At 46.1% G+C, this 62,871-nt stretch overlaps 2 protein-coding genes across 3 annotated transcripts in view; both read left to right on the top strand.

Moving 5' to 3' along the window:
• The first annotated feature begins 17,684 nt into the window (after positions 1-17,684).
• Positions 17,685-57,807, top strand: LOC116519190 (tropomodulin-3-like). Of its 2 annotated transcripts, none has more exons than XM_032232943.1 (10): positions 17,685-17,762; positions 32,865-33,057; positions 35,024-35,180; positions 44,967-45,089; positions 47,501-47,590; positions 48,741-48,871; positions 50,771-50,878; positions 53,375-53,518; positions 54,965-55,109; positions 57,516-57,807. In XM_032232943.1, the coding sequence occupies exons 2-10, from the start codon at positions 32,932-32,934 to the stop codon at positions 57,548-57,550; spliced, it is 1,059 nt and encodes a 352-aa protein (XP_032088834.1). In that variant the 5' UTR covers positions 17,685-17,762; positions 32,865-32,931; the 3' UTR covers positions 57,551-57,807. The 2 variants fall into 2 exon arrangements, with proteins under 2 accessions (XP_032088834.1, XP_032088835.1); XM_032232944.1 differs by lacking the exon at positions 57,516-57,807 and adding an exon at positions 55,818-56,697.
• A 2,684-nt stretch (positions 57,808-60,491) lies between these two features.
• The window catches only part of LEO1 (LEO1 homolog, Paf1/RNA polymerase II complex component), an 18,337-nt gene continuing 15,957 nt past the window's right edge, over positions 60,492-62,871 (top strand). Inside the window, exons 1-2 of the mRNA XM_032233516.1 lie at positions 60,492-60,617; positions 62,668-62,871. The exon at positions 62,668-62,871 is cut by the window's right edge and continues 732 nt beyond it. Of these exons, the coding sequence (XP_032089407.1) occupies positions 60,560-60,617; positions 62,668-62,871 (262 nt within the window). The 5' untranslated portion in view covers positions 60,492-60,559. The remainder of the gene's footprint in view (positions 60,618-62,667) is intronic.

Below are 62,871 nucleotides of genomic sequence, written 5' to 3'. Positions count from 1 at the left end.
TATTTTATCAATACGGGCAGTCTGTGTTCAGATATATTATTTTATCTTTGGGTTTTTTTCTTTCCTGGCCCTGCCTCTTTGCTTCTCCTTTGACTTGGCATGACTTGAGTGCCAGGTTGTCCCATGGCCCAATCACAATCATTCAAAGGGGCGAAGGATCTTCATCTGTGCAATGCCCGCGTGTGTGGAACCGGAAAGAATGAGATTTTTCCCCCAGGAGAATTTCTTCCCGCACTTTCCTCAAGGTTAGTTTCTCCATTCCAGCAAAAGATAGGAAATATTTGCTGACCTGGAAACTATTCTGAGTTTGCGCATTCAAGTTTACAACGCTCTTTGCCCACTAGATTCATTTATTAAGGTCTGCACACAGACTGACACACATGGTTATTGATGGATTTCTAAATACTAAGAGTGAGACAAGAGGTATTATAAATTCACGTGAGAAAGAAAGTCGTGTTTATAATTGGGACCAGTTGCCTCAAAATTTTCAGTTGCTTCCTTGTCCTTGGCTTCTCAAAAATGTTTTCCTCCCGGGGGGGGAGGGAACATTCTTATATTCTGAGTAAAAGTATGAAATATTACCTTCACTATGACTTAGCTTCATGATCTCATAGTAATGTAGTAATATAGTAATGCGATTGTACTGGTTGGAGCACATGATTCTTAAACTATGTGGTGATCCCATGTTCTATAAGTCATTCTTGGACTACTTTTGAAACTCAGCAATTACCTTACCCATGTCACCCCCTTCTTACCAATATTTTGTTTTAAACATCTCAACACTCCCAAGAAACATAGATGACTCAAAATAAAGACATACTTTAGAATTCCCACAATGCTTCTGTCGTAGAGTCATTCTGAGAACAATTAATATATCAACCCTCCTTGAAGGGAGTTAAAAATTGGCTCAAAGAACTACTCTTGCTGCTAAATTTGAAAAGTTCCCGATGGGATACATCAATTCTGTTTTGAGTAGGGCCTTGAAAAACAATTTTATTGTTTTTCAATTTTCAAACGTTTCAATATTTTTAAGTCCAGTTTTATTGGAGTTATTTTTTTTTCTTCTCACTAAAAATTGTTTGAAGACTCACTATCCCATTAAGAGAAGCCAATCAAACTCGGCCCTGATCCTTGTGGTCATGTTCAGTAGATGCTTTTCTGGCCATTGGAGGTAATTGTGCAGTTGTTTATGCACATCAAGCACACCCTTGCTTTGATCTAGAGAAGATGAAAGAGTTTCATTATGGAGGAAAGAAGGAAAATATCCCACTTTGCTGTGCCAAAAAAAAAGGAACAACAGAACTGGACAAGAATAACATTTAATGGGTGTGGTCTGTCGACAGAAACAACTTTCATTTACTCATTGCTTTAGCCCAGTTGCAATGAGGACTATTCTCTTTATTAAAATCTGGAAAAATAACGAAAAGAAAGCAGTTTTTTTTTCTATGAACCTCCCAGAATTGGCATCCCAACATCAGAAGTCATCCAACCAGATTACAGGTGGATAGTTGAGGTGCACCAAACTTGTGGCCTTCTAGATAATCCCCAGCTGCAACTCACAGGTCAGGTGCAGTGAACAGAACTGCTGGGAGTTCCTGTTTAGCATCCTCTGAAAACTCAATTTTTAATTGCTAGCAAAGTATATAAAGCAATCAGAGCGGACTGATAATCAAACCAGCCTTCTCTATCTTGATGTATTTCTTCCACATACGTCTTCATACTAGTTCGTAAAACTGGCATTCTGAATTCTCTCAAACCAAAGTTGGGAAGCTGCGTTAAAGCTAGGTCACAATTGGGCTGCCTGGATAGATTTATCGTACTTTTTGGAGTATAAGACGTTCCGAAGTATAAGACACTCCTAGCTTTTGGGGAAGAAAACAAGGGGGAAAAAACCTACCTCTGCCTCCCAGCAATTTGCCTCCTTGCAGCAAATAGCAAACAGCCTATTTCAGTTTCAATTTCAACACAGCCTCATTAGCACAAGAAAGAAAATCTGCCTTTGCCTCCTTGCAGCAAATAGCAAACAGCCCGTTTCAATTTCAGCACAGCCTTATTAGCACAAGCAGCTGAATGTTGGTTGGATCGGCCTCCCAACACTCAGCTGTTTCAGGCTGCAGGGATTGCTATTGCCTATTGCCGCCTCCACATGCTCCATTTTCGGCCTCCATGCATCCCATTTTCCATCTTTTCCGGGCGGCGTGGATCAAATGGGTGGAAAATGGGGTGCACAGAGGCCAAAATGGGATGTGGAGGTTGAAAATGTGGCGTGCAGAGGTAGTAATGGCAATCCCTGCAGCCTGAAACAGCTGATGGTCAGGAGGCCGATCCAACTGACAATCAGCTGCTTGTGCTAATCAGGCTGTGCTGAAACTGAAACAGTTTGCTATTTGCTGCAAGAGGCAAATTGCTGGGAGGAAGAAGCCAAAGGGTGGCAGTTGACAGGAGGGAAGGGCTACATTCGGAGTATAAGATGCTTATATTTTCACCCTCCTTTTGGGGGGGGGGGGGGGAGAAGTGTGTCTTATACTCCGAAAATTACGCTAAATCCTCACTGACTGGATAACTTTCAATCAATCACTTATTCTTGATCACTTTGCCGTACAGGGTTGTTGTAGAGAAAGAAACCAAGAGAAACAATTTGGAGAGCATGCTTAATATACTTAATATTTCATGCAAAGCCATTATTCTGCCCTGCGTAAATTGGTCTTTTCGGGCCTCTCTCTCCTAGATGCTCCTTCCATGAAATCTTTCTCTTCAGAAAGAATTCCCACTTCAGAAAGCAGCAAACGCTACACTTTGTCCAAGGTCATAAACCGATAATCGCTTCTTTGAATTCTTCCAGGAGAAATTCTCCATCTTGCTGTTTCGGATACATTTCTTTCTTTCTTTCAGAGATAACATTTCATGGGAAACAAGAGTGGCTCTATAAAAATGAAAAGACACATCTTGAAGAATATAGGGCACCAATAGTTGTGATTCTCCACATACACACCAATTCCACCATTCTCAAATCTTTCGATTTTAGAATAGGAAGAGATTTTAGAGGTCGTCTGGTCCAGCGGTCACGAACTGGGGGTCCATGGACCATTTGGTGGTCCGCAGAAAACTTATTTGCATTTTTATATTGCACTAAATCAGGGGTTCTCAAACTACACTCCCTGGGCTGGATACGTGCAATGAATGTTTGTGTTGCTGCAGAGAGTCCCCCCCTTTGGGGTCCTTTTGTGCAGGTTGGAAGGGGGCAGAAATTCTGACTTGGGGTCTGCTCCAGCCTCCTGCAAGCAGATCAATAAATAGGGAAGAGGATGTGTTTGGAAGCACCTCCAGTTGCTCACAAACGGCCCCATCAATCCATCTTCCCAAAATTCCATGAAACTCAGAGGTATGAGTGATAGATTAATCAATAAAAGCTCCTATCGGGCCTTATTCAACAAAAATGAGGGTCATAACCAGCTATGCAGGCAGTGTATGTTTTTTTGGTCTAGATTCCCAGGATTTAGTTTTTTTTCTTTTTAATCTCTGTTAATTTAAACTTTTAAGTTTTCTTCGGACTGCTGTGTTGGCTGACACATCTGGCATGGTCGACTGCCTTGCTGCTTAAAATGCACTGATTACACACTGCAGCTGGATCGCAAGAGGCAGTGTCATCTGTGGATTTAGAAAGGAGATGGCACAAGAAAGACAAACCCAAATTTTCCAACAGGTCCCTTCGAACCTTTTGTGTTTTAAAAACAAGCCTCTTAACGGATTCTCTGGTTTTGTTAAATACTAAACAAGGTAATGGGACACGAAGCCAAATTTTTTTAAAAAAAGAAAATTGAGGGGTTTTTTTTTTTTAAGGACACCCAATTTATAAGAATTACTTTATATCAACCAAACCCTTTTCGTCTTCATTCTCTATACAGAAACTGGGATCATCCACATCGACGTTCGTGACCCGCAATTGCGCGATAGACATGTGGCGCGCGACAAAACCACGCCGCAAAATCGCAGCCGTCAAAAGTGCGCCCACAAAAGCACACCAAAAAATGCGCGCCGACAAAAGCGCGATGACAAGTACAATTAGGGTTAGGGTTATAACGTACGTATACGTGTCCCACTATGTAGTTTGTTAATGACATGATTTGTCGGCGCTCATTTGTCGGCGCGGTTTTGTGGGCGCAATTTTGACGTTGCAGTTTTGTCGCCGCAGTTTGTCAGCGCGCACATGTCTATTGCGCATTTGTCGGTGAACCCTCTACTCTGCCACAGATTGCTTCAAAATGACTTCATAAACCACAATAAAGACTCAGCCCTTATTTACAAACCCACCCCTGGTTGAATCAAAATTAAACAAGTCATGGTTAGGGTCAACAATGGTGTGAACTCCGAATGTAAAGAAAGGAGACTCCAAGGAAGGTATCTGGGTTAAATCACAAGCCAAGATGCAACTTGGGAGCGAGTCCTGGGGGGTGGGTGGAATACATTCTCATAGTCCGAGTGGGGCTACGGAATATTAAATTCACCCTGACTTGGCTCCATGACCTCATCTAGTAACCAGATTCTACTGATTGGCACACAAAGTCACTTCACCCACTACACTTCCTGATTTCTAAGGGTTGAGTCTCAGAGGTTCAGAGATGCGGGACGGTCTTGCTTGGGCTCTTTCCATCTGCTGAAACCAACCCCTAAGGGCAAGGCTGTCATCTTAGACCTGCTTTCTAGGACCTTTTGGACCACCTAAATTCATAATTTTAAATCCGGCCATTAATATAAAAGGCCTAATGACTGGCTGGGTGGGCATGGCTAGGTGGTCATGTGACTGGATGGGCATGGCCAACTTGTTGTCACTCACGTCAACATCCCAGCCACTCCTCGCCTGCCCCACCCCTCCACGGGGGTCCTTAGGGCCCCAACAGGAAGCAGCTGTTGGAGCTAAGCAGCCCCCCATGAGAAAGTTGGCAAAACATCTGGCTCAGTTCAAATCAGATTTGACCGAGAAGGAGGCTCAGCAGAAGCACCTCACTGAGGACTTACGAGCAACGGCTTTCCAAGCAGAGGGAAGACCTGCGGGAGTTCAAGGCCAGATACTGGCTCACTGGGCTGAGATAGTCAGCCAGTTCCAGGCCATGATGCAGTCCTACTGGAACGAGGCCCTCCGGCTCTTTGCTCCCAGTGGTGCTTCCCTCCAGCCTTTGCCCAAAGCCCCCCACCAGGAGGCTGAAGCAGACCCCATGTCAGAATTTCTGCCCCCCTCTGACCCACACAATAAACCCCAAAGGGGGAGACTCTCTGCAGCAACACAAGCATTCATTGCACGTATCCAACCCAGGGGCCATAGTTTGAGGACCCCTGATTTAGCGCAATATAAAAAAATGCAAATAATTTTTCTGCGGCCCACCAAAATTTTATTGTGGGATCACCAGTGGTCCAGGGATCACCAGTTGGTGATGGCTGTTCTGGGAAGCAAGACCTTGGAAAAACCACAGGGTTTTCCCAGATTTTTTTTTTTTTTTAGTCAATACCCTGCAGTGAGAGCATCTGCTGCAGGAGAGATCCATCCCCAAAAGATGAATTGGGGTAAAATAAATTCGATTTCCCTCCCTCTTCCTCCGCCCTCCCAAGGGATTGGGGAGGGGGGGATGGATGGAAAAGATTTATCTTCTGTATTCCACGCTCATTTCCCGGAGAATCGCAGTCGGAGCGGATCCAAGCCATTGCCCAAACCTAGGTCTAAAACCAAAGGCGCCTGCCCCTCCCCAAAAATTAAATAGCCACCCAGCAAGCCGCATTGGGGGCGTGGGAGGGGGGGCAACTAGAAAGAAGTGTGCGCGTCTTCTCTTCCCATCCGTCCCAATACACCTTTCAGGAATTTGTAATTAAGAGACCTCCTTTTTAAAAAAGGCTCATTTTCACAACATTTGGCGATTCTTGCAAGAATCTGGGCGGATCCTCCGTTTCTCTCTGTGCGCCCCCCCCCCCCCGCAAATCGCTCGTCTGCTCATCTCCGGGCAACAGCAAACGGAGCATCCAGCACCCACCCCGCCTCGCCCTCAAAAAGCAGTTGGGCAGCAGCCGGAGCCTTGCAAGAGCTGTCCAGGGCTGGCTGGCACGGGATGCCCTCGCCTCGCCGTCTTCTTCCCCGCAGCAGCAGCATCCTTGCTGTCGAGCGGAGGGCGGCGGCAGGCAAAGAGGCAAGCGACCCCGGGGAAACGGGGAAGGGAAGAAAGGGGGGGATCGCGCAGGGCTTACCCAGCACCACCTCCTCCTCTTCCTCCTGCTCTCCCTGGCCGGCGGGGCCCTCCTCGCCCGACTGCCAGCTGCCCTCCTGCACCTCGCCCGGTCCTTGCTCCGCGCCGAGCCAAGCCAAAGCGCTGTCAAAGAGACAAGGGCGCCTTGCCCAAACCAGCCGCCGCCGCGCAGCCTCAGTCGCGCCGCCGGGCACTATGGGGCGCGTAGTTCGAGGCCGCTGCCATGGCGACGCTTCTCGAGTGTTGCGGTGGGGGGGGGGGCGTTCGTGCTACCGTAATATGCTCTGCTGCCCCGGCCGGAGGATGGGCCGGCCTTGCTGGGGAGCTCCCGGCAAGCAGTGGTCCCTCTCCCGCGGGATGCAGGGCGCTGGCACCTGTTGGGCTTCTTGTGAGAAGCATCCCCTGCTCGTCTCTCTCCCTCTCTCCCCCCCTTCTCTCTCCCTCCTTCCCTCTCTCCCTCCTTCCCTCTCTCCCCTCCCTCCCTCCCCTCCTCTCTCTGTTCTTCTCTGGCAGAGGAGAAATGAAGGGATGCTTCCAGCGTCCGAAGTGTCTGGGTTGGTTGCCTTTGATTTGCCGTTAAGACTTCAAAGTCTGGCTTTGCAGCCTGAGCTGGAGTTGGGAGGGGCAGAAATTAACAGATTAAGCAGAGTTGGAAGGGACCTTGTAGGTCATCGAGTCCAACCTACTGCCGGAAGCAGAAGACTCTGCACCATTTGCAGGTACAGTATAGGTGGTACCTTGCTCAATAGTAGTAACTGTGAGAGGGATCTTGGGAGTCCTAGTGGACAAGCATTTAAATAGGAGCCAGCCGTGTGCAGCAGCTGCCAAAAAGGCAACACAGTTCTAGGCTGCATAAACAGAGGGGTAGAATCAAGATCCTGTGAAGGGTTAATACCACTTTATAAGGCCTTGGTAAGGCCACACTTGGAATACTGCATCCTGGTTTTGGTCGCCACAATGTAAAAAATATGTGGAGACTCTAGAAAGAGTGCAGAGAAGAGCAACAAAGATGAATTAGGGGACTGGAGGCTAAAACATATGAAGAACGGTTGCAGGAACTGGTTATGTCTAGTTTAATGAAAGAAGGACTAGGGGAGACATGATAGCAGTCTTTCATATCTCAGGGGCTGCCACAAAGAAGAGGAGTCAAACTATTCTCCAAGGCACCTGAGGGTATAAACAAGAAGCAATGGTGGAAACTAATCAGGAGAGAAGCAACTTAGGAGAAATTTCCTGACAGTTAGAATAGTTCTGTCAGAAAATTTCTCCTTATTTCCAGGGAGAATCTCTCCTTGATCAGTTTCCATCATTGTTCCTTGTCTGGCCTTCAGGTACTTTGGAAAACAGGTTGAACCCCTTCCATCTCTATGGCAGCCCCTCAAATATTGAAGTCTGCTCTCGTGTCTCCCCTGGTCTTTCTCTTCACTAGATAGCCAGGCCTAGTTCCTGCAACCGTTCTTCCTATGTTTTAGTCTCCAGTCCCCTAATCTTCTTGTTGCTCTTCTCTTCACTCTTTCTAGAGTGTCAACAACTTTTTTATAGTGTGCTGACCAAAACTGGATGCAGTATTCTAGTGTGGCCTTACTAAGGCTTTATAGAGGGTATTAGTACCCTCATTTGTTTAGTTGTTTCTGTGAAATAAAGGGAGTCACATCTTAGTTACCTTACTGGATTTGAAAGTGCAATACAAAAAAAAAAAACCTGGTCTTCTAAAATATAGTTCCTCTCTCCACTCCTTTCTCCCCAAATATATATTGAGTTCAGGAGTTAAAATGCCTTTCATCCAAGTATTTCATCCTGGCATACAATTTCCCTATCCTCTTTCTCTTTTTTTTATTACTATTGGTTTTATTTGCCCTATCTTTCATTATTTTACAAATAACTCAGGGCAGAGAACATACCCAACCCATCAGTGGTGGGTTTCAAAAAAATTGTTCGAACCTACCCTGTGGTGTGGCCTCCTTTGTGGGAGTGGCTTGCCACCCACATGTGACCAGATGGGAGTGGCTTGCCAGCCCATGTGACCAGATATGAAGATGCCGACGACACTTGTCAGAACCACCTTAAATTACCTCACACGCAGCACTGGCATGCATAAGAATAGGATGTAAACTGTTTTTTAAAAGGCATCTTTGGTTTGCGTTAAAACAACTTCAACACACGGAATGTTCTGATTGCACCACAAACGCAGTAGTCATCCTTACCTTTCACAGAGGACACTGAGTTTTATAATATGAGCATGATAGTGTAGAATATCATATCAGGACCAGTGGTGGGTTTCAAAAAATTTTGGAACCTCTTCTGTAGGTGTGGCCTGCTTTCCGGGTCCACTGGTGGAACCTCTTCTAACCAGTTCGGTAGATTTGATGAACCAGTTCTACCGAATAGGTGCAAACTGGTAGGAACCCACCTCTGCAACCCATCCTCCTCCTCCCCTCCTCCCCTCCTCCTCCTTCCTCCTCCTCCTCCTCCGCCTCCTCCTCCTCCTCCTTTTCCCCACTACTACCACCCTGTGAAGTGAGTTGGGCTGAGAGAAATAACTGGCCCATGGTCAGCCAGTTGGCTTTCATGCCTAAGGCAGGACGAGAACTCCCAGTTTCTAACCGGATGCGTGACTACAAAACTGCCACAGTTTTGAAAGTTAAAGGAGAGTCAAGTTGAAGTTCACCATTGTTTCTCAATTGGCAATATGCCTATCACAGATAAGATTCCGAAACAGTTAGGTAGTGAGTCATTTAATGTAAATGATAAATACATGCTTGCAAACATATAAATATCCCCAGAAAAAAATCCCCTGGGCTTTTTCTATCGGTTGTGATGGACACAAGTTCTTTGATAGAGCAATTGGTGGAACTTAAGATACAAGCCTTAAGAAACACCAGTCTAATGAAGTGCTATTCTTTCTATTTTTCCAATTAGCAGTACCACTAACATCTTTTGTTTAATGTTTTATAATAAACATTGCAAGTAGCCAGAATTGTAAACGAAATAAAACAGTGCAAGACATTTGTGTGTGTGTGTGTGTGTGTGTATGTATGTGTGTGTATGTATTAGTGTCACAACCCCTGGTATGCCCAAATATGGGAGGAGGCATACTGCTTCCTTTCTCCGTCTATCGGCTCATCACAAGACCATCCAGACAGAAAGCCAATATTTTTACTGTTACCTTTGTTACCTTTGTGTTGTATTTGTGCTGATAAATAAATAAAGGGAGACTAGTATAGATCTATTTCAAGCTATTTAGCTCTCATCAGTTAGCCACACCCTTACTGGGATTTGAACCTGTGCTGTATTACATATTAGGCAGTTGTGTTAAGCACAGTAAAATATTGGCTTTCTGTCTGGATGGTCTCTTGTGATGAGCTGATAGACAGAGAAAGGAAGCAGTATGCCTCCTCCCATATTTGGGCATACCAGGGATTGTGACACTAAATATATACCTATTTCCCTGGCTCAGCTGATAAAGGAGGAGACCTTGTGGCTTAGTGGTTAACACAACTGCCTAATATGTAATACAGCACAGGTTCAAATCCCAGTAAGGGTATGGCTAGCTGATGAGAGCTAAATAGCTTGAAATAGATCTATACTAGTCTCCCTTTATTTTTCAGCATGAATACACATAATATATATATGTGTATATATATTTGTTAAGAACATGTTGGCCCTTGATCTGGAGAGTGAACCCTGGTGCCTATATTCCTGATAATGGAGGGGTTAGGATATTTGGCATGCAAGAATTATATGGTGTTATGGTCATATGCAAATGAGATCCATCATCCCCATTCCTCCGACTGAGATTTAATTTAGAGAGCCCCGGGAGGCAGCTAAATCCTGAAGTCCATGGGTTGATTGTTCTCACTGTCAGAAAGCTACAGCTGAGTTTGCACCAAGAGAACATCCCCAAGGAAAACTCAGAAGCAATGATTTATATACGACAGAAAATAGGTCAAGGGAGGCAGATGGGGCCACTCAGGAAAAATATTACCTTTCCCTTTGCAGTTATCCTTATCAAATTAGAATGAAAAACATGTCAGGTTTCCTTAATTAGAAGGAGCATTCAAGCAATACTTTTGCCCGGATTTATCTGTGTCATGAAACTAAGATTCTGCAAAGATCCTATTTGTTTTCAAGTAGCTAAAGTGAAATGTTCTTACCTACCAAGCCATTCCTATTGAACTTAAAAGTCTTCTTTGTTAATCTTAGAATAAATAACAGGCTGGAAGGGACCTCGGAGGTCTTCTAGTCCAACCCCTGCCTAGGCAGGAACCCTACACCACTTCAGACAAATGGCTATCCAACATCTTCGTAGAAAACTTCCAGCTTGAGCATTCACAACTTCTGGAGGCACTTCTGTGTCCAACTGATTAACTATTCTAACTGTCAGGAATTTCTCCTTAGTTCTAAGTTGCTTCTCTCCTTGATTATGTTCCAACCATTGCTGTCTAGACAACGCCAGTTCCTGCAACTGTTCTTTGTATGTTTTAGCCTTCAGTCCCCTAATCTTCCCTTGTTGCTCTTCTTTGCACTCTTCCTAGAGTCTCAACATGTTTTTTTTACATGGTGGGGACCAAAACTGAATGCAGTATTCCAAGTTACTTGACTACAATTAATAGAATTGAATGCCTGGTCAGTTTCTGTTACCCATTTAACCTTTAATACAACAATGAGAATCTGCGTATTCATACGTCTTTTATAATGGGACTTGTAGTTTTTTGTTTTGGGTGTTACACGAATTCATCTGCCTATAATGTGTTCACAAATTATCGGTAAAGAACTGCAATTTAGTCCTTTGAATGGACCTGGCCTACAGCTTTTTTTAATTTGGCTCTGATCTCATGGCTTTCTTTCTTTCTTTTTTCTTTTTCTTTTTCTTTCTTTTTTTTTTTTTTTTTTTCTTTCTTCTTTCTTCCGAACTCACAATAGTACAGTATAAAAATTCTGCACTGAGTAACAGTGTATGAATCTGATGAAATGAAACACCCGTCAATAAAAGCTTTTACTGTAATACAAAAGCCTTAAAGTCAATAAAGAGTAATGGGCATCTCACACACCTTCAGATGCCTATCCCAACCCTCACTTGGCACAGAAAATCGATTCTAGGTCTGAATCCAAAGGAAGATGGAGATGTGTGATTAAAATTAAATCTGTTACAATAATGTAGCTTGAGGTTGCACAGCAAAACTGCAGTTATATTCCAATAAATACATTTTGCTATTAGCCCCTGGACTTCCCCAGGCTGGCCCATAAAAGAGAAGTTAAGCAGATGCTTCATTGGCCTAGACTTTCGTACCTCAGGAAAAAATATATCCTCTGTGTGGGTTAAGATTAACCAATGCTCAAAAAAAGGTCTCTTTCCCCCCCCCCCCCAAATCATTTTATACATCTCACAGTCAACAGAATTCTGAGGTTTGCGCCAGGGCCTCATCAATCACGCGCATAATCATGGCCGACGATTATTTCCAGGACAGGCTGAGCAGAACATACAAGAGCAATTGTTAACACAGCAGAGTAGGCTTCCCACATGTGAAAATGTAAAGCAAAAATTTAGCGGACTTTGACCCTGTCTCTAAAAACCCCGATTTGAGCTGGAACTGGTTAGTACTTGGGAATCCCAGAACAGTCCATCCTAAAAAAATTGAAAACACTCCCCCCGTCAAAAAAACAGTGGCAAACTATTTTTAAAAACGAGAAATGTGAACCCCAGTCACCAGAAGTTAAGCTCATTCAAAGGAGACTGTATACTTGGTTTTTACTATAGAGTACCATCTAAACAGCAGTCACAACTGGTGGCCCATGGACCCAGGGTGGTCCACGAGAAATGGTGGTGATCCGCAGAAAATTATTTGCTATTTTTATATGCACTAGAATCAGGGGTCCTCAAACAAACTACGCTCCCTGGAGGGATAACTTGCAATGAATGTTTGTGTTGCTGCAGAGAGTCTCTCCATTTGGGGTCCTTTATTTGGGTGGGTTGGAGGGGGGGCAGGAAATTCCGACTTGGGGTCTGCTTTGGCCTCCTGGTGGGGGGCTTTGGGCGAAGGCTGGAGGGGAAGCGCCACTGGTGGCAAAGAGCCAGGGAACATTGTTCCATTGGGACTGCATCATGGCCTGGAACTGGCTGACCATCTCAGCCCGCTGAGCCTCCAGGTGCCAGTACCTGGCCTTGCACTCCCGCAGGTCTTCCCTCTGCTTGGAAAGCCTATGCTCCTAGTCCTCAGTGAGGTGCTTCCGCTGAGCCTCCTTCTCGGTCAGATCCAATTTGAACTGAGCTGTTTTGCCAACTCTTTCTCCGGGTGGCTGTTTAGCTCCAACAACTGCTTCCTTTTGGGGCCTTAAGGAGCAGGGAGGAGAGGAGTGGCTGAGAAGGGAGGGGCGAGTACAGCAGAAGTGGGTTCCTACCAGTTCGCACCTACGGTAGAACCGGTTCATCAAATCTAGCCGAACCAGTTAGAAGAGTTTCCACCAGTGGACCCAGAAAGCAGGCCACATCTACAGAAGAGGTTCCAAAAATTTTTGAAACCCACCACTGGAGTAGCAATAGCAATAGCAGTTAGACTTATATACCGCTTCATAGGGCTTTCAGCCCTCCCAATGCGGTTTACAGAGTCAGCATATTGGCCCCCAAACAACAATCCGGTCGTCATTTTACCCACCTCGGAAGATGGAAGGCTGAGTCAACCTGAGCCGGTGAGATTTGAACAGCCGAACTGCAGAACTGCAGCGCAGCTGAAGTAGCCTGCAGTGCTGCATTTAACCACTGCGCCACTCGGCTCAATACGAGGCGCCCCTTGATGTGAGTGACATTGAGTGGCCATACCCAAGCCAGTCCCATGACCAGCTAGGGACGCCACCCAGCCGGTCATTAGGCAGATCATATTAGTAGTCCGCAGGATTTAAAATTATGAATTTAATGGTCCCTGATCTAAAACCCAGGGGAGCTGTTGCAGAGGGTGGCAAAATTCCTGTTCCCAGTTGGCATGGGATACTGTTGATTTAGAGGACTACACCAATAGTTAGAATGTATGGTTAACAAAGTCTATTACTACCAATCTGAATCACAGAAGAAGTCAACCGTACCTCCTCCTGTCTAGTCCTTGAGCATCTCTTAAAGCATATGACAATCTTTCCCTAGTCTAGCATGACAGCAAAAATTCAAAGCATTGGGACCTTCCCAGATCAAAGATCAGCCCAACTCTAGCTGCTTCTGTTTCCGGAACTATAATCATACATAAAACCAGTCCAGTTAAACATTCAAGCAAGATTTTCCACTATCGTTGAAGCATAATGAGCCGTGCCCTGTATTTAATTAAACAAGGCGCCTCTTTAGAACATATAAGTAAGCTAATTATGAGATGCATTCTGCAATACGTCATCTAAATGCTAAGATAAATGCTAAGATGCTTATCTTATTCTGTCCCACCTCTGTAAAAACCACAGATCTCATCAAAGACTGGGTTTAATTGAGTTCCGCTGGTCCACTTTGAAGTTACCTTGAAATACAGTTCAGAGCCCTGGATTCCTGCTGACTAAATAGCACCTCTGCGCAGCTCCCAGTGTTAAACCTTTGTCTGTCTAAATAAAGAGCTACCATATGTTTTAAAGAATCGTACCTTTCGGTGCAATGTTTGAATTCCCACTGTGTTTCTGCGATTGCGGTTCGGCTAAAGACAAGAGGCTCGTTTCTCAAAACTATGCCTGATAAACGAATCTGCGTGCTGTTGGAGCAATTATTTATTCCCGTCTCCTTGCTGGATAGACATCATTTTAAGATGGAATTTTATAGCTAACAGTAAAAGAAACTCCTTTCTTAAAAAAAAAAATCCATTTTAGCTGCAGATAGCCACGTAAATCAAGCCGGAGGAAGAGAGCCGAGGTGGTGCAGTGGTAAATGCAGCACTGCAGGCTACTTCAGCTGACTGCAGTTCTGCAGTTCGGCTGTTCAAAATCTCACAGGCTCAAGGTTGACTCAGCCTTCCATCCTTCTGAGGTGGGTAAAATGAGGGACCGGATGTTGGGGGCAATATGCTGACTCTGTAAAACCGCTTAGAGTCTAACTGCTATTGCTATTGCGTATACAGATTTTAAGAGTTAACAGAGAGTGGAAAGGGACCTTAGAGGCAACTAGTGACCCACCCCCCCCTCCCACTCAAGCAGGAGACCCTACACCAAGCGATGGCGAACCTTTTTTGGCTCGCTGCCATAAGCAGGGGGAGCACAGGGAAATAAAACTGGATTTAAAAAAATGCTTAAATAACCACTTAAAAAAAAAAACCTTGAGTAAAGTCTAACAGGCCATCTTGTAGAGGAAGCTTTCAGGCTACATGTGATAAAAGCTATAAGGGGAAGATCATGTAGGAAATTAAACAAGATTCAGCGAAGCTCCAAAAATCTTTATAAATACAGCCATTGTGCATGGGTGTGCCGCACCCATAATGCAATGTGTGACACCCCCCAGCGCGCATGCGCGCATGCCAGGCGAGACCCCCATTTTTTGCATGCTTTTTTCGCCCTCCCCAGGCTCCAGAGGCTTATAGGAGCCTGGGGAGCGGCGAAAACAGCCTGCCCCTGCCGAGCGCAAAAAAAAAACGGTCCTACGGGCAAACCAGAAGTTTAGGAACAGACTTCCAGTGGCTTGTAGGGTTGATTTAAGCCCTCCGGAGCCTCAGGGGACTTCCGGAGCTTCCCTTGAAGGCTTTGGAGAGCAAAAAAAATGACCCTGGAAGTGACTTCGCGTGCCAGTCGCACAAATGCCATCTGTGTGCCACCTGTGCACACCGTGCCATAGGTTCGCTATCCCGGCCCTACAACCATTTCTGATAAATGCCAGTTCAATCTCTTCTTGAAATCTTAAGTGATGAAGCCCCCCAACTTCCGAAGGCAATGTCTGTTCCATTGGTGATTGTTCTCACCGTCAGAAAATGTATCCTATTTGGTAAGTTGAATCTCTCCTTGGTCAGTTCCATCCAGTATTTCTTTCCCGGACTTCCAAAGGGGCCTTGGAAAATAGCATAGCAATAGCAGTTAGACTTATAATACTGCGTCATAGGGCTTTCAGCCCTCTCTATGCTGTTTACAGAGTTGGCATATCGCCACTCCAAGGGAAGGATACTGTAAAATCTCCATTCCCTCCCCACTCCAAGGGAAAGGATACTGCAAAATCCCCATATCCTCCCCACTCCAAGGGAAAGGATACTGCAAAATCCCCATTTCCTCCCCACTCCAAGGGAAAGGATACTGCAAAACCCCCATTTCCTCCCCACTCCAAGGGAAGGATACTGTAAAATCTCCATTCCCTCCCCACTCCAGGGAAGGATACTGCAAAATCTCCATTCCCTCCCCACTCCAGGGGAAGGATATTGCAAAATCTCCATTCCCTCCCCACTCCAAGGGAAGGATACTGCAAATCTCCATTCCCTCCCCATTCCAAGGGAAAGATACTGCAAAATCTCCATTCCCTCCCCACTCCAGGGGAAGGATACTGCAAAATCTCTTATTCCTAGAATAGAGATGAGCTCACAAACGCTTTTAAAAGCCTGCATTTTCCCAAAGCTTGCTGCAACCTTTGAATTTCTTCCTTCCGTCCTTCCAGAAGCTGAGCTTTTTTCCCCTGGGGAAAGGACCTGTTTATTTTCAGCTCTGCTGGAGCCTTGGCTGAAAATATTGGCCCATTAAGAAGCCTTACTGAATTCTAATGGACTTCTACACAATGGCAGCCGTCCTCTGAGCACACAAGGTTCCCCTTCACTCACGCCCTAGGGCAGCGTGCCAGGAGTTCTCACCCTGCTCACTCTCATTCTCAAGTGAAAACTCACACAATCGTGACACTGTCCGAGCAGCTCAGTGGCAGCAAAATTGCAGAGATGCTTAATGCACGACCAAAGATAAATAAATAAAAAAGCCCTTGGAGAGCTTTGTCTTTCACACTGGACATTTGACTTCATGTTTTGGTATAAATCGAGCCGACTGTGGATTGTAAATAATGGTTGAAGTGCACTGAATGGATCAAACTATACTGAGATTTATTTACAGGTATATGAGAGCCAGGTTGATGTTCTCTCTCTTTTTTTTTTTCCCTTTTCAACAAAGGTTCCTGGTTACTGAACCCATTTTTGGAATAACACCATTTTTGGTTAGTTGCAAAGGTTGTGTCTGACCCATCCGCAACCCATGGACAACGTTCCTCCAGGCCTTCCTGTCCTCTATCATCCTACGGAGTCCATTTAAGCTCACGCCTATTGCTCGGTGACTCCATCCAGCCATCTCCTTCTCTGTCGTCCCTTTCTTCTTTTTCCCTCTGTCTTTCCCAGCATAGGCTCTTCTCCAGGAGTCCTTCCTTCTCATTAGGTGGCCAAGTCTTTGAGTTTCCTCTTCAGATCTGCCTTCTAAAGAGCAGTCAGGGTTGATCTCCTCTAGGACTGACCGGTTGGATTGCCTTGCAGTCCAAGGGACTCAATGCAGGAGTCTTCTCCAGCACCAGAGTTCAAATGCCTCCATTCTTTGCGCTCAGCCTTCCTTATGGTCCATCTTTCACAGCCATCCATTGCAACTGGGAAAACCATAGCCTTGACTATAAAGCACTTTTGTTGGCAGGGTGATGTCTCTGCTTTTCAGTATGCTGGCTAGATTTGCCATCAACTTTCGTCCCCAGGATCAAAGCCTCTTTTAATTTCTTGGCTGCCGGCCCCATCTGCGGTGATCTTGGAACCCAGGAAAATAAAAATCTATTACTATCTCCATTTTTAGTAGACCCGCCTACTGCCAATTAACCCTCCACTAGACCGATAAGATCGCATAGATTAGGCCTCCTCCGAATTCCCATCAACCAGCCAGTGTAGACTGCACTACCCGGAGGAGAGCCTTCTCGTGGCTGCTCCGACCCTCTGGACGAACTCCCGTGGAGATCCGACCCTCACCCACCCTCCAGACCTTGCCGCACCGCCCTTAAAATCTGGCTATCCGGCAGGCCTGGGTTAAAAGACTCTAACCCCTACTCGAATTGTATGACTGTTGAGTTCTTAAATGATTTGTGTCTTTATGTTGTAAATTGTTTGTCCTTCCCCTCCCCCCCCCCCTTTGAACTGTGGAGCCGCCCTGAGTCCCCCCCAGGGAAAAGGGCGGCATACAAATAAAGTGAAACTGAAACTGAAACTTTTCCCCATCTATTTGCCAGGGATTGAGAGGCCCGGATGCCATGATCTTAGTTTTCTTAATGTTGCGTTTCAAGCCAGCTTTTGCACTCTCCTGCTTTCCCCCCCCCCGCATCAAGAGACTCTTGAAAACCCCAAAAGGCAAAAAAAACCCCAAAAAGTCAGTAACTAAAAACAAGGAAAAAGCCGCTCTCCATCCCCACCCCACCATGGGTTGAATGGACTACAGCCGAAGATCAATGGCGGACTTACAACTCCCAGGAAGCCCTTCGCCGCCTCCGAGCTATCGTGACGCCAAGTGAGGACGCGCAGGCGCAGTAGCCGGGCGGAAAACAGCTCTTGTAGTTTTTTTACAAACTCTTCGAGGCTGGGACTTCTCCGCTGGGTGGAGTCCGGCGGGGGCTCGGGGCCGGGAGGGTGAGGGAGGGTGGGGTCTCAAATGGGCCCCAAAATAAGAGTTTGGGGGGGGTCAAATTTATCCGGAAAGTTGCAAAGCCGAGGAGAAAACGGGAAGGAGGCGGCGAAGGCAACTTTTTCCCCCCCATAGAAAGGCGGGGGAAGGGTCGGGCTGCCTTCTGCAACCTGGCGCCCTCCGGAGGCTGGGACCTCCCCACCCTCCCCCGGGCTCGGATCGCGCGCCGTCAGCTCCTGCAGCCAAGGATGATGGCTGGGGATCCAACTAGGGGGCGACTGAGCCCCCCCCCATGCAGGTATGCCAGGAGAGGCTGCGGGGTGGGATTTAGGGGGGGGAGAGAAAGGTGGGAAGGAAGGCAGGAGCCCCGATCCCTCCCAGTTGTCTTTTTCTGCTCTTGGCTCGGGAGACGTGGAAACCCCTCCGCACCCAGTAACCTCCCTGCCCCGCCCTTGTCATTGGGAACAACTCTCTCTCCACCCACCCCCCCGGTCCCAATTCTGGGGCATTTCCCCTTTTCTGTCCTGTGCCCCCCCCCCATTCGAGCTCAGCTTTCTCCCAAGGCAAGCCCAGCCTAAAATCCTGGATCAGGAGCTGCGGGTGAGTTGCTTTTGAACCCTTCGCTGATGGAGTTGGCAGCCCGACCTTTAGAATCGATATTAGTCACTTCCAGCCAAGCTTGGAAAAAAGCCTATTTTTCCCCCCTTTAAAATGCTGTGGGTTTAAGGATTACATCGCACAGGAATTGACCATAGACATTCCCTGTGGGTTTTTCTTCCCTTCCCTTCTCTTCTCTTCCCTTCCCTTCCCTTCTCTTCTCTTCCCTTCCCTCCCCTCCCCTTCCCTCCCCTCCTCTTCTCTTCTCTTCTCTTCTCTTCCCTTCCCTTCTCTCTCTTTCCTCTCTTCCCTTCCTTCCCCTCCCCTCCCTTCTTCTCTTCTCTTCCCTTTCCCTTCCCTCTCCCCTCCCCCTTCTCTTCCCCCCTTCCTCCTCTCCTCCCCTCCCTCCCTCTCTCTTCCTCCCTTCCCCTTCCCCCCTCCCCCTCCCCTCCCCTCCTCTCCTCTCTTCCCTTCCCCCTCCCTCCCCTCCCCTCCTCTTCTCTCCCTTCTCTTCCTCTCTTTCCTTTCTTCTCTTCTCCTCTTCCCTTCCCTTCCCCTCCCTTCCCTCCCTTTCCTTCTCTTCCCTTCCCTTCCCCTCCCCCCTCTCCCTCTCCTCTCTCTCCTCTCTTTCCCTTCCCTTCTCGTCTCTTCTCCCTCTATTCCCGTCTCCTTCCCTTCCCTTTTCTTGTTCTTTTCCTCCTTGCATGTTCTACTAGTGTTTTCGATGCCTGCTTTTTTTCCCCACCCATCGGACGAACAAAGCAGGCTTCTTTTTTTACATTTTTTTTTTAAGTGGAGGCATGAAAAAAAAACTTGTTAAGGCAGCTCAGTGGGCACAACCCTTCACGTTGCCTTTCCCAAAAACAGTTTCAGCTCAGACTTGATTATTCTAGCAAACAAGCCAGCAGGATAGTGCCATACTACAAATAAGCTGGGCAGCCTTTCCCTATGTAATGCCAGGCCTGGAAAGGTTTAGGCGGTTTGTCTATCTCATCCTAGCTGGCCCGGCACTTGTAGTCCAATTATTGTAGAGCCCCCCCCCCCCCCCCCCCCAAAATCCCCTTCTTCATACTTCACTTTTTCTGGGATGATTCCAATCAACTGTCTGAGCCAGACAAAAATCTGCCCAGGAAGATTTTGTTCCAGGAGAAAGGGTGTTACCCACAGACCTGTTCACTTCGGATCTTGGGAGGGATTGTTCTTGCTGGGGTGGTTGAAATGTAGCCTCGCTTCTGTCATCTTTTATTTCTTATTTACTTAGTTTGTCAAACGTGTAAAAAGATAACAGGTATAAAGTACAAACATAAATACGAACACAGTCAATGGATAGGAAGAGCCAAGGTGGCGCAGTGGTTAGGGTGCAGTACTGCAGGCCACTTCAGCTGACTGCTATCTGCAGTTCGGCGGTTCAAATCTCAACCGGCTCAAAGGTTGTCTCAGCCTTCCATCCTTCCGAGGTGGGTGAAATGAGGACCCAGACCGTGGGGGCAATATGCTGACTCTGTAAACCGCTTAGAGAGGGCTGAGAGCCCTATGAAGCGGTATATAAGTCTAACTGCTATTGCTATGAATAAATGGAGACAGTAGGAGAGGGACGGTAAGCACACTGGTATTCTTATGCACGCCCCTTTTTACGGACCTCTTAGGGGAACGGGGCGAGGTCAACGCTAGACAGTCATAGGTTGAAATTATGGGGGGTTTGGTGGACGTAACACCAGACTCAGCTAGTGCATTCGAGGCATTGACCACTCTGTTGCTAAAGTTGTATTTTCTGCAACCGAGTTTGGTGCGGTTTACCCTGAGTTTGTCTTAATCGTTTGCTCATCGTATTATTGTGGTTGAAGCGGAAGCAGTCATTGGCCGGGAGGACGTTGTAGCAGATAATTGTATGCACTACGCTTAAGTCAGAGCTTAATAAGGAGCCGAGGTGGCGCAGTGGTTAGGTTGCAGTACTGCAGCACACTTCAGCTGACTGCTAGTTCTGCAGCTTGGCGGTTCAAATCTCCCCGGCTCAAGGTGACTCAGCCTTCCATCCTTCCGCGGTGGGTGAAATGAGGACCCAGATTGAGGGGGCGATATGCCAACTCTGTAAACCGCTTAGAGAAGGGCTGAAAGCCCTATGAAGCGGTAATACTAAGTCTAACTGCTATTGCTATTGCTAATAAGTGTTCAGGTTCTCCAAGCCCACAACTTCGAACCTGGTGGCATAAGTTTAAGTTTAGTTATTTGTTTGTATGCCCGCCCCACTCCCGAAGGACTCCGTCCGAGGGGCTCACAATAAACAAGGGAAGGGGGATAAATAGACAAAACAACACTTTAAAATCGCACATTCACAGTTTCCGTGGGGTGGATGTTTCACAAGCCCCCCCCCGCCTGCTGGAGCAGCCAGGACCTTGGTGGCTTTGCGGAAGGCAGGGAGGGTAGTAAGGGTCGGATCTCCACGGGAGGTCATTCCAGAGGGCTGGAGCTGCAACAGAGAAGGCTCTCCCCCAGGGAGGTCGACCAGCCGACATGGCTGGCAGATGGAATCCGGAGGAGGACCTAACCTGTGAGATCTAATCGGTCTATGGGAGGGTAATCGGCAGGAGGCGGTCTCTCAGGTTATCCCTATGCAAGCAGAGGAGTGGAGTACTGTTCTTGTGAAATACCTCTGGACTCTCTCTCTCAATTGTATTAATATCCGATATACGGTGTGGAGGTGTTTGATCTGCCTGGTTTGGGCGAAGAGGGAAGGGTGTATTTCTCAAGTGAGATGCTGTCTGGTGGATTCCCCTTGCAAAAGCAGGCTTATGAGTCCAGTTTGCATCCTGGCCCAGAAGGAACCCCCGGAGAGAAATGAGGCTGGCTTTCCCCCCTAAGGCAGAATAACAGAGCAGCGAGGAGGTGCAAAACGGCATGCCTACAGTTTGCTCTTTAAGGTTGTGGTAAGGGATGTGTGCCAACGTTAGAGAAAGCTGCTGGTTTTTATACACCGAATAGAAAAGCTTGCTATTGTCTCCTTTGCCCCCAGGCGGCAAATGTCTCCAGCCTGGCTTAGCTCCTTCCTTCCCCGCGTTCTTGTCCCTGCTTGCTTGCTTAGCGCTTCAACAAACCAGCACCAAGAATGGGATAAATTGGGAGCGTTGGAAAAGATTGCAGTATGGGATATGCAGAAGCGCTGATCCTAGCCCGCAAGGCTGAGGTCAGGATGGGGAGAAAGAGATCTACGGATGCTCCTTTGGGAGATCTGAGCCAGAGGTGGGTTCCTACCAGTTCGCACCAGTTTGTAGAACTGGTTCGTCAAACTACAGAATCGGTTAGAAGAGGTTCCACCAGTGGACCCGGAGAGCAGGCCACACCTACAGAAGAGATTCCAAAATTTTTTGAAACCCACCACTGAGACACACACAAACACAGAGAGAGAGAGAGAGAGAGAGACAGACAGACAGACAGACAGACAGACAGACAGACTCACACAGAGAGAGAAAGAGAAAGGAAGAAAAATAAATAAAAAAAGAAAGAAAAAGTGAGAGAGAGATGAAAGAAAAAAAGGAAAAAGGGACAGAGAGACAAAAGGAAGGAAAGAGAGAGAGAGAGAAAGAAAGAAAGAAAACACATGGCCGGCAAGCCACTCCCACCAGGTCACATGGCCGGCAAGCCACTCCCACAAAGGAGGCCACACCCACAGAGTAGGTTCGAAAAATTTCTGAAACCCACCACTGATCTTAGCACTCCGACAACAGTTTCTTCGGTGACATTCGGATGCTTAAAATCTTACGTATTCGGCGCAACGGTTGAGGTAGAACCGTGTCCTCAAGCTCTTCTCACTTTGGAAAACATGGGTGCCGGGCTTAACCGCTATGCTATACATGTCACTAGGGATGCGGTGGCTCAGTGGCTAAGACGCTGAGCTTGTCGATCAGAAAGGTCGGCAGTTCGGCGGTTCGAATCCCTAGCGTCGGATAACGGAGTGAGCTCCCATGACTTGTCCCAGCTTCTGCCAACCTAGCAGTTCGAAAGCATGTAAAAAAATGCAAGTGGAAAAAATAGGGACCACCTTTGGTGGGAAGGAAACAGCATTCCGTGCGCCTTCGGCGTTGAGTCATGCCGGCCGCATGACCACAGAGACGTCTTTGGACATCGCTGGCTCTTCGGCTTTGAAACGGAGATGAGCACCGCCCCCTAGAGTCAGGAACGACTAGCACATATGTGCAAAGGGAATCTTTACCTTTACCTATATAAGTCACTATATTAAATCAGGAATGTCTCTAAAAGTTGCTTGCGAGGCAGTGGGTTTGTGTTTAGGGCAAATTTTGTTGCGATGTCTGATTCTTTTTGCAGGGATAAGAGCAAAACAAAAAATGTAGAATAAAAACAAAACTCTCTTTAAAACCTCCCAGAATATGAAAAACTGGGACGTGAAGGCTGGTGTAGTAAATTAGAAATGGGAAGATCAACCTGAGTCATCCAGAGTTGTTTAAAATGGGCATTCATGCAGACCTTTAAAAAAAATAAAGGGCAGGGTTCAAATCCTGCTGTTGAATTTGGTGCTATTAGTGTTTGAACTTTCCTACCTGTTAGGTTGTTGACCTGAGTAGCTGACATCTTAACTTTTAAGGTCAGCCAGAACCTAAATTCAGGAGTTACCTAATCTCAGAAAAGTTTTCTTGTAAAAAAGTTGGCTCTGGAGACAGGTCGCCAACCTGGTTTAGGTGACCTATAAGGTCCCTTCCAACTCAGTTTATCTGTTAAAAAAGTTGTGGGAGCTTCATCACTGGAGACTTTCAAGAAGAGACTGGACTGCCATTTGTCAGAAATGGTGTAGTAAGGTCTCCTGCTTGGGCACGGGGTTGGACTAGATGACCTACAAGGTCCCTTCCAACTCTTGTTAAATCTGTTAAAGTCTGTTAAATCTCTCTGATTGCCCACAGCTTCTAGCTGAATGAATGTCCAAAGTTACTGAATTCCTAAAATTTTAACTAGGGCGAAAGGAAACCTAAGGTAGAATTCAGATACAGTAGAATCTCTGGTCACGAACGCTTCTGACCACGACCAAATCGAGTTCCGACAAAAAAAAAAAATCACAATTTATTTCCCCCGTGGCCGATTTCCCCTTCTGTGCCCCCCCCCCACTTTTTTTTTTGATCAGCGCCAAATTTCCAAAATTAGGTTCGGGTCACAACCAAATTGTGTTACCACCAAAGTTATGGAACAAATTATGGTTGTGACTGGAGGTTCTAATCTCTCCGCTCTCTTTAATTTGTGTGCAATCCTGCCTCGTTTTCAGACGCCATCCCTTCAGATTAAAAAAAATAAATAAAAATACACAGAGAGGGTGTGCTTTCACAAAAGTTCTGGGATTAAAGAATGTGCATGCAAATCTGTCTTTCTGATCAAGGTAAATGGGGTTCTGTTATTTTTAACAGAAAAGCATTTCCGGTGCTGAGAGTATAGCTAAGTGGAAACCGGAAATAAGAGCTTTTGAAATCTCTGTTTCCATCCAGAAATGACACTTAAATAACAGGCCTCCCTTGACGCACTGGGCTGTGTTTGCTCGGGAAATCTAGACCTACTCAAAACATTTTCATAATGAACTGGGACATCTTGCTCAGTTAGCTTTCTGCTGTGGGTGTCCCGAATAACAGAGAGTTCTTAAGGAGGGTTTGGAAGAATCTAATGCTTAACTTTTTTAATCTTCATCGTTACTGTGCCTAATAGTTGGCCCATTCTTTTCATCCCTCTTGTTTCAGAGGGATATTACGAATAAGATGTTCCTGGTATTTCTTATGGCAAAATTAGCTGTCGGTTGCCGGTATTTCTATTTATGCTGAGCTATTTCCCTGTGAACAAGGTGTCATGTATGGAAAGGAAGGAAGGAAAGAAAGAAAGAAAGAAAGAAACAAAGAAAGAAAGGAAAGGAAAGGAGGAAAGGAAAGGAAAGAAGGAAAGGAAAGGGAGGAAGGAAGGAAGGAAAGAGAAGGAAGGAAAGAAAGAAAAGAAGGAAAGAAAAGAGGCAGGAAAGAAAAAAGAAGGAAGGAAAGGAAGAAAGGAAGGAAGGAAAGAAAGAAAAGGGAGGGAGGAAAGAAAGAAAGAGATGAAAGGAAGGAAAGAAGGAAGGAACGAAGGAAAGAAAGGGAAGGAAGGAAAGAAAAGGAAAGAAAAGGGAGGAAGAAAAGAAAAAAGAGAAGGAAGGAAAGAAAGAGAAGGAAGGAATGGAAGGAAGGAAAGAAAGAAAAGAAGGAAAGAAAAGGGAAGGAGGAAAGAAAGAGAGATGAAAGGAAGGAAAGAAAGAAAAAAGGAAGGAAGGAAAGAAAAGGAGGGAAGGAAGGAAATAAGAGAAAGAAAGAAAGAAAAGAGAAGGAAGGAAGGAAGGAAGGAGTAGAGTGTTTTAGAGTAAAATATAAATGGGATTGTCTGTCCAAAAATATTTGGACAGACAATCCCATTTATCTTTTGCGGTTAGGATGATTGAGGTGAAGCAGTGATCGGTTGGAACAGGCGCCATTTCTCAACTTCATTCATGCTTTCCAATCCGTGTCCTGCAAAGAACAATTGCACAATAGCAAAAATCTGGATGGGCGGCCGGATCCCTGTCAAGTCGCGGAGCCAAATTGGCAAGCTAGCAGGGGAGGAACCATGTGGGGTGTTCTTTGCTCAGTCATGTTGGCCTATTCTGAACTCAGACAAGGGGATGATCGTGGGCCGAAAGCTGGAAAGAGCCTCAAATCGCTTCCATATGAAATAATGGTTAATATTCCCAACTAGCAGAATCCTGCAAGGCGGCAGAGTTATTATTCTGTGATTTCAAAACACTTTCCCAGCAAAATAACTTTTAGATTATGAAGCATTCTGGCTTGCTAGTTGACTTCAACTGAAAAGCCAAGAATGACCAAGAAGAATCTTTTCCTCTTTGGAGCTTTTTTCTGGCTATGTTATTGTTAGTTGAAAAGTTGTGTCCAACCCATTGCGACTCCATGGACAACGTCCCTCCAGGCCTTCCTGTCCTCTACCATCCTCTGGAGTCCATTTAAGCTCATGTCGACTGCTTCGGTGACTCCATCCAGCCACCTCATTCTCTGCCTTCCCCTTCTTCTTTTGCCCTCCATCGTTCCCAGCATGAGGCTCTTCTCCAGTGAGAACTTCCTTCTCATTAGGTGGCCAAAGGATTTTAGTTTCAAAAGATGATAGATAGATAGATAGATAGATAGATAGATAGATAGATAGATAGATAGATAGATAGATAGATAGATAGAGATATATACTATAGAATAGATAGATAGATAGATAGATTAGATAGATAGATAGATAGATAGATAGATAGATAGATAGATAGATAGATAGATAGATAGATAGATAGATACGGTAGGTAGGTAGGTAGGTAGGTAGGTAGGTAGGTAGATGATAGATAGATAGATAGATAAATAGATAGATAGATAGATAGATAGATAGATAGATAGATAGATTCTGTGATTCCATCCAGCCACCTCCTTCTCTGTTGTCCCCTTCTTCTTTTGCCCTCCATCATTCCCAGCATGAGGCTCTTCTCCAGGGAGTCCTTCCTTCTCATTAGGTGGCTAAAGTATTTGAGTTTCCTCTTCAGGATCTGGCCTTCTTAGAGCAGTCAGGGTTGATCTCCTCTAGGACTGACCGGTTGGATGGCCTTGCAGTCCAAGGGACTCGCAGGAGTCTTCTCCAGCACCAGAGTTCAAAGGCCTCCATTCTTTGGCCCTCAGCCTTCCTTATGGTCCAACCTTCACAGCCATCCATTGCAACCGGGAAAACCATCGCCTTGACTAGACGCACTTTTGTCGGCGGGGTGATGTCTCTGCTTTTTAGTCTGCTGTGTAAATTTGCCTCTATATTTGTCTCTGTATCAATCCCTTGAACAAGAAATATAGCAGGACCAGTCACAGAACCTGTTTAGAGCAGAAAGACAATATAGAAAATCTTTTGTTCATCAAAACGGGGCTGCCTTAGGCATAGGGTAGAAAGTCAAACCTGAAGTGACAATTCAGATACCCGTGGAACAGGTTTGCAACGGCAGGTTTCGAGCTGGCTAGGGAACCAAGCAGTGGAGCCTGTTATAAAGGGATGACAACCTTCCACGTTACAATATTGTGTGGCATTTCCACGTGAATGGATTTAACGGTAATAACCATGCAGAGAACTTTGCTGGACCATGCAGAGTGCAGAAGTGAAGAGTTATTCTGACCTAGGCTTCCTGAGAAAGCCTACATCGTAATCTTAGTCCCCCAAATCCTCTTTTATTTATACCGCTGTGAACTATGGTCATTCACAGCCCGCAAGGCTTCACAAGCAGTCTGTGAAGATTCCGACAGATGTCTGCTGGAGTTGCCACAGTCTTTCAGGGGAATGTTGATAAACGCGCACCTTATCTCCCTGGGAATTCTGCCAGAGAACTAACGGGCCAAATGCAGAGCAAGGCCAAACTTAGCACAGAGTCAAACAGAACTTTTCAAAGCTTGAACCGACCAGATGAACTAATTGCTTCCTGCAAAGGCTCACCTCCCATTCGCTCCTCTTGTATGTCTTATGGGAGGGGGCCAATCCTCTCCAAGCCTTACTCCCGAGTCGACCCTGTTTTCTTAATTGTTCTTGCCTTCTTTTCTTTTTTTTTCCTTGTTAAAATGTTTTTATTTTCCATTTTTCATTTTCATACAGTCACATATATACTGTGCATAACCGGGGCCATACAACATTAAACAATAATCACAGCAGTTCCTCTTGTCAACAATACCCCCAGAAATATAAATAAAATAAAACTCAAACTCAAATAGAAACCCAATATACCTCTTCCGCTCTCCATACACCTCTTTCTTCCGCCCCCCTCCAACTTACTATCTTCCCTCCATCATTCCCCTCTACCCTACTTCCACAGAGCCGAGGTGGCGCAGTGGTTAAATGCAGCACTGCAGGCTACTTCAGCTGACTGCAGTTCTGCAGTTTGGCTGTTCAAATCTCACCGGCTCAGGGTTGACTCAGCCTTCCATCCTTCCGAGGTGGGTAAAATGAGAACCCAGATTGTTGTTGGGGGCAATATGCTGACTCTGTAAACCGCTTAGAGAGGGCTGAAAGCCCTATGAAGCGGTATATAAGTCTAACTGCTAACTGCTATTGCCCTCCCTCTCTACCACTCCTCTCTCCCGATCCACTCCCTCCCTTCCTTCTCACCCTCCCTCCCATCCTCTCTCCTGCCCTCTCTACCCCTCTTCCTTCTATCCCACTCCTCCTCCCCTTGGTGTATTTCTACTATATGTCAATGCATTCAGCTTGTCTATTGTTCTTGCCTTCTGGCAGCTCTGCGCATGCGCACACTGGGAACAGGCTCCCACTGTTCTTCTGCCTCGCTGATGTCAGACTCCAGAGGCCGCAGATAACTACCAGATGGCCCTGGCCCCCTCTCTGCATTCCAATGCAGAGCCTTCCCCAGGACTCCAGGACTGGCCCATGTTCCTTCCCAACCTCCTCACTGTCCGAATCCGCTGGCTGGCCACAACAAGAGTTAACTTTTCTACCATTGTAAGAGTTTAGGGAGAAACAAAAACCTCCCATAGTCTTCCTGAAATACTGGCTCAGTTTCAGATCTTTTGATTGATGGTGGAAAACTGATAAACTTTGCTTTCTTTAGCAAAGGGTTCATCCGGAGGCTGATTAGCAGAAGATGTGCTGCTTAGAAACAAAGATAGAGTGTACAATTTGTAGCACGCTGGCCCAAATTAGCCCCCCACCTCCCTTTATTTTCCTGTGAGGTCATCTTCTGTTAAAAAAAAAAAAAGTAATGGGACCTTTAGTCGACTTGAAGTTCAACCTTCCTCTTTTCAAGGTATTTGGACTGGAAAACAAAACAGCCCTCAGAGATTGCAGTGTGCCTCTCTTGATAACCTCCTCCAGAAGTTGAGAACACTCCAGGTCAAAGGCTCCTGGATACGTGCATTTTGCTAATGTCCTTGTGAGATTGGCCGTTGCTGCCTTCATCCATCACAACAAGTGTCCACAGATGAGGGATTAAAACATTGCTTTTTATGCCAGGAATTTCCCTAAAGAGAGTGAAGAATCTTTGCCAGTCAGGATAGAAATGCAGAAAACCTAGCGCCCGTTTTACAGGGGATAAAGATAAAAGTTCCCCTCGTACATATACGCTAGTCGTTCCCGACTCTAGGGGGTGGTGCTCATCTCCGTTTCAAAGCCGAAGAGCCAGCGCTGTCCGAAGACGTCTCTGTGGTCATGTGGCCGGCATGACTCAATGCTGAAGGCACACAGAACACTCTTAACCTTCCCGCCAAAGGTGGTTCCTATTTTTCTACTTGCATTTTTTTACCTGCTTTCGAACTGCTAGGTTGGCAGAAGCTGGGACAAGTAACGGGAGCTCACTCGGTTACGTGGCGCTAGGGATTCGAACCACCGAACTGCCGTCCTTTCTGATCGACCAGCTCAGCGTCTTAGCCACTGAGCCACCGCATCCCGTCAGGATATGTATTCAGTACAATTAATAGAATTTGCTTCCAAGTAAAATGTGGTAAATCAGATCAGATTCCTCATGTTGACTAGAAGAAGTGACTTCTATTAAATATTCATGGCACTCGGGAGGGCCGCATGGAGTTTTCCCAAGCTCTGTTTTTGCTGACAGAAGCACCGCAGGCTGGTCCTTCGCTGTTTCCAGGGTGGTCCTGCGGGCCAGATCTAAGCACCCCAGGGGTCGGATCCGTCCCCCCCCCCGAGCCTTGAATTTGACGGTTCCACCACAAATCCGCGAAGCCCTTCTGCGCGGAGACATAAGCGCGAAGACTAATTCGCGCCGTTCTAAGCGCTAAGGAAAAACGCGACCTTACCGCGATGACATAATCACGGAGGCAAAATCGCGCATTCCCAAGCACTCAGTACCCTAAACCTAACCCTAACCCTAAACCTAACCCTAACCCTAATCCTAACTCTAAAACAAACCCCTAAACCTAATCCTAACGCTTACCTTAATTGAAGTCGGCTTTCTGCCGCGGCGCCGTTTTAAAGCGCCCTTCTGTTGCCGCGGCGGTGATGACGCGCGGTGATGACGTCGCGGCTTTATCGCCGCGATTTTATCGCCGCGATTTTGACCAGCGCGGTTTTGTCGTGCCACGGAATTTGACACCCCTGATCTAGAAGTTAGGTTTACAGAGTTTGGCTTAGAAATGGGTTTATTTCCAAACCATTTTATCCAGGAGGATTTGCAAAGCGAAGCATGCCCCAACATTTCGGTAGGTGGTTGTGGCTCAGCCTGGTGTGGCACTCCACAAAACCAGCCAGCCAGTAATACCCCAACGCCCAAAAGGAAGGGACACGGGGGAAGAAAGGGACTGACATGGCAGGGCTTTGTGGCAGGGTAGTAGCTGCTAGGTCTTCTTCTGGAGAACTTCCAAAGCTTCATTCTGTGGAGGTGCCAAATTTGCGCACAAGTAACAACTTTTGCACGCTGAGCCAGTTCCAAATATAACGGAGGGTTTTTTTCTTTAGACTGGCTTAAGACTAAACACCCGCTGGCACCCCTTGATCATCGGAGAGAACAAAATTGTTCTTGTGTGTGTCCGACCCATTGTTGACAAGGTCTTTTCCATGGTGCATCCCCCTCCCCCTCGCACTGTGATGCTCTGTGATTCTGAACAGATGCGCTGGCGCTCGAGGGGAGGGGAACACACACAGTTGGGGGCTTGGCACAGAGATGGCACCGCTTGACAGCTAGTGGTGCCGCCCTGCTTATTATCCACAGGAAGCCCCTTTCTTTTGAGATGCTGGCTTGAGCTGAAAAGGAGGTTTAGGAAGAGGAGAAAAACACTGCGCACAAGATCAGGGTACTTCATTTTTTTTGTAAAAACCACGATATTGCATTAGTAAATATCTGTGTAGATTCTCAGACATCGAAACCCAAATACAATAGCAGAGTTGGAAGGGACCTTGGAGGTCTTCTAGTCCAGCCCCTTGCTCAACAGGAAACCCTACACCAGTGGTGGGTTTCAATTTTTTTTAGAACCTCTTCTGTAGGTGTGGCCTGCTTTGTGGGAGTGGCTTGCTGGCCATGTGACCGGGTGGAAGTGGCTTGTCAGCCATGTGACCGGGTGGGAGTGGCTTGCCAGCCATGTGACTGGGTGGGCATGGCCAACTGGTAAAATGTGGTGAAACTCACTTAACAACGCTCTTGCTTAGCAACCAAAATGTTGGCTCAGAAACTCTGGCATTTGAAGCACGCAAGTCTTCAAGTTGCCAAGTTACAAGACCCTTGCACCCCTAACCCTTTAGAAAAAAAAACCCAGGGGTGTTCAAACTTGACAGCTTTAAGACTTGTGGACTTCAATTTCCAGAATTCGACCTCCAGTCATGTTGGCTCAGAAACTCTGGAATTTGAAGCATGCAAGTCTTAAAACTGTCAAGTTACAAGACCCTTGCACCCCTAACCCTTTAGAAAAAAAACCCAGGGGTGTTCAAACTTGACAGCTTTAAGACTTGTGGACTTCAATTCCCAGAATTCCTCCTCTCGCTCTTCATCTTGATGAAGTGCGGACGGACGGGGGGAGGAGCTGGAACCGGTTCTAAACGGCACTGTAGATTTGTGGAACCTCTTCTAGAGAAGAGGTTAGAACTTGCAGGAACCCACCCCTGCCCTATACCATTTCAGATAAATGACTGTCAATCTCTTCTTTAAAACTTCCAGTGTTCGAGTATTTACAACTTCTGGAGGGAAGCTGTTCCACTGATTAATTGTTCTCACTGTCAAGAAATTCCTCCTCAGTTCTAAGTTGCTTCTCTCCTTGATTAGTTTCCACCCATTGCATCTTGTTCTACCCTATATACTGTTATCAAATAGACAATCAAGAATGTAAGGGAACTATGATTTATTGGGGGAAAAAACAATAGCAATAGCAATAGCAGTTAGACTTATATACCGCTTCATAGGGCTTTCAGCCCTCTCTAAGCGGTTTACAGAGTCAGCATATTGCCTCCAACAACAATCCGGGTCCTCATTTTACCCACCTCGGAAGGATGGAAGGCTGAGTCAACCCTGAGCCGGTGAGATTTGAACAGCCGAACTGCAGAACTGCAGTCAGCTGAAGTAGCCTGCAGTGCTGCATTTAACCACTGCGCCACCTCGGCTCTAATCGTAATTGAACGTATACTGTACAATGAAAGTGAGGTATTTAGTTATACTAGATGAAAAATCTGTGATGGTAAATATTGTTCGAGAATATGGATGTTTCAGGTTTCAGTTTCAGTTTAATGAAATTTGTATGCCGCCCACTCCCATTGGGACTCTGGGCGGCTCACAGGCAAGATAAAAAGCATTTTAAAAATTTTAAGATAAGAGATACAATATTAAAATTAACACACCATCCATTCTGTCCAAGTGGGGCTGGATATTAATGAACAGCCCCAGGCCTGCCGGAACAGCCAGGTCTTGGTGGCTTTACGGAAGGCCTGGATAGTGGTAAGGGTCCGGATCTCTACGGGTAGTTCGTTCCACAGGGCCGGCACAGCTACAGAGAAGGCCCTCCCCCGGGGGGGCCACCAGCCGGCATTGTCCGGTTGACGGCACCCAGAGGAGGCGCAACCTGTGCGATCTTATTGGTCGTTGGGAGGTAAGTGGCAGGAGGCGGTCTCTCAGGTAGCCAGGTCCAATACCGTGTAGGGCTTTAAAAGTGACGACTAGCACCTTGAAGCGCGTCCGGAGACCAATGGGGAGCCAGTGCAGCTCGCGGAGGATAGGTGTAACATGGGTGTATCTAGGTACACCCAGTATCGCTCGCGCGGCTGCATTCTGGACCAACTGCAGTCCTCGAACACTCTTCAGGGGCAGCCCCGTGTAGAGGATGTAAAAACACTTGTAACCAAACGACATGCTGTATGTGATGATGCTTTTTTTTTTGGTCTTTTTTTTTTATTATTGTGTGTGTGTGTGTTGTCTGTTTAATAAAAATAAAAATTTATATTAAAAAAAAAGAAAGATCTGCAAGAAAACAACCAAGTTCAGAGGGCCCACACAGCCCCTGAAGTGTTTTGTGTTGCCCTGAAGAGCGTTAGCCGTACTTCGGGATGTTACCCTGGTACTTACAGAGTTGATTATGATGTGGACTTTTGAAGCCGAATACTTGGCTCTCTATGCTATACGCCATCCGTTTCCTTGACTGAAACTCCGCATAATCCCTAGCTAATATAACAGGAAGCGCAATTGAATATTGGGAGAGAGCCAGGTTGGAGAAGGCTGATAGGAAACGTGTGCTTTTTAGCAAGAGAACATTCTGGGCTGGCCGTACTAGAAGGTCTACGTCTCCTCCGTGGCTGACTGGGGGATTCTGGGAGTTGAAGTCCCCACATCTTCATCATCAACAGAGCGGTAAAGCAGTTGTAGATAATTTCTCCTGCATCCTCGGATGAGTTGCTCGTGTGAATTACATTCAGTTGATGGGACTTTGCTAAATGAGTACATTTTTTTCCCTTTCCTTTCTGTCCTTCCAGTTAAATACCCAAAGCTAAGACCTTGTTCTTCGTTGGTCAAGCTACTCGAGGTTGGTCTGCCAGAGTGATGGCGCTCCCTTTCCGGAAAGACTTGGACAAATACAGGGAACTCGATGAAGATGAAATTTTGGGCAAGTTGTCTGAAGAAGAACTGAAGCAACTGGAAACTGTCCTGGATGACCTTGATCCAGAGGTGTGTACATTATGGTCCCGATGTTTTGTTAGCATTTCCATACCACCTGAAGGCAGGACAGGAAGTAATTGATGGAAGCTAGTCAAGGAGAGAAGCACCTGGAACTATGGAGAAATTTCCCCTCCCCTCTCCTCCTCTCTCCCTCCCCTCCGCTCTTTCCTTCTTCCTCTCCTCTCCCCTATCCTTCCCTCCCCTCTCTCCCCTATATTCACCTTCCCTCTTTCTCCTTCTCTCCCCTCCCCTTCTTTCTTCCTCTTCTCTCCTTCCCTCCTCTCTCCTTCTTCCTCTTCTCCCCTCCCCTTCTTCCTCTCTTCTCCTTCCCTCCCCTCCCCACTTTCCTTCTTCCTCTCCCCTCCCCTCCCCTCCCCTCTCTCCTTCTCTCCCTTCCTTTCCTTTCCTCCCCTCCTCACTCTCTCTTTCCTCTCCTCTCCTTCCCTCCTCTCTCCTCTCCTCCCCTCTCCCCTCCCCTCCCCACTTTCCTTCTTCCTCTCCTCTCCCCCACTCTTCTCTCCCCTCTCTCTCCTTCTTCTCTCCTTTCCTTTCCTCCCCTCCTCGCTCTCTCCTTCTTCCTCTCCTCCCCTTCTTCCTCTCCTTCCCTCCCCTCTCTCTCCTCCTTCTCTCCTTTCCTTTCTCCCCTCCTCACTCTCTCCTTCTTCCTCTTCTCCCCTCCCCTTCTTCCTCTCCTCTCCCCCACCCTTCCCTCCCCTCTCTCTCCTTCTTCTCTCCCCTCATTTCCTTTCCTCCCCTCCTCGCTCTCTCCTTCTTCCTCTCCTCCCCTTCTTCCTCTCCTTCCTTCCCCTCTCCTCTCCTCCTCCCTCCCCTCCCCACTTTCTTCCTCTCCTCTCCCCTACCCTTCCCTCCCCCTCTCTCCTTCTCTCCCTTCCTTTCCTTTCCTCCCCTCCTCACTCTCTCCTTCCTCTCCTCTCCTTCCTCTCCTCTGAATGAAGATTTTGTAGTACCCTTCCCCTGGAGTGGGGAGGGAATGGAGATTTTGCAGTATCCTTCCCTTGGAGTGGGGAGGGAATGGAGATTTTACAGTATCCTTCCCTTGGAGTGGGGAGGGAATGAAGATTTTGTAGTATCCTTCCCCTGGAGTGGGGAGGGAATGGAGATTTTACAGTATCCTTCCCTTGGAGTGGGGAGGGAATGAAGATTTTGCAGTATCCTTCCCCTGGAGTGGGGAGGGAATGGAGATTTTGCAGTATCCTTCCCTTGGAGTGGGGAGGGAATGAAGATTTTACAGTATCCTTCCCCTGGAGTAGGGAGGGAATGAAGATTTTGCAGTATCCTTCCCCTGGAGTGGGGAGGGAATGGAAATTTTGCAGTATCCTTCCCTTGGAGTGGGGAGGGAATGAAGATTTTGTAGTATCCTTCCCCTGGAGTGGGGAGGGAATGGAGATTTTACAGTATCCTTCCCTTGGAGTGGGGAGGGAATGGAGATTTTGCAGTATCCTTCCCCTGGAGTGGGGAGGGAATGGAAATTTTGCAGTATCCTTCCCCTGGAGTGGGGAGGGAATGGAAATTTTGCAGTATCCTTCCCCTGGAATGCGGAGGGAATGGAGATTTTACAGTATCCTTCCCCTGGAGTAGGGAGGGAATGGAGATTTTGCAGTATCCTCCCCCCTGCTACGCCCACCAAGCCACACCCACAGAAACGGTATTAAAAAAAATTGAATTTCACCATTGTTCTCAACATATTTTTTTATAATGTGATGACCAAAACTGGATGTAGTATTCTAGGTGCGGTCTTACTTAGGCTTTATAGAGTCGTATTAGTACTTCACTCAATCTTGATTGTGTCCCTCTGTTAATGCAACTGAGGATTGCATCGGCTTTTTTGGCTGCCGCCGTACACAGCTGGCTCATATTTAGCTGGTTGTCCACTAAGACTCCAAGATCCCTCTCCCTTTTGGTTCATTCTCCGTGGGGACTGCAAGATGATTCACCTCTTCCTTTCGTTTCACAGAACGCCCTGTTGCCAGCGGGATTCCGGCAGAAGGACCAGACTTTGAAAAAACCCGGAGGGGCTTTTGATCGAGAAAAGCTGCTGTCATTTTTGGAGAAACAAGCTCTGGAGCAGAAAGATGTTGAGGAGGTTGTGCCTTATACAGGAGAAAAGAAAGGTAACGGCTTCCCCAGAGCAACTTGGCTTGTCCAAGCTCCGCTTCCTCTCTCTCTCTCTCTCTCTCTGCCCTCACTCGCGGGCTGGACACATATACAGGCAGTCCTCAACTTAATGACCGCGACTGAGACTGGAAGCTCTGCTGCTAACTGAGAGGAAAATGTCCAGACCAAATCCATGTTGGATTTTCCTCCTTACAAGAGGGAGCCCCCTGTGTGGAGTACTGTGAAGCCGTTACCATGGCAACTCCACTGTGTTGTACAGTAGAAGCCCTTTTATGGCAGTACAGTAGAAGCCACTTTAAGGCACAACAGGCTGTATCTTAACATTACACACATCCCGAGGGGTGTTAGAGGTGTCTTACCCCCCACAGTATTTTTCTCCAGAGAGTAAGTCATCTGTGTACCAAGTATGGTTGAAATTTGCTCAAGGCGTTCAGGAGTTATGCTGGAAAACACACACACACACACACACACACCACACACAGAGCCATTTTTATATAGATAGATTTTATTTTTTATTTTATTTTATTTTACTATTTTACCACACATCTTATTACAACAAGCTTTTGGGCTTAGTACAAAGTGTGAATGCATATTTTATGTCTCCTGTCTTCCCCTTTGTGAGTTCTGGGTAGCAGGGCCCTTCCATCCCCAGTTTATTCCCGCAGCAACAGCCCTGTGAAGTAGGCTGGGCTGAGAGACACGCTGAGAGGAAGTCCCTCCACGGAGGAGGGACGCCCCCGCTCCTCATCCCATCCCTCATCCCGTCCAATCCCTTAATTCTAGGAAGTGAAAGAAGTTGCGCTAGGGAGTAAGCCCCGTAGGCCCTGAGCAAGGGCTGTAGTAACAGAAAGCGTGCAATACAAGCTTCCTTGGAGTTTAAAAAGGAAGCAGGCCAACACCCCATCTTTCCAAAAAGATCAAGTTATTGGTAAACATCAAAAATCATCAAAATATTGGACTGTGCTGAAATGAGTAAATTGACATTTGAAATTAGAGAGCAAGAGGACGAACAATTTTATAAGATATGGGACTTGTTTTATCGGTGGCTAGGGGGGAAAAAAAACTTTGGAAATGAAAAATGATATACTTATGCCTTAATCGAAGAAAGTAAATGATGATATAATTATGCTGTGAAATAATCTAACAATGACACAATGAAGAATTAATATAAGGTCTGGTGATATAATGTATAAGGTTAAGAACTTATTATAATGATATTTCGCTGCTGATAAGCAATTTTAATAGGGGAACAAATGAAAACTGGTATATATAGGCAACAATGCTTTGTTGAAAAATGAAGGAATAAGATCTCTGTTTGAAGGTATGAAATGCAAGGTTAACAATAAATATAAGTCTACTTTCTGGGGATGATGGGGTTTTTTTCTTTTTTTTCTTTTTTCTTTTTTTTTAACCCTAGGTTATTGTGGTGTCTATTAAGTATACAAAAAAAAAAGAAAAAAAATCATCAAAATATTCAAATGGCACATCCAGAACACGGAAAGCATGCAGAACTGATAAAAAGGCAGAGGACTCAATAATAGCTATCTATCTATATCCAGCCGTATCCCTTTCATGGATATAATATGGCAAAATTGAGATGGAGAGTATGATATTAGTCTAGCCTGCCTTTTATTCTGCACATGAAGAAGGAAGCAGATTTGAAGGAAGCAAATTTGGATGGACAGAAATGATCCATCCGACAGCTCCACGGCTAGAAAAGGTTTAGGATGACGGCAGTGGTGGGTTGCTCATCCCGTTCCAACCGGTACGGTTGGAACGGGGCCGGCGGCGTCCTCGTGCACACGCACAGTTTACGCATGCGTCTTAGCGCCTGCACGATGCTCCAGCTGCTCGCGGAGAATCGTGCAGGTGCTGTATGTGCCATGCGCCTGCGTGGAAGCGCAGAAGCCTTCAAAGACCGGTAAGGAGCGCGGGTGAGTTGGTGGGCCCGTCGGCTCAATCCCGGAAGTATGAGCCGAGGTGGCCCAGTTGTTAGGGTGCAGTACTGCAGGCCACTTTAGCTGACTGTGATCTGCAGTTCGGCAGTTCAAATCTCACCGGCTCAAGGTCGACTCAGCCTTCCATCCTTCCGAGGTGGATGAAATGAGGACCCAGACTGTGGGGCAAGTTGCTGACTCAATTTGCTAAAAAATTTGTAAACCGCTTAGAGAGGGCTGAAAGCCCTATGAAGCGGTATATAAGTCTAATAAATAAGTAAGTAAGTAAGTAAGTAAGTTACTTACTTACTTCCAGGTTCACCGACCAACCGGTCCGCGCAGACCAGTTGAAACCCACCCCTGGATGACGGGCTGGCTAAGCGGAAGAGGAAGAGGGCCAGGCAGCCTGTAGCCAGTTGCTTAGAATCAAGTCAAGAGATGCATAAGTGGGCCAGGATGAAGCCCGTGATGGGAGCACAACATAGATAGTAAGGGAAACATGGGGGGCTCAAGAAAACATATTTCCATTCTGCAGCACAGTTTTCCATCTCAAAAAGAAAAAACAATAGATAAAGTTTACCCCGAACATATTCTAATATGTATTATTATTATTAACATTATTAATAATTTAATATTGTTATTTTTAAATCCACCACTGTGACACCGTGGCTTGGCCGTCTCCGCCTCTTGTTCCAATTTGGGGCGAAAGGAACAATGAGCCTTTGTGGCCTGCGAAGGGAGCCGAAGCAACAGAGTTTCCTTTCACAAGATTGGCATTTATGATGTAAATTTTCATTGAACTGACAAGGGGAGCTTTGTGGCTAAGAGGTCGCAGAGTTCTCAGATGGGTAGAGTATGGGGGAAAACCTGGCCCGAGACCCCAATCGGACAACCTTGCTCCTCGTTGGTAATATTAGCTTGGATGGACCATGTCTGATGAGACACAGAATTCAGCTTCCCACGTTCCTCTAATAGTGCATCTGTTAGTCCTCTCTAACAGTTGACTTAGGATGCCACTGGTTGACTTGAGATGCCACTGGTTGACTTGAGATGCCACTGGTTGACTTAGGATCCCACTGGTTGATTTACGATGCCACTGGTTGACCTGAGATGCCACTGGTTGACTTGAGATGCCACTGGTTGACTTGGGATCCCACTGGTTGACTTGAGATGCCACTGGTTGACTTGAGATGCCACTGGTTGACTTGAGATGCCACTGGTTGACTTGGGATGTCACTGGTTGACTTAGAATCCCACTGGTTGACTTAGGATCCCACTGGTCTGAAGCAGCTTCATCACTTCCAAAGCTATAGTAGTGGCCAAAATTGTGGAAACCTTTTGGGAAAAGTGTGTTTTTGAGGTTTGAGGGCTAATAACCACTTTTTTTTTTGAGTTTCAAGATAATCGTATTCCACTGCTGGAATGGCCTGGGAATAGCCCAGACTTAACCCAAATGAAAATCTATGGAGGCGATTAAAGAAACTTGTTAGTCAGGAGTGACCCACCAATAAAACCAGTTAATAGAAGCAATCATTCAATCTTGGTTTCATATTATAACAGCTGCAGAACTAAAAGACTTGGTTGACTCCATGGGAAACCATTGTAAGGCCGTAATTCATGCTAAAGGTTACCCAACCAAGTATTAACTGGCATAACAATTTTTGTATATCTCATTTTTTTTCCTATGGTGATAATGTTTGTATATCTTGTTTCCCTTTTCTTCTTTACAACTGCTATTCTAATAGCAAATCCTTCATAAAATGTATTGCATTATGTTCCTGATTAAATTATCTTTCCATTGATATATACTTTTATGGTACTACTCCCCCCCCCCAAAAAAAAGTGGTGTGATTCGCTAGTTTTAGAAAACACAATTTTCCCGAAAGGTTTCTACACATTTGGCCACTATTGTACACAGAGATTTGACTTGGCTTGGGATGATGATTGATTGAAGGACCCACCTTACTTAATTGCTTCTCATTAAGGGTGTGCCGAGACTCGCCCAGAACGGAAGTGGATCGGTGTCTGGTGCTGTTGAAATTAGCTTCCCAACTCTGGCTATCCCAAATACACCTCCAGCTCCAGCCAGTCACTTGTGAGCTAACCTTGAGATCACCTATCTCCACCCTGGCTTGTCCAGAAGTGTTGGAGTCCAACTCCCATAATTCCTTGGGCAGTCCAACACATGCAGGACGGCACTGCTGGATGCAACCCTGTTGAATTGTCATCCTTGGTGTGTTTGTGTAAGGGTTGGTCCCTGTTTGTGAACCTCCTTTAATGTCTTTAGCTCAGGGCTTGGGATCTTCCTCCAAGAGAAAATATCCTGGGAATGTTATAAAGCTTTACACGGGCGTGCTAATAAAACGAATACGGCATGCTCTATGTGCATGCTAATAAAACCAAAATAAAATAAAACCGACTGGCTTGCAGAAGATTTAACCTCCTCTCCCTTTCTCAGTCAGTAGACATATCATCTGGAAGTGATCATATAGAACTATCGGATCCTTATCTCCAATATTTGATAGTAGGGTAGAATATTACAATGGCTTCAGTCTGAAGCTGGCTCCGTGATGGCAAACCTATGGCAGAGGTGCCAGAGGTGGCACACAATGCCCTCTCTGTGGGCATGCAAGCTGTCGCCCCAGTTCAGCTCCACTGCGCATGTGCACGCACCTCCCACCAGCCAGCTGCTCTTTGCGTCTTTGCCGTCCATGCGCAGGCTGCGTGTGTGTGTGCGTGTGTGTGTGTGCGCGGAGGGCAGGAGGAATGCGAGGGCCGCACATGCCTTGCATTTTGAGAGTTCGCATGCGCATGCTTTGGGCACTCACTTCGGAAATTTTTAGCCATCGCTGGCCTAGCTATAAACCATGAACCCAGCTCATGGTTGCTGAATTTGATCTCATTTCTGTTTGGGTTTGATTCGAGCTGACTCAGGTTTGTGGTTCAGCATAATACAAGGAATTAATAGCAATAGCAGTAGCAGTTAGACTTATATACCGCTTCATAGGGCTTTCAGCCCTCTCTAAGCGGTTTACAGAGTCAGCAAATTGCCCCCAACAACAATCTGGATCCTCATTTCACCCACCTCGGAAGGATGGAAGGCTGAGTCAACCCTGAGCCGGTGAGATTTGAACAGCCGAACTGCAGATCTGCAGTCAGCTGAAGTAGCCTGCAGTGCTGCATTTAACCACTGCGCCACCTTGGCTCTTGTAACCAGAATGCTTGCTTGACAAACCCTAGTTAGCCCAGTGGGGATCTCCCTGATGCTAATACTTTGAACCTCTCTCTCTCTCTCCCCGTGACTTGGATGCCCTTCGTTGCGCTCCGGAAATCGTCAACGCATAAAGTGTGGAGGCGATCTTAATGTATTTCTCTGGTTTTTCCAAGCAAGCCAAACCGGTTCTTGTTTCTCGCAGCAGCTTCCTCAGTAAATAAGATTAGAGTTCCCGACTCATCGGTCGTCGATGGTGTTTAGGAACGGCTGTGCAGATGTGCTCTCTGGCCAACGCTTGTGTGGGTTATGCGTCAAGAGGGAAGAATCTGCGAGAGTTTTTTTTTTTTTGATCTTCCGCCAACTGTTAAGTCATTATTTCCAAAGGCCATAGAGGGTAGGGATTTTTTTTTTTTAATCCACGGAGTGAATAAACAATAAGCTTAAGATTTTTCCTCCCCTTAAAAGTATTTGCTCATTACCTGGAAAGGAATTCTCAACTTTTCTCTAAAGACAAGCAGAGGTGAGGTCCAAACAAGAGGGATCTCGTTCGCTTTGATTAAACAAAACTTAATGTTCCAGGTATGGCCCCATTTTGCAGAGGGAACAGCTCAATTGCATTCTCAGGGGCTTTAATCATGCATCTGGAAGAGAACAATAGCCCAACCTGGGTGTTTAAATAGGGTTCAGATGAGGGGAAGCTTGTGGTGTCTGATTCACTTTGAAATTAAACGTTCAGGCTCTGGAAACGTTGCTTCCAAACAGAGCTGACAAAAACATGTTTTACTATTTTATTCCGCTTTTCAAAAACAACAATGAAGGTTGCTATTGCTAATAACACTGTGTGGAGTCCAGGTGAAAAGCAAGAAAGTCTTGATTAAATGAACGAAGAATGAATTAAAAACGCTCGCTTTGTTCTAAGAGTGTGTGTGCAAATTTAAAACGGTGAGTTAAAATTGCTGGCTGGGGAATTTGGGGAGTTGAAGGCCACATATCTTAAATTTGCTGAGATTGAGAAATATTGGGAGGGTTTTATTGTGTGTGTGGGGGGGGGGGAAGGAGATGTGTTCAAAATTTAATTTCTTCAGATGTGCCTTGGCCAAGTCTCTCGTGTTCCTAGCAAAGTGACAGGTGGATTACAGATCACTTAGAGCAGACAAAGAATAGTGGGGAGGGGGGGAAAGTAAAATAAACCTCCTGGAGGTTTCAGCTTCGATGGTTTCCTTTATTGAAATAAAACAACGGAGACAGTTGCAACAGTCTAATGCAAACAGATGTTTGGCTCCCATCCTAAAGATACCAATCCAACATATTGATCACCACAAAATGCAGCAGCACAGTTCAGATGTGACCAACTGATGGGCCGCGAGAAAATCTTGGTGGTCCGCAGAAAAATTATTTGCATTTTGTATATGGCACTAAATCAGGGGGTCCTCAAACTATGCTCCCTGGGAGGGATACATGCAATGAATGTTTGTGTTGCTGCAGAGAGTCTCTCCATTTGGGGTCTTTTTGTGTGGGTTGGAGGGGGGGCAGAAATTCCGACTTGGGGTCTGCTTCGGCCTCCTGGTGGGGGGCTTTGGGCGAAGGCTGGAGGGGAAGCACCACTGGTGGCAAAGAGCCAGGGAACATTGTTCCAGTGGGACTCCATCATGGCCAGGAACTGGCTGACTATCTCAGCCCCCTGAACCTCCAGGTGCTGGTACCCGGCCTTGCACTCCCACAGGTCTTCCCTCTGTTTGGAAAGCCTATGCTCCTAGTCCTCAGTGAGGTGCTTCTGCTGAGCCTCCTTCTCAGTCAGATCCAATTTAAACTGAGCCATTTTGCCAACTCTTTCTCCTGGTGGCTGCTTAGCTCCAACAGCTGCTTCCTTTTGGGGCCTTAAGGAGCAGGGAGGAGAGGAGTGGCTGGGAGGGGAAGGGCGAGTATAGGCTGGCGAGGCGCCCCTTGATATGAGTGACATCAAGTTGGCCACGCCTACCCATCCACATGACCACCTAGCCACACCCACCCACCCAATCATTAGATCATATTAGTGATTCGCGAGATTTAAAATTATGAATTTAGTGGTCCCGGAGGTCCAAAGGGTTGGGGACCCCTGATCTAGGCTGATATAGTTTTATTCACTTGGTCGAAGTGCTGGGAAAAAAAGCCTGCCCTGATCATTAATACCTTAATGCGCTTGGTGTGATACGAGCCTCCTGATTCGAGCTAATCGTGGTTTGTTCCACCAGCCATTGATGAAACTTGTATGCCACCCAATGGCTCTCTCTCCCCCTGCCCCCCAAGAAAATGCCAACCTTTGAATCTTCTGCTGGCTTCCATTAATTGCAATGTTGCTGAAATGGATTCCAGATGCTGCAAATTTTCTTTCTGACATTTCCTCTTAAAAGAAAAATAATAATCCAGGTTAGAGCCTGCCAAAGCTTGTGAGGATGAGCAAATAAATGTACAAGAAACAGAAACCAGATGGCGAAGGGAGTTAAATAAGGAGGGCCACAGCTGTTGGTGCAATTCTGCTTCCTATATTGAGCCTGGCCTAATTTGTTATTGTTTAAAATATCTACATTCTGCCTACCTACATATAAGTACGTCCCTAGGCGGATGCTTGAGTGCATACATCTAAATAGAAAAAAATAATTGCTTTTTAGAGGCAACCTATAAGTATACACAGAGGGACGCGGTGGCTCCGTGGCTAAGACGCTAAGTTTGTCAATCAGAAAGCTCGATGGTTCGAATCCTAGCGCCGTATAACGGAGTGAGCTCCCATGACTTGTCCCAGCTTCTGTCCACCTAGCAGTTCGAAAGCGCGTAAAAATGCAAGTAGAAAAAATAAGGACCATCTTTGGTGTTAAGGGAACAGCGTTCCATGATCCTTTGACGTTGAGTCATGCCAGCCACATGACCACGGAGACATCTTCGGACAGCGCTGGCTCTTCGGCTTTGAAACAAAGATGAACACTGCCCCCTAGAGTCGGGAACGACTAGCACGTATGTGCGAGGGGAACCTTTACCTATAAGTATAAACATGCATAGAGTTAAGTAAAGTTTAAACACACATAGATATACTTGCACTTTATTTTGGGAAGTATATATGTGGTATAATTATAGATAGTACAATTATAGAGTTGGGAGAACAACTCCTACTCAGGACAGAAATTTAAAATAAATGACCAAACATATTCAGTGAATAAGGATAAGGTAAAGGTTCCCCGACTCTAGAGGGCGGTGATCATCTCCGTTTCAAAGCCAAAGAGCCAGCGCTATCAGAAGACATTCTCTGTGGTCATGTGGCCGGCATGACTCAACGCCAAAGGTGCACGGAACGCTGTTCCCTTCCCACCAAAGGTGGTTCCTATTTTTCTATTTGCATTTTTTACATGCTTTCAAACTGCTAGGTTGGCAGAAGCTGGGACAAGTCACGGGAGCTCACTCCGTTACGCAGTGTTAGGGATTTGAACCGCCGAACTGCTGACCTTTCTGATTGACAAGCTCAGCCTCTTACCCACTGAGCCACCGCGTCCCTATTCAGTGAATAAGAGCCGGCTATTTCCCCGTTTCTATTGTTGACTTATTTTTACTGTTATATAAGTATTCCTTTCTGCCTTTCTATAATTGAAACCTCTTCTTTTATTTGCATCCCCTTTGGTTATTTTTACAAAGTATTCCTTTCTGCCTTTCTATAATTGAAACCTCTTCTTTTATTTGCATCCCGCCTTTGGTTATTTTTACAAATAACACAAGGTGGTAACACATAGCCAGCACCTCTTCCTCCTCCTATTTCCCCCCCCCCCCCATAACGACAACCCTGTGAGGTGCAATGGGCTGAGAGAAAGTAACTGGAGCCTAGTCACCCAGCCGGCTTTCATGGGACTAAGGTGGGACTTGAATTTCCATCCAAAATCCCATCTCAATACACATATAGTAGCATACATACATACATACACACACACACATACACACACACAAACACACACACACACATATATCATACAAACACACACACACACACACAGACATATATATATATGTTATATTTATGCTATATTTATTTTATATATATATATATATATATATATATATATATATATATATATATATATATATATTATATTTATGCTGATAAATAAATAAAGGGAGACTAGTATAGATCTATTTCAAGCTATTTAGCTCTCATCAGCTAGCCATACCCTTGCTGGGAATCGAACCTGTGCTCTATTGCCTCTTAGGCAGATGTGTTAACCATTGAGCTACAGGGCTCGACTCCTTATCAGCCAGGCCAGGGTGAAAGGTATATATTTAAAGTCACAACCCCTGGTATGCCCAAATATGGGAGGAAGGTAACCCTTCCATTCTCTGTCCTTCGGCTCGTCACAATTGTTAATATAAAACAATTAACTAGTGGAACAGCTTGTCTCCAGAAATCGTGGGCTTTAAGAAGAGACTGGACAGTCACTTGTCTGAGATTGTATCGGTTCTCCTGCTTCTGGACTAGAAGACCTCCAAGGCCCCTTCCAGCTCCCTTCTATTCTACAGTCCCAGACAGAAGTACCAGGTTACTTCCGCTTCTACCTGTTCTGAGCTAATCACTGAGTTCTGTCCTAACCTGCATATTTTTGTCTTCCTTTGAACAGGAAAAGTTTTTATTCCCAAACAGAAACCAGTACAGTCTTACGTGGAAGAAAAAGTGGCACTTGATCCCGAACTGGAGGAGGCGTTGATAAGCGCCACTGACACAGAACTGTGTGATCTTGCAGGTGTGTAGGGTTTGTTAAGGTGGGGAGGGGTTGTTTGGAGGGGGAGAGTTGCTTGATTGTTTTGCTTATCGAAGATCAAATCGTGAAATCTTCATTTGACGACCCCATAATCCCTTGTGGGGGTGGAGCAGTGGTGGGTTTCAAATTTTTTTAGAACCTCTTCTGTAGGTGTGGCCTGCTTTGTGGGAGTGGCTTGCTGGCTATGTGACCGGGTGGGAGTGGCTTACCAGCCATGTGACTGGGTGGGCATGGCCAACTTGTAAAATGTGGTGAAACACACTTAACAACACTCTTGTTGGCTCAGAAACTCTGGCATTTGAAGCACGCAAGTCTTAAAGCTGTCAAGTGACAAGACCCTTGCACCCCTAACCCTTCAGAAAAAAAAACCGCAGGGGTGTTCAAACTTGGCAGCTTTAAGACTTGTGGACTTCAACTCCCAGAATTCCTCCTCTCGCTCTTCATCTTGATGTGCGGACGGGCGAGGGGAGGGAGCTGGAACTGGTTCTAAACGACACTGTAGATTTGTGGAACCTCTTCTATAAGAGAGGTTAGAACTGGCAGGAACCCACCCCTGGGATGGAGTCTAGGCAGCAGAATGGGGTTAGCAGAGTGCTTTAATGGTCAGATGTCCTTCTTTTCGCCAGTGTGGAGTAAAATGAGGACCCAGGTTGTTTGGGGGGGGGGCGATACGCTGACTCTTTAAACTGCTTAGAGAGGACTGTAAAGCACCGTGAAGCAGTATACAAGTCTAAGAGCTATTGCTAAAAATGGAGCTTTTCTTATCTAGCAAAGCTAAGTGCAAAATACATATAACTAGAATGGGCAGATCATTTTCCCCTGCTCTTCCTTTTTCTCTGTTTTATCCTCACATTAAACTTTAAATTGAAAGCTACTTGGGGCAGAGATTTGTCTCCTTACTTTCCAGTAAATTGATGTGCATGTGGATTGATTATGTGTCTTCCAGTCATGCTCAACTCCTAGCAACCATGCTTTCTCCATGACAATTTCTCCCTAACCTAGTTATTCAACTCCTCCATCAATGGACTCATCACTGATGTGACTAAGCTTATCCCCCCTTGTTGCTGGTCACCCTTTTTTTCCCCCTCATTCTTTCCATTTTCCCCAGAAATATAGACTTTTCAGGAGAGGTAGGTCTTCCTATTAATTGCACATATGTGCTAGTCGTTTCTGACTCTAGAGGGCGGTGCTCATCTCCATTTCAAAGCCGAAGAGCCAGCACTGTCCGAAGACCTCTCCGTGGTCATGTGGCCAGCATGACTAAACACCGAAGGCTCACGGAACGTTGTTACCTTCCCACCAAAGGTGGTTCCTATTTTTCTACTTGCATTTTTTACGTGCTTTTGAACTGTTAGGTTGGCAGAAGATGGGAAAAGTAACGGGAGCTCACTCCGTTTTAAAAAGGTTTTACAAATATATTCGTAGTTATACCTAACAAGAATAACTGGGGAGTAAACTTTATCCTCTTTTTAAAGATATTTTGCATAATCCACCATATTTTTATCCAAAATGCTTTGACCTTTTTACAAGTCCACCATATATGATAATACATAGCATCAGCACAATCACGTCTCCAGCATTTTTAGGGTGTAGGTTCGGATACAAACAAGGCAATTTTTGGGGATCTAAATGCCATCTATAAAACATCTTGTAAAAATTCTCTCTCAGATTTTGGGCTTGCGTAAATTTTACATTTCTTACCCCTATCTTTTCCCATGTATCCATCATTATTGGTTCTTCACTCCGTTATGCGGCGCTAGGATTCGAACCGCCGAACTGTCAACCTTTCTGATTGACAAGCTCAGCATCTTAGCCACTGAGCCACCGCATCCCTTTACCTGAGCCGAGGTGGCGCAGTGGTTAAATGCAGCACTGCAGGCTACTTCAGCTGACTGCAGTTCTGCAGTTCGGCTGTTCAAATCTCACCGGCTCAAGGTTGACTCAGCCTTCCATCCTTCCGAGGTGGGTAAAATGAGGACCCGGATTGTTGGGGGCAATATGCTGACTCTGTAAACCGCTTAGAGAGGGCTGAAAGCCCTATGAAGTGGTATATAAGTCTAACTGCTATTGCTATTGCTATTGCTATTACCTGTTGATTAACTAATCACGTGTGGTCAGGTTGCTATCAACCCTTCGTCGTCACTTAGATATTCTTCATGCAATCTCTCCCTATCCTGGCCTTCAGGACTTCCAACGATGCTCTTGACTGAATCCGTCCCTCCTTGCTGTTGGTCACCCCTTTTCCCTCTCCTTCCTTTTTCACCAGGTTGGGGCTTGCAAAAATAATCACGGGGAAATGCGGATTGCCCCTTTGTCCCTCCTTTGAAGTGAAAGGATAAAGTGCAATAATGATTTTACGTCTCCCCCCCCCTCTCTTTTTCTTTTAATTCCAGCCATCCTGGGAATGAACAACTTGATAAGTAGCTCCCAGTTCCAGGATATTGTGGGAAGCAGCAACGGTGTCGCCAATGAAAGTTTCACAAGTGAGTGTCCAAGTTTGAAAGTCTTAACACAAAGCAGGAGTCATCCTATTTCCCACAGCACCACAAAGCAATGGATGGAAACTGGATCAAGAAGAGAAGTAGAATGAGGGATGAACTCCGACACATTGGTGGAGCCAGTCTAAAGAGATGCACAGAACCAGTGCTTGATTAAATTAAATTTGAATAAAACCCAGTTAATTAAATGTCTTTCATAGGGCTATCTCTATGAACTAAATTTCATTTACTGCCTATTTAAAAATTGGATGGCAACATTTGGAGAAGTCCTGTTCACTTAACTATTGACAAATCTACCCCAGGATGTGATTTAGAAATCGATTATCCTGAAAGAAATATACCTCTTTTAAAATAACCTGCTATTTAAACTGCTATTCACTTTCTGAGTTGGTAGTAAAGCAGTTGTAGGAAAATTTGGTTTAGCAGAATTAGAATTAGAATAAGTTTATTTATAGGCCGCCCTTTTCCCTGAGGGGACTCAGGGCGGATATTTATTTATTTATTTATTTTTCTAAAATGTTTTATTGTTACAAACAAGTAGATTGAATCACACATACACACAAAAATACAAGTCATAACATGTACTTTACAATGAGTGATACAGTCCAGGAGACAGGCACACTCACAACATAATTCTATATTTAATAGGCTTCTAGAACTATTTACCCTGCATTTAGTTAAAACGCTTTGTGGTGAAATGATTTAAACTTACTACTTTATTTATATCCAAATCTTAACATCAAGAAACAAAAAAAAAAATCAATGTTCACAAGATACACAATATAGTAAGTTCTAACAGCGAGATCACTAGAAAGGTTCTATTAAAAAATTTAAGCAAAAGTGAAAACAAAGCGACTTCTTCAAATGAAGTACATGCAGAGGGTTGACAATAACAATAATCTTGTTGTAATTGCTAATAAATTTTACAGTTAGCCATATGAACCCGAAAAATAAAAGTAGGACTTCCCTCTGCTTGTGCAAAATATTTCCTAGCAGGGACATTAGGGTGGTGTAAGCAGGGGTTAGACTAGAAGACCTCCAAGGTCCCTTCCAACTCTGTTATTCTATTCTTATTCTATTTACTTGTAATGGAAATATCAGTGCCTATAATCCATGTTTTCCCCCCTTAATTCAGATGTAGTTAAAGGGGAAAAGGTAATCCCGGTTTTTGATGAACCACCAAACCCCACAAACATGGAAGAGAGTTTGCAGAGGGTTAAAGATAACGATCCAAGCCTTGTTGAAGTAAACCTGAACAACATCAAGGTAAGAATCGAGTTGAACGAGTTGAAATATTCCTTGCAGGGGAGACCATCTCAATTATAGAATTGCAATTTATGGGGATGATAATGGGGCCATATTCGCAAGCCTGATCCTCTGTTGTCGTGTGTTGGAAGGGGATATCAGAAACTTGCAAATAACACAGATCCTGCACGTCATTCCGAAAGGAAAGCAGCACATTTTTAACTTTAGTAAGAGTTTGAGTCCGACATATGTGGAATTATTATAATGGGAAATAACATGTGGAAGAGGAAGTTTATTTTTATGTAAATATGAAACCGGGCTTGCTGGAATCCCACCCCGAAAATCCATCAGAGTGAAGAAGAAAACAAGTAAATGCAACAACGGAAGGAGGGAGGAAGAGGAGGGAAAAGAAGAAAGGAGAGGAAGTAAGGGAGGGGTAGTAACAATTGGAGAGAGGGCAGGAAGGAGAAGAAGAGAGGAGGAGTGGGGGGAGAGGGAGGGGAAGAAGAAAAGACGAAGGAGAAGAGGAAAGAAGAAGGGAGAGAAGGGAGGTTGGAAGGAGGAAAGGAGGAGTAGGGTTGTTGTAAAATAAAATGGATGTGTAGGGTGGCAGGAAAGCAACCCCTGATTATCTGTTTAAATTTTTAAATGGATTGTGATAAATATTAAAAGTCCTGCATTTCACGGACGTAGATCGTAACTGCTCCCAATTTGCCTTTTAAGAGGCCACTGGTTACACCTTCAAGATCATCTCAACGGCCTGGAACAAATCCCTCCCTACTTGCTTTTTAAGAGGCCTTTGGTCGCACCCTTTATCCTGGCACATTCACCCTCATGTTCTTATCACTTGTGCCAGCTCTACCCCTGGTTGGCCTTTTTTATCTCTTACCTTTCACCGGACACCTCGATGCTTGTTACCTTTACCCAGAGGTGGGTTCCTACCAGTTCGCACCAGTTCGGTAGAACCGGTTCGTCAAACCTACAGAACCGGTTAGAAGAGGTTCCACCAGTGGACCTGGAAAGTAGGCCACACCTACAGAAGAGGTTCCAAAAAATTTTGAAACCCACCACTGACACAGACAGACAGACAGACAGACAGACTCACACAGAGAAAGAGAAAGAAAGGAAGAAAGAAAAAAAGAAAAAAAGAAAGAAAAAGTGAGAGAGAGATGAAAGAAAAAAAGGAAAAAGGGACAGAGAGACAAAAGGAAGGAGAGAGAGAGAGAACGAGAGAGAGAGAGAGAACGAGAACACATGGCCGGCAAGCCACTCCTACAAAGGAGGCCACACCCACAGAGTAGGTTCGAAAATTTTTTGAAACCCACCACTGCCTTTGCCTCTCACCAGGGTAGACATCCAAGTCCAGGTGGCGCACGATTCTTGGCCTGGTATATTCCCTCTATGGATACATCCCAGTGGTGGGATTCAGCCGGTTTGCACCTATCCGGGAGAACCAGTTGTTAACTTTCTAGGCAGTTCGGAGAACCGGTTGTTGGAAGAAATCTCTTTTGGTTTTTCTCCACTTTGCAGGGCTAATCCTGTAAGGAAGGCAGGAAGGAAACATTCTGTTGTTGTTTCTAGCCTCATCTTGATTGCCCTGCTTATAGAAACTGCCTCTTCCGTTAACCCTTATTCCATTGTAACAGCGAAGGCGAAGCGCCCATCAACGTCAGCGATGTTGAGTTGGCCTCTCCCACCCGGTCACATGACCACTGAGCCCCGCCTACCCAGCTGGTCCTTCGGGCAGAGAACCAGTTGTTAAATTATTTGAATCCCACCACTGATATGTCTCTTATAATCGTACTTATGACAATGTATATTTGCGAATGTACGGACGAGAAAGAAAAATGAAACTTTTTTTTTAAAGAGTTTGAGTCCATATTCACACCTTTTTTTTTTTTTTTTTTGCTTGACTTCCAGAATATCCCTATCCCGACTCTAAAAGAATTTGCCAAAGCCCTGGAGATGAACACCCACGTGATGAGCTTCAGCCTCGCAGCCACTCGGAGCAATGACCCCGTGGCCGTTGTAAGCCAAGAGCCACATTTGGCACTCACATCTGTGTCTTAATAGGAAATCATGGGAGGTGGGAGAAGGGAGGCCCAGCCCACTCAACAGACAGTGGTTTACATCCATTTTATCTTAGCGCCATTGTGGCAGTGGTGGGTTATGGCCGGTACGCCGCGGTACGGGCGTACCAGTGCCTGCTGGGCGCACCAGGTACCATTCCAGTACAGTGCTTTGGAGCCTCCCCCCCACTTGCTCTCCTTACCTCTATTTGACCCAACCGGCCCATTTGCGCACGCAGCGTACAGTGCCTGCGCGATGCTCCGCGGAGCGTCGCAGGGCGGTGGTGCGCATGAATGCACACTGTGCATGGACGTGGTGGATGCCCAGCTCCATATTCAGCGTACCGATTGCGAAGGGATCCGGAACCCACCACTGGATTGTGGGTGTTGGAAAGATGCTTTCAACATCTGCCTGGTCTCTTCCAGCCTTGGGGAATCAACTGATGGATCAGAGTCGAATGCAGGAGGAGATCCCAGAATGTGATCCAAGATATTATAATGAGCCAGATTGGTCTTTAAGAAGAGGAGGCTGGCCAAATCTCCTTAAGCTTTCCCCCATTGGTCAGATTCCTCAAATGGAGGCGTTGTTGTTTTTTTCAAAAGTTTTTTTATTTTTATTTATGTATGGATAACCCAAAGTTACATCTTAACACACACTTATTTTGTATTATTCAATATTATATCAGTTCCTCTTACCATCAATCCACAACAACTTTCATATGCTCTTCTGCTTCCCATGCACCGTACTATACCCTATTTCACCTCCAACCTCTCTCCTCCTCCCTGCCTCCTTTCTTTCCTCTGCCATCCCTCTCTTCTCAACTTCCCCTTCCTCTCTCCTTTTTCCACTCTTTCTCTCTTCCCGACTCTGTTCAAATAGCAATAGCAATAGCAGTTAGACTTATATACCGCTTCATAGGGCTTTCAGCCCTCTCTAAGCGGTTTACAGAGTCAGCATATCGCCCCCAACAACAATCCGGGTCCTCATTTTACCCACCTCGGAAGGATGGAAGGCTGAGTCAACCCTGAGCCGGTGAGATTTGAACAGCCAAACTGCAGTCAGCTGAAGTAGCCTGCAGTGCTGCATTTAACCACCGCGCCACCTCGGAGGCGTTGTTACAGATGTGAAAGCCTTATGGCATTTGGTGACTTCTGACTGGCTCAGACAAAGCCATCTGAATAATTTTAGACTCGTATTTAAACTTAGAAAGAGGCAAGTTAGTAATGGATCACCAGGCCAATTTTGTAAAGCAGGGCCATGCGGGAAAACAAGGTAGTGTTTGAAGGAGCAGAGATATTTTTCCAAAAGGCCACTGGATTTTCCTGTTGTTGTTTTTTTCTTTCCTTGAAAACATTTCGCTTCTCATCCAAGAAGCTTCTTCAGTTTGGTTGTTCTTCAGCCTAACGAAAGAAGCTTCTTCCATGAGAAGCAAAATGTTTTCAAGGAAAGAGGGGGGAAGAGAAACCCCAAGGAAATCCAGTTGCCTTTTCAGAAAAGCCCCTTTGGGATAACCATGAGTTGGATGATTGAGACTCTCTGTCAGGGGTGGGTTCCTGACAGTTCTAGCCTCTTCTATAGAAGAGGTTCCACCAATCTACCATGCCGTTTAGAACCGGTTCCAGCTCCCTCCTCCCGCCCATCCGCACATCATCAAGATGAAGAGCGAGAGGAGGAATTCTGGGAGTTGAAGTCCACAAGTCTTAAAGCTGTCAAGTTTGAACACCCCTGGGGGTTTTTTTCCTAAAGGGTTAGGGGTGCAAAGGTCTTGTAACTTGACAGCTCTAAGACTTGCCTGCTTCAAATGCTAGAGCTCCTGAGCCAACATTTCGGTTGCTAAGCAAGAGCGTTGTTAAGTGAGTTTCAACACATTTTACAAGTTGGCCACGCCCACACCCAGTCACATGGCTGGTAAGCCACTCCCACCCGGTCACATGGCCGGCAAGCCACTCCCACAAAGCAGGCCACACCTACAGAAGAGGTTCTAAAAAATGTTGAAACCCACCACTGCTCTCTGTAGACGTAATGTTTGAAGACACCAGGAAGAAAGGAATTGCAAACCAGAGACAGACCCGTATAAGAGCCGAGGTGGCGCAGTGGTTAAATGTAGCACTGCAGGCTACTTCAGCTGACTGCAGTTCGGCTGTTCAAATCTCAGCGGCTCAGGGTTGACTCAGCCTTCCATCCTTCCGAGGTGGGTAAAACGAGGACCCGGATTGTTGTTGGAGGGGCGATATGCTGACTCTGTAAACCGCTTAGAGAGGGCTGAAAGCTCTATGAAGCGGTATATAAGTCTAACTGCTATTGCTATTGCTATCTCAGTTTTAGCTTTGAGAGGTGCCACTTATGGGCAACTACTTCTCTCATTTGCTATGCAGTATTTAAGGAAGCGTGAGCGTCTTCTGTTATGAATCCAGTCCGGTGTGGACTTCATTGCCTCTCTTTTTGTCTTTCGAGGCTTTTGCGGACATGCTCCGTGCAAACAGGACACTGAAAAGCCTCAACCTTGAATCCAACTTCATCACCGGCGCAGGCATTCTGGCCTTGATAGAGGCACTGAGAGAGAACGAAACCTTGACAGAGATCAAAATTGATAACCAGGTAACCTCAATTTGTCCACCTTACCTAGGCAAAGGTTCCCCTCGCGCATATGTGCTAGTCGCTCCCGACTCTAGGGGGCGGTGCTCATCTCCGTTTCAAAGCCAAAGAGCCAGCACTGTCCGAAGAAGTCTCCGTGGTCATGTGGCCGGCATGACTCAAGGGTGGTGTACAGAATGCTGTTCCTTTCCCACCAAAGGTGGTCCCTATTTTTCTACTTGCATTTTTCACGTGCTTTTGAACTGCTAGGTTGGCAGAAGCTGGGAAAAGCCACGGGAGCTCCCTCCGTTACGCGGCGCTAGGGATTCGAACTGCCAAACTGCCGACCTTTCTGATCAACAAGCTCAGCATCTTAGCCATTGAGCCACCATGTCCCTAGATGACCGTTGCAGCATGCCCCATGGTTACGGGATCAAAATTCTTGGCACTTGCCAGAAGCTGGGACAAGTAACGGGAGCTCACTCTGTTCGCCATCATAGCCCTAGCCCCTCTCTCTTTTCCAACTTTTTCAGAAACACGATAAGGACAAGGCTGCTTTAGTGAGTTAGCGATAATTCCCCCAAGTTACACTGCAAAAAGATACAGCTGCTTTAATGAGATGCTTCTTTCACTTGCCATCTTAAATAGTCCAAAGCATTTTGCTGAGGGTGTTTCAACCTAGCTGGTTTGGTTCACACAACCATCCAAGCCCAAATAAAACAAACCAGGTTATTGTTATGGCCCACCAGATTCAGACAGTGAGGAGGTTGGGGAGGAACCTGGGCCAGTCCTGGAGTCTGGGGAAGGCTCTGATGAGGGCTCTGTGTCGGAGGCAGAGAGGGGGCCAGAGCCGTATGCCAGTTATCAGCTGCCTTCAGAGTCAGACATCAGTGAGGCAGAAGAACAGCTGGAGCCTGTTCCTAGTGTGCTCATGCGCAGAGTTGCCAGACGAAGAGAACAGCTAAAGAACAAGGGGCAACTGAGTAAGGCCACAGATGGACAATGAATGGCCCCTCCCAGAGGAAATAAAAGAGGAGAGAAAGGGGAGTGGAGTTTGCAGGAGACAATTAGTCCGCTTAATTGGTCTCCAAGACTCCTTGCCAAGTTTTGCAGATATCGACCTGGCAGCTCTCCAAGCCAGATAAGGTCTCTGACTGTAAATCCTCCCTTGAAAAATTTTGCTGGATGTGAATGAGCACAGGGGTTTTTTGTCGGGACAAGGATTTTGCTTCATGCTCTTGGGAAGCCTCGGTCAGAACAGTTATGACTCCGGATGAGGTGCAAGTCTTTGAGCCTTTATCATGGTTTCTAACCTTAAAAGATGCTTGTTTTGCCCTTGGGAATGAGAATTCCTTGCCACGTAAGCCGTAAGGAGGATGGATTTCCCTATCCTAAGCTCCATCCGCTTCAAGCAACTCTCTTGTAACTGGCCAGCATTTGTTGACTTCTACCTTGGGTGATTTCTGACAGAGGCAGCAGCTCGGGACACCCGTAGAAATGGAGATTGCCAAGATGCTTGAAGAAAACGTCAAGATCCTTAAGTTTGGGTATCACTTCATGCAGCAGGGACCCCGTACCAGAGCAGCCAACGCCATCACGAAGAACAACGATTTAGGTAAGACAAGCTCTTCTCGGAGTTGAAGTCCACAAGTCTTAAAAGTTCCCAAGTTTGGACACCCCTGTTCTAGTACAAGTTTGCCGGCAGATGTCACACATTGGCGGGTGTGACGCATATTTTGAGCGGCAGGGAGCCGCAGCAGAGGCACGAAAGAGCCACATGCAGCTCCCGAGCTGCAGGTTGCAGACCTTAAGTTTAAGTTTAATAAAATTTGTACGCCACCCACTCCCATTGGGACTCTGGGCGGCTCACAAGCAAGATAAAAGCATTTTAAAAGATACAATTATTAAAATTAATACACCATCCATTCAGTCAAGTGGGGCTGGATATTAATCAACAGCCCCAGGCCTGCCGGAACAGCCAGATCTTGGTCGCTTTACGGAAGGCCGGGAGAGTGGTAAGGTTCCGGATCTCTACGGGAAGATCGTTCCACAGGGCCGGCGCAGCTACAGAGAAGGCCCTCCTTCGGGGGGCCGCCAGCCGGCATTGTCTGGTCGACGGCACCCGGAGGAGGACCTCTGCTATAACATGACCGTTCTGAACGAGAAAGCAAAATAATAATCTGGGGTTTTTTTTGTTTGGGGTTTAATTTTCAGCGTCTGAGAGAGCCGTTCTGCTCTTCTCCTCTCCTCTCTGCGTCTCCAAAATCCAGGACTGTGGGATCTTTCTCTCGTACTTTGCTCTCCTTCCTTCTTCCGTCCTTAGCCTGGCGTCTGGGAGTTAATATCTCTGCCGATCTCCTTGCGTCACTTCAGCCCTGAAGCTTTCTGGAGAGGTTCTTCTTGCCCACTTGGTATTAAGCGCTAAGGGAGAAAAACAAAAATCTCTTGAAAAGGTCGCCTCGTTGTGTCTCCGCATGCTTCCCTCGCACAAGTCTTGCATGAATTTTTTCCTTCTGCTTTTTTTTTTCCCTGTCGTTTGCTCCCGCACAAACACTCCTGCTCAGTCAGGAGCGGCTTCAGCTGCTGCTAGTGTCGTGGTTTGGCATGACAGGGCTGTGGAGCATGGGTGGCAGAGTGTGTACAGAGGCGGGAGCTTTCCCGGGGCTGAAAAGTACAGGGCAGGCCTCCCAAACTCCTGCAAAGGTCGCCACTGAATGGGTGCGGTTAATGATAGCGAAGAGGGAGTCCAGGTAGAGCTTCTCGGTGCCTTTTGTTGATTTAAAACCCTAACGGTATTTTTTTGTTTGTTTGTTTCAACATTTAACGGTGTTTTCGTTGAAAGCTGAACTAAATCTTAACTTGGTTTTTACTTTTAATCCCAGCCCCCATCCATTTCCTTGTCCCTGTGGGGCATAGCCCCCCGTGTCCCATTGGATTACAGGCAGTCCTCGCTATACGACCCCCGTTTGGAAGCAGAATTTCAACTGCTTAAGCAAGTTTCATGAGTCACGGCCATTTTTAACGACCTTTTTTTTAACCCCAGCAGTTAAGCCAGGGGTCAGCAACCTTAAACTCTCAAAGAGTCACAAACATCCTAACCGGAAGCTGCCCCCCCGCCCTCCATTAATTCTGTAGCTGACCAGAAGTCCGGTTCCCCCACCATAGAGTCTCCTCCTAGCATGGTATCCTTTTTCCTCTGCTGACCAGAAGTCCAGGTCCCCCACCATAGAGTTTCCTCCTAGCATGGCGTCCTTTTTCCTCTGCTGACCAGAAGTCCGGTTCCCCCACCATAGAGTCTCCTCCTAGCGTGGCGTCCTTTTTCCTCGGCTGACCAGAAGTCCAGGTCCCCCACCATAGAGTCTCCTCCTAGCGTGGCGTCCTTTTTCCTCTGCTGACTAGAAGTCCAGGTCCCCCACCATAGAGTCTCCTCCTAGCGTGGCGTCCTTTTTCCTCTGCTGACCAAAAGTCCAGGTCCCCCACCATAGAGTCTCCTCCTAGCGTGGCGTCCTTTTTCCTCTGCTGACCAGAAGTCCGGTTCCCCCACCATAGAGTCTCCTCCTAGCGTGGCGTCCTTTTCCCTCTGCTGACCAGAAGTCCGGTTCCCCCACCATAGAGTCTCCTCCTAGTGTGGCATCCTTTTTCCTCCACCTGTCCTAACCGAAAGCCCTATCAATTGTGGAGCCGACAGGCAACAGGGAGCCACAGCAGAGGGATGAAAGAGCCACATGCGGCTCCAGAGCCGTGGGTTGCTGACCCTGGGTTAAGCAAATCACAGCGACTGTTAAGAAAACCCAGTTTCCCCCTTTGAGTTGGTCAGAAACCAGCCGGGAAGGACACAAATGGCGATTGTATCTCTCTCTCTCTCTCTCCGCTAAATGAATGGCTGTAAATCGAGGAAAATCTGTAATCCCTCCCTTCTGACGAACGGCACGTGATGAATTCACGCCAAATTAATTCTCTCTCTTTTCTCTCCTTTTTTTTTTATTTTGCCCCCTCTGTTCCGTCCCTTCCGTCTGGACAGTCCGCAAGAGAAGAGTGGAAGGCGACCACCCCTAAACCCTCCGGCCGTCAGAAGAGGAGAGATGCTGGACCTCCGTAAAGGGCACCCACCTCTTCACCTGGGGTTCAGCCACCCCAAGATTTCTTCTTACTTGCATAGAAGGGAAAAGACTGGAATTAGCATTCCTCTTTTTGTTCATACGGTTGCGTGTGTAAATATATATCTATATATATGTATGTATCTTTATATATATATATTTGATAAAGTTATATTACCAGCGCTGGTATCCAATACACGATTTGAAAACCTGCCAGCCCCGTCTGTCCTCAGGTGGATTCCTTTTTGTTTCAGGAGTTGGGACCAAAGCAGTAGTGGAATCTAATTTTTTTTTTTTTACTACCAGTCCTATGGGCGTGGCTTGGGCGTGGCTTGGTGGGTCATGTGACTATGTTAGTCATGTAACTGGAGGATCAAAAGACAGAAACTCACAATGTCCTGCTGGAGCAGGGTTTGACTAGATGACCTCTAGGTCCCTTCCAGCCCTGGATTATTCTCTGAAGCTGCGTCTAGTGCCAGGTTTGTAGTCCTTCCTTTGTAGAGCCATCCCATAATAGGCATGCCGTTGACAATCGAGATGCACCTCAACTGAGTGTGCAAGGGGAATCCTTCATTTTAAAATAGGGATGTGGCACACACTGGACTCAGGTGCAGCAAAAGGGGAGTCCAGGATTTTGAAGATTTAAGGTTTACTCAATAGGAAATGCTGCCCCTTGGCTCTTACTTCCTAATTAGGAAACACTTACCATTCTGTCCAGGAAAGCTGTAAATTAGGAATCGCACTTTGGATAGGATGTGATCATTCCCCCCATCCCATCCGACTTTTTGTGGGGCTCGTTCCTCTTCCCCCTTATCAAACAGATACATATCCTACATACATACAACTGGGGTGGCTCAGGATTCCAACTTGTTCTTTGGGGACACCTGATTCACTTCAAATTATACAAATGGTTTTACATAATAAAAATATATTAAAACGATTTTAAAAAAACATTTAATCCTTGCAATGGTTGTGATTAAAGAGATGCTTTTAAATGCTACCAAGTGAAACGAACTTAGTTATCACTGAGAAATATTGTCCTGCGCAAGCACAATCCCTATAAATCATTGCTTCTGATTTGCACCTTAACCATTTCATTCTCTCTGGTAACTCTCTAGCCCATGAGGCTGGCCTTCGGAAAAGGGGAAGGCGCTGAAATATAATAGCAATAGCAATAGCAGTTAGACTTATATACCGCTTCATAGGGCTTTCAGCCCTCTGTAAGCAGTTTACAGAGTCAGCATATTGCCCCCAACAACAATCCGGGTCCCCATTTTACCCACCTCGGAAGGATGGAAGGCTGAGTCAACCCTGATCCAGTGAGATTTGAACAGCCGAACTGCAGTCAGCTGAAGTAGCCTGCAGTGCTACATTTAACCACTGCATCACCTCGGCTCTAAGTTTCCTATAACATAGGAAAATGCCATTGGTGGGAAACCCCACTTAGGGTTAGGACCCCATGAACTCAGACAGAAAAATGGACACCGCCAATGGAGTCACAGCTCATCGGAATGGTTAGGAGGGAGCTGACTTTTCCAACCGTCGTATCTACGTTTCCTGGTAAAATACATGGGAAAATCTCATAGGGGAGAAAACCCACTTAGGGTTAGGGTTAGGTCCCCATTAATTTAGACAGAAAAATGGACACTACCAATGGATTTGCAGCTCATCAGAATGGTTAGGGGGGAGCTGACTTTTCTAACATGCCCTATCTATGTTTCCTGGTCAAATACATGGGAAAATCCCATAGGGAGGAAAACCCACTTAGGGTTTAGGGTTAGGACCCCATGAACTCAGACAGAAAAATGGACACCGCCAATGGATTCGCGGCTCATCGGAATGGTTAGGAGGGAGCTGACTTTTCCAACCGTCGTATCTTCGTTTCCTGGTAAAATACATGGGAAAATCTCATAGGGGAGAAAACCCACTTAGGGTTAGGGTTAGGTCCCCATGAATTTAGACAGAAAAATGGACACTACCAATGGATTTGCAGCTCATCAGAATGGTTAGGGGGGAGCTGACTTTTCCAACATGCCCGATCTATGTTTCCTGGTCAAATACATGGGGAAATCCCATAGGGAGGAAAACCCACTTAGGGTTTAGGGTTAGGTCCCCATGAACTCAGACAGAAAAATGGACACCGCCAATGGATTTGCAGCTCATCGGAATGGTTAGGAGGTTGCTGACTTTTCCAACCCATCGTATCTACCTTTCCTGGTAAAATCCCATAGGGGGAAAAACCCACTTAGGGTTAGGTCCCCATGAACTCAGACAGAAAAATGGACATTGCCAATGGATTTGCAGCTCATCACTATGCTTAGGAGAGTGCTGATTTTTCCAACCCGACGTATCTACGTTTCCTGGTAAAATACATGGGAAAATCCCATAGGGGGGAAAACCCACTTAGGGTTTAGGGTTAGGTCCCCATGAACTCAGACAGAAAAATGGACACCATCAATAGATTCGCAGCTCATTGGAATGGTTAGGGGTTAGGGTTAGGTTAGGTTAGGAGCTGACTTATCCAACCCGTTGTATCTACGTTTCCTGGTAAAATATTTTTTTAAATCCAATTTGGGAATAGGGACTCTACAATTTTATCTCTATGGAGAATGACTTTTTTTTTCTCAATGAGAAACGGTTTGCCATAGATATATTAAAGTGAAGAGGCGGGACCCTCAATCATTATAACCTGCAAGGGTAACCCTCTTCCTTCCTCGCCTTCCCCCCACCCCACCCCCCCACTACGCTTCTCATGGGATACATGAACACGTGTTATGTCTCAGCCGAAGACTAAAGAACCGTGGGATGTTTGATAGGAATTGCAGGAGTGAAAGAAATTCGCCCCGAGAAAGCCCGCCTTTTCCGCTGAGGGGGGGCCTGGTCGCGGACCCGTGACGTCATCGAAGGGCGCCACTTCCGGGCTCTCCCGGGTCCGTGGCTCTGGCCTTGAAATTGGGCTTCTCTCTGCATGGCCGACATGGAGGAACTCTTCGGCAGCGACGCCGACACGGAACCGGAGCAAAAAGGTAGGGGGGGCTGGGGGGGGGGCGAGGGAATCGGTCGCGCATCCGCGGAGCCCCGCCCCGATTTGGAAACGCCGCCCGAGAATTTTTCAGGGTTCGCTTTCTTTCTTTCTTTTCCTTCTTTTCTTCCTTCTTTTCTTCTTTCTTTTCTTCATTTGTTTTCTTCCTTCCTTCTTGCCTTCCTTCCTGTCTTTTCTCCCTTCTTTTCTCCTTTCTTTTCGTCATTTGTTACTTGTTTTCTCCCTCCTTTCCCTTCTTTCCTTCCTTTTCTTTTTTCTTCGTTTTTTTCCTTCTTTTTTCCCTGCCTGCTTGTCCCTTCCCTCCTTCCTTCCTTCCTTCCTTCCTTCCTTCCTTCCTTCCTTCCTTCCTTCCTTCCTTCTTCCTTTCATTTTTCCTGTCTTCCCTACCTCCCTCATCCCTTCCTTCTTTTCTCCCTGCCTACTTGTCCCTTTCTTCCCTCTTTCTTTCCTTCCTTCCTTCCTTCCTTCCTTCCTTACTTTGCTTCTTTGTTTTCTTCCTTCCTTCTTGCCTTTTCCTTCCTTCTTGCCTTTTCCTTCCTTCCTGTCTTTCCCGTTTCTTCTTTTCTCCCTTCTTTTCTTCTTTTCTCCCTGCCTGCTTGTCCCTTCCTTCCTTCCTTCCTTCCTTCCTTCCTTCCTTCCTTCCTTCCTTCCTTCCTTCCTTTTCTTCTTCGTTTTTTCCCTTCCTTCTTGCCTTTTTCCTTCCTTCCTGTCTTTTCCCTTTCTCCCTTCTTTTCTTCTTTCTTTTCTCCCTGCCTGCTTGTCCTTTCCTTCCTTCCTTCCTTCATTTTCTTCTTTGTTTTCTTCTTTCTTTTATTCCTTCCTTCTTGCCTTTTCCTTCTTTCTTGCCTTCCCTCCTTCCTCCTTTCCTGTCTGTTCCCTCCCTTCTCCCATCCTTCTTTTCTCCCTTCTTTTTTTCTTTATTTTCTCCCTACCTGCTTGTCCCTTCCTTCCCTCTTTCCCGCCCTCTTTCCTTCCTTCCTTCCTTCCTTCCTTCCTTCCTTCCTTCCTTCGAGCATGTTCAGAGGGCCTTACTAATCCACCTTTCAGGGTTCTTGTTAGTATTAGGAATGTGCACCTTCTTGAGTTATAAAAAAGTCAAAATAAAAACATAATTAAAAAAAATGGTTCAGTGTCATAAAGTTTTGTTGGAAAAATATTGCAATTGTGAAACCAGTCTTTCTGAGGCTGGAAAACTTAGTGCACAGATAGGTGCATGGAACTACATTTTTTGCAGGTTTCCCCCCTATTTGCCGCCTTTTACAATTGTCCATTTTCCTCCTTTGCCTGTTCAGATATTTGGTAATATCCTGTTTGATGCTGTTTCTTTATACTGTGTTGAAATGGACCCCGACACCTCAAAGGTGCTATTTCAAGGGGCCGTTCCCCCCACCATCCAGTCAGAGCTGAAGAAGCTTCTTGGATGAGAAGGCGAAACATCTTCAAAGAAAAACCCAGAAAGTCCAGTTGCCTCTTGAAAAAAGCACCTTTCTTTCTTTCTTTCTTTCTTTCTTTATTTATTTATTTATTTATTTATTTATTTATTTATTTATTTATTTATTTATTTATTTATTAGATTTATATACCGCTTCATAGGGCTTTCGGCCCTCTCTAAGCGGTTTACAAATTTTTTAGCAAATTGAGTCAGCAACTTGCCCCCACAATCTGGGTCCTCATTTCACCCACCTCGGAAGGATGGAAGGCTGAGTCGACCTTGAGCCGGTGAGATTTGAACCGCTGAACTGCAGATCACAGTCAGCTGAAGTGGCCTGCAGTACTGCACCCTAACCACTGCGCCACCTCGGCTCTAATACCTTTGGGACAAGCATGACCTGGATGTGACTGAGAATCTCCATAGGCACCCTGGCATCATTTTAATATTGATTTAGTACCCTCTCTTTCTGAAAATAGAGTACGCTTTCCTTCAGGCAGAAGGAATACTTTCATTGCAAAGTGGTGGTGTTATGTTTGCTTTGTAAGAAATCTGATTCTTATTCTCTGATTAATACTGTATATTTTCTCTGGTTTTTGGCTAGACTCTGATTCTGGATCTGACTCAGATTCGGACCGGGAGAACACCGGCTCCGTTAGTAATGTTTCCGGTAGCGAGAGTGACCGAGAGGACGATCAAGATGCTTTAAAACCCAGCAATAAAGAGTTGTTCGGTGAAGACAGTGAGGATGACGGTGGGTCTCACAATGGTGTGTCTCACCACAGCGGCAGCGACAACCAGTCGGAAC

The sequence above is a fragment of the Thamnophis elegans genome, chromosome 16 (assembly GCF_009769535.1).
Source record: "Thamnophis elegans isolate rThaEle1 chromosome 16, rThaEle1.pri, whole genome shotgun sequence".
NCBI lineage: Eukaryota > Metazoa > Chordata > Lepidosauria > Squamata > Colubridae > Thamnophis > Thamnophis elegans.
The sequence above is the reverse complement of the archived record's forward strand: the minus strand, read 5'-3'. Positions and strand labels throughout refer to the sequence as shown.

Bases quoted from the DNA above. Each gene is read 5' to 3' on its own strand.
- LOC116519190 (XM_032232944.1), top strand. From the start codon at position 32,932: ATGGCGCTCCCTTTCCGGAAAGACTTGGACAAATACAGGGAACTCGAT. The intron at 45,090-47,500 runs GTGTGTAGGGTT...TTTTAATTCCAG, and splicing joins AGAACTGTGTGATCTTGCAG to CCATCCTGGGAATGAACAAC. The intron at 47,591-48,740 runs GTGAGTGTCCAA...CCCTTAATTCAG, and splicing joins CGCCAATGAAAGTTTCACAA to ATGTAGTTAAAGGGGAAAAG.